This window comes from Balaenoptera physalus (genome assembly GCF_965194825.1).
Source record: "Balaenoptera physalus genome assembly, chromosome: 20".
NCBI classification, from domain to species: domain Eukaryota; kingdom Metazoa; phylum Chordata; class Mammalia; order Artiodactyla; family Balaenopteridae; genus Balaenoptera; species Balaenoptera physalus.
In genome coordinates this window covers 12,350,843-12,411,164 of record NC_138901.1, presented here as the reverse complement: position 1 = coordinate 12,411,164, position 60,322 = coordinate 12,350,843, and the positions used below count along the sequence as shown (strand labels likewise).

The following is a 60,322-nucleotide window of genomic DNA, read 5'->3' as shown; positions in this document are numbered from 1 at the left end:
TACTGAGCACAAGCTCCAGCTGTAGAATTTGCCAACTTCCATGGTAAAATACTCCCGCCTGTTTACTGTCCTTGAGGTGGAGCTGGGGAGAGATGTGTGTCCCTCACCTTTGTGCGGTGTCCCCACCACAGATACAAAAGCCTTACACCCGATAGCACAGATAATAGTAATATGTACAAAAATATTTAGGAAGTGATGTGTTTTGTGTATTTGTTAATGTCATCTTTTTAATACAACTAATATAAGTTTATATAATTATTAACAATAGCTGTTTAAAAACTGACTAGCAAAATTCCTGAAATTCAGCAGTCCACCCTCTGCACACCATTGCAGGGGAGCAGTGTGGCTTCTCATCACTTCAGAGTAGTGCCTTGTGGCCTCAGGGGTGAAGTCCTAGCTCCAGGCCAGGCCTGCCCCTCACCTCCCGCCGTTGTCTGCCCAGCGATGCCAGGCTGTTGGCCCACCTGCAGCCCCTCCTGTCCTCTCCACACCACGTTTGTTCTACCTCCACGGCTGCAGGGTCCCTCTGCCTGGACGTCCTTCCTCTTGACGGCCTGTCTTCCTGAACACTCAGCTGAGTGTCCCCTGGCCTTGCCCTGGGCTCCACAGGGCCCCATGGGGCCTGACTTGCAGACCATCCTGCCCCTCGCTCCCCTGGTTGTGCCCTCCCAGAGACCTGAAGTCAGCATGAGAAGGGCTTTCTTCATCCAGAGGGGGTCAAATGCACTTGCCCCCACTTTGATCTGGGTCCCTCCTTTGGAGACTGAGAGGGCTCAGCAAGCTTTTCCTCCTCTCCTCTGGCGCGCGCGTGCGTGCGTGCGTGTGTGTGTGTGTGTGTGAAGCTCACCCGCTCTGTACCCATGGATGGTGGGGGTTAGGGGCCTGGCACCCTCAGGGTGCAGGAGCAGGGCAGGTAGCAAGACAGCAAGAGATGATGAAGAACGTTTATTGTATAAAATAAAAAGGGGCTGCCCCATCCTGGGGCACAAGGACAGAACCCACCCCACAAACTCCCCCATCAGGGAAGCCCATCCTGGGGCTGCCCTGGACCTGCCCCTGCAGCCTGAGGGAGACCCTGCTCCCTTCCGGACTCCCTGGGGGCCAGGGAAGGCTGGAGCTGTACCCCCAGGTAGAGGAGGCAGAGTGGACAGGACCCCATGGCCCCAGCACCACCCCGGCAGCAGCAGCCTCGTCCCCGTGATTCTTCCCCCTCCCCACCCACACGACTTCCCCACAGCAGACTCAGGGACACCAGACATCTCAACACAACAGATACAGGTGCAGGGGGCTGGGGGCTGCTCCTCCAGAAGTGAGGGCTCTAGAAGACCGTGCACTTCTTCCCTGGCTTCTTCACAGGAGGCGGGCAGAGCACAGCCCGGATGGCCTCATCAAACACAGTCTTCAGGCCCCGCTGGGTCAGGGCTGAGCATTCCAGGTACTTGACAGAGCCTGGGGGCAGCAAAGAAAGGGAACAGTGAGGGTGGGGGGCAGCAGGGGGCAGCACTGTGCCCCCCAGAGTGAACCTCTCCTCCCTGCACCAGCAGGCCTGTCCGTGCCCACTCACCGATCTCCCGGGCCATGGCCAGGCCCTGGGGGTAAGTGATGGGCGCTAGCTTCTTATCCCGTAGCCGCTCAATGGTGTCCTTATCGTCACGAAGGTCCAGCTTGGTGCCCACCAGGAGAATGGGCGTGTGGGGGCAGTGGTGCCGAACCTCTGGGTACCACTGTGGGGATGGGAGGCTCTGATCTCTACCCCTTGGGAGCTTTACCCTCAGCCTGGCCCAGAGCAGGCCATGGCTCCCAAGGGCCCCTTCCTTGTGTCTAGACACACACTTAGCCCTTCTTGTTTCATGGGGTGACCACTGGGTCTGGTAGGGAAATGACCAAGAACAAAAGTACCTAGCCAAGACACTTCCAGGCCCGTCAGGTCCTCTCAGTCAGGGCCCTTCCTTCTCTGAGAGCCTCACTCACCACCCCTGCCCCACCCCTGGCCCGTCATCACCCCCTGGGCCACCTTAAGACCTCACATCCGGCAATCTCCAAAGGACAATTTGTCTCTGTAAGGCCCTCAAGCAAGAGACCCCTGCCCTCTAAGGGCAAGTCCTCTGGGCAGCTTCCTCCCCTCCCAGGAAGACAACTCTGCTTCTGGCCCTGTCCTACCTTGGCTCGAACATTCTCAAAGGAGGCTGGGCTCACCAGGGAGAAGCAGATCAGAAAGACGTCCTTGGGAGAAAAGAAGGGAAGAAGGCAAGGTACCATGTAGGAATAGTCAAAGAGGCTCCGAATGGCCTCTGCTCACTCCCCCAACACACACACACACGCACGCACGCACGCGCACACACCAGGCCCTCTGGGCCTCCACCCGAGCCACCCAGCCCCTGCAGGCAGCCCTGTGGTCCCCTACAGTTTGGGGGTAGGAGAGTGGCCGAAGCCGGTCGTAGTCCTCCTGCCCAGCGGTGTCCCACAGCCCCAGGTTGACAGGCTTCCCGTCCACCATCACATTCGCAGAATAGTTGTCAAAACTGTAGAAAACAGAGTGAGAGAGATCCCCCCCAGTGTCTGGGTTCTCAGGCCTGCACAAACCTGGAGCTCTGTCAGCACCTCGCCCCACCCCAGAGCCCAGACCAGGGCCACTTGGGCCCGACCTCGAAGCCCAGGGGAGCCCCGCGCACAGGCGCCCATACCCTCCCCTTGCCAGCTCTGGACCCGCCCGCCTGCTCACACGGTGGGGATGTACTCTCCAGGGAAGGCGTTGGTCGTGTAACTGATCAGCAAGCAGGTCTTCCCCACGGCGCTGCGGAGAGAGGGCAAGCCCACGCTGCTCCCAGGCCCACCTCAGCCCTCTGCCCAGCAAGGGCAGCCCCCTCCCACGGTGCCCAGTGTGGGAACAGGGGTGCCTGCCCAGCAGATCCGCAGCGATAGAGGACCAGGGCAGGAGGGCCTCCGCGGGGGCAGAGTGGTGGGTGAGGGCTGGGGTGAGCTGCCTCAGAGCCCCAGGCAGGTGCCGCGAAGGTGGCACCGGCTGAGGGTTCAGCCCAGGTGAGAGGCCTGGCCCCACCCACCGGGAGGCCAGGCGGGGCCGCTGGCTGCCGGCAGCATCAGGTGGGCCTGGGCTGGAGGCCTGTGCCCCGCGACCAGCCGGGACCCCGCCCCACCGCGTCCTTCCGCCCCTGCCGGGTTCCCCGACGCCCACGGGCAGGTCGGGGCCGCCCCGACTGGACCCCAAGCCGGGATCCCCGGACCGAGCGCCGCCCCCTCCGTCCCGGCCGCGCCCCGGAGCCCCGCGCCCTGCCCAGCAGGGTCCCCGGGGCCAACCCCTCCCGGCGCGCCTGGCGCGCCAGGCCGAGCGGCCTCCGCCTCGCGCACTCACCCGTCGCCGACCACCACGCACTTGATGGCCTGCATGGGCGCGGGCCGGGCGGGCGCGGCCGCGAGCCGAGCTGCGGAGAAATGCCCGGCGCCGCAGCGGCCGCGGACCCGAGCCGAGCGCCGAGCCGAGCGGCCGGAGACAGCCGAGCGCCGCCGAGCGCCGGGCGCGGAGACAGCCGAACGCGGCCGGCATGGAGGGCGGGGGGCGCGGACCCGCCCCGAACGGGGGCCGACGCGCCTTCCAGAGAAATCTGGTGGGGGGCGGCGTCACAGGGCAACCCGCAACCCGTGTCGAGCTTGGGCAGACCCTCCCCAGAGCCCCTGTGACCCACGCCAAGGGGCGACGTAAGCGCAGACAGGCTGCTCCCACCCACCTGAACAGGTTGTGGTCGGTGCACACAGGTTTCTTCTAGGGAGAGGATTCCCAGGGCCCACCGAGGGAGGGGCTGAGGCCCACCCACCCTCTAATCACGAGATAGTTGGTGAAAACTCAGGTGTTTGCAGTCACTAGAGATCCCCGAGGCAGGCAGGCCCTTGGTAGCAGTTAGAAGGGGTGACCCAGCCACACCTGGAGGGCCTTTCCTGAAGGGCCCTACCTGGTAGCAGTTAGAAGGGGTGACCCAGCCACACCTGGAGGGCCTTTCCTGAAGGGCCCTACCTGGTAGCAGTTAGAAGGGGTGACCCAGCCACACCTGGAGGGCCTTTCCTGAAGGGCCCTACCTGATAGCAGTTAGAAGGGGTGACCCAGCCACACCTGGAGGGCCTTTCCTGAAGGGCCCTACCTGGTAGCAGTTAGAAGGGGTGACCCAGCAACACCTGGAGGGCCTTTCCTGAAGGGCCCAAGCTTGGAGAAAAGACTGATACTGGAGAAAGGCACTGGGGCCAAAATGTATCACAAATTGCAAAAGTCTGTATTTCAGAACACCCTGGAGTGAGCGCTGGGGCCTGCGGAGCTCATGGTGGTGAAAGGTGACTGAACTGTGGTGGGTGGGGCCAGGAGAGCTCAGGCCTGCTCCCCAAGATCTCCTTCCAACATGGGTCTGTGTTTTCAGGTGCATCATTCCCTGTGATTGGGATGAAGGAGTGGGGATGGGGCTGGGGCCCTCTCCAGCCCTCTTGGCCAGCCAGGTTCTGGACCCCCCGCAGGCAGGCACTCTGGTCATAAGCTGCAGCCGTCCTGCTCTCACATCCATTCCATCACTGATTTTCCAAGTCACCGGTTGTAGACCCTGCCTAAAGAGCCCGGACCTACCGATGGCCTGTCCCTTGTAAGGAAGGGAGGAGCAGGCATGAGACAAAGATGTCCAACAGATGCCACCTTCCTGCCACTTTCAGACTTTCCCTGCCTCCCCTCACTTTTGGGGGCTCAAGGTCCTCAGGGGGGACCCCTGCACATAAGCCAGAACAGCATTTTGCAGGAAGCTGGCCCTTTGGGCCTCCTCATCCCGGATCCGGGCAATCTCGGCCTGATTAAGGCGAAGCTTTTCACGGAGAGAGGCATTCTCGCTCTCCCTGTCCAGCAGTGCCTCCCGGTGGTCACTTGCCATCACTGCAAGGGAGGAAGCTCAATGAGGAAGGGGCTCTGGGGACTGCCTGGGCTCCTGCCAATCCAGAGGTCCGCAGGGGGCCAGCAGGGTGGGGTTTGCTCAGGGTCCCCTGGGCGCACACATACCCAGCCTCCCCTACCAGCACCTCCTGGAGCTGAGACCTAGGCCAAGCTCAGCTCTCCAGGCCAGCCTCCTCCTTCTCCTGTGGGATGACCCAGTAAGAAAGGCCCTGCAGAGAAGCCACAGGGGGGCGGGGGTGGGGCTCAGCTCGCCTTTCAGCTGGCGTTCCAGGGCCGCTGCCTTCTCCTTCAGCGCTTCCTGGGCTGTCAGCTCTGCTTGCAGGCGGCCGTTCTGCTCCTGCAGCTCCAGCCGCACCCTTGTCACCTCAGCCGCCTTTTCTTGGTCCTTGTTGCTCAGCTCCTGCCAGGCAAGGGGGTGGGGGGGTGAGGTGGCAGCTGGGGGCACCACGGGCACCCCTGGGAGCCCTCAACGTCCCGGCTACCTGCTGCAGCTCCTCCAGGCGCCGCCTCAGGCCCTCCACCTGCCGGTCAAGCTGGCTGGCCCGCGCCTGGGCATCAGCTACTGCCTGCTTCTGCTGCAGGCAGGCGCTTTGAGCCTCGTCCCGAGCCTGCGCCAGCAGCCGCAGCTTCTCCTCCAGGTGAGCCAGGCGCTGTTGCTGCGGGCCCAGGAGAGGGGCTGGTGAGCTGCTTTCTGGCCTGTGGACCTGAGCTCACGGGAGGAGTGAACCCCCCAGCCCCACCTTCAGACAGAGAGGAGCGTATATTTGCAATGTGGAAACGGCCTTGTCACTAGTTATTGCATATGTTGCTCTGAATGGGCTCAACTTGAATGAGGAGCCTCCCCCATGTCCCAGGCTGACACCATCCTGCCCTCTGGCCTCTGGTCCCCTACTTCCACCACGTGGTCACAGGCTGCACATTTGGGCCAAACCCCTTCCCCACCTTGGGGCTGGAGGACATTGGCTCTTTGCGTGGGCAGGGGGTGCTGGATGTGGTGCTGATGGGATGAGTGTCCTCGTCTAAGTTTTCTGCACCCCTGGACCTCCTGTTTCCTTATCCCTCTCTACAGAACCAGAAGACAACCATGGTCTGGCCCACTTAAGCCCAAAGGGCTGTGCAACCCAGGCAGCTCATGCCAACCCCTCAGACCTCTCTCCCCAGTGGGCGCTGCAAGCAGCGGACCGTGGCCCTGGGCTCACCTCCTCCAGACGGACTTGGTTCTTGGCCTTGATGAGCTCCTCCTCAGCTTGGCTGCGCTCACTGAGTGCCGCAGCCTTCGCCCGGCTCAGCTCCTACACCGCAGACAGTGACCGCTGGGCCTGTCCTCTGCCCCTGCCCAGGGACCCCTTCTGGCCACAGCCAGCCTCCCTAGGGGAGGGCAGAGCCTGGCGCCCAGCTCACCTCCTCCAGGGACAGCCGCACAGCCTCCAGCCTCTGCACCCTCTCCTGCATGGCCCTCTCGCTCTCCTCCAGGTGGCGAGTCATGTGCTCCACCTGCCCAGGTGTGGGGTGGGGACAGGGCTGGCATGCTGGCTCCCCAGCCTTCCCCTCATGGGATCCCCACCCTGGGGGGCAGGTGAATCTTGGAGACCCTGTTACTTCCGAGTGAGGGCTGCCCCAAGTGGCCTCACAGGAGGTGAGGATGGAGGGCACGTCCCAGTGCTGCACCCCAGGTGGCACAGAGCACATGGCAGTCTGTGCTGTGGCCCCAGCAGTCAGGGTCCCTTCTAGAAACTGGTGGGGAGGTTCTGGGTCTGACATCTGCCAGGGCTGTCGGAGAAATGCCACCAGCACCCCAAGGTTGTCGAGGGAAGCCCGGCCAGGAGTGCGCCTTGGGGACACCATGCCACAACGAGGTGTCTGCAGGCCCCAATGAAGCGGGGAGAGCAAAGGCCAGACGACACAACTAATGAGGCACCTCCTTGAAGCGCAGGTGTTCCGCGTCCTCCAAGCTCTTCCGGGACCTCTTCTTCTCCAGTTCCAGGCGTTCTGGAAGCACAGGGGAAGAGCGTGGGTAGGACTCCTCTGGGGGCCCTTGGTTCTCAGCACCCAGTGGCAGGCCTGTTGTGCCCACCTTCAGCCTGGACAGCCCGCATCTTCAGCTCAGCTGCCGTGTTGGTCAGCTCCTGCCTGGTCAGGAATAGCTGATCCTGCTGAGATTTCACCTTCCGCTCCAACTCGTCCACCTGGAAAACCAGCACCGAGGGAGGGAAGCTTTGGCCCCTTCCCTGAAGCCCTGCCCCAGGCCTTCCAGGGACCTGCCCCCACACCCTGCCCCCATACCTGGTTTTGCAAAAGCAAGTTCTTTTCATTGGCAGCAGACAAGTCTCTGAGGAGCTTAGACTCCCGCTCTGCAGCTTCCTGGGGGTCAGATGGGGAAAGGGCGCCACTGGATACCTGCCACCATGCACCGCCTGCCCACCCCACGCCCAACCACCTGCCCATCCAGCCCTCCCTGCCCACCTGCTGCTCCAGCCTGTGCTCCTTTGCCTGCCTCTGCGCCAGGCTCCGCTGTTCCTGCTCTGCAGTTGCCAGGAGCTCCCCCAAGTCCTGGGCCTTCTGCTCTGACAGAGCCAGGGCGGCCTCAGCCATCTGCAGCCTGCAAGGAGGGAAGGGCCAGCCCCACCCCATCCCACCTCTAGCCTCTGCTATGGCCTTGCTGTTCTCACTCTTGCCAGACTATTACCCCGGCTAGCGCCCACCTCCTCCAAGAAGCGTTCCCAGGTTACCACCCCAGCAGTCCCTCCACCTTCTTTGTACCCTGGGGACTCGAGTCCTTGTCTGGACCGTCCTCCTCTGCCCCGTGGGCAGGTCTCTAAAGTGTTTTGAAGCCTCCTCACAACCCCGTCCTACCCTCTGCGCCTCCTTACTTGGCCTTGAGAGCATTGATGATGGAATGCCTCTCGTTCAGGGCTTCCTGAAGCTGCCCCACGCGTGCGGCCGATGCCCTGTGGGCAGAGAGGAGGGTTCAAGAAACCCAAACCCTGGAGCCCTCTGGGCCCCTCCCTGCAGCAGCTGCTGCTCCTCAGGCTCACGCTACCTCCAGGTGTGGGCTGAGGAAGTCTCGGTGCAGCCTCTAACCCTCCAGCCAACTCCCTCGGTAAACACACCCCACAACCTTGTCCATGGGCAGGTGATGAGGCTCACGTTAGGTCACTCCAAGGCCAGAGCGAGGACCCGAACCCCGGGTACCCCCACCGCACCACCGCCCTGCCCCCTGGCCCTGGGGCCACACTCACTTGCTGCTTCTGACCATCTCTTCTCTCTGTCTGTCGATCGTCTCCATCAAGTCCAGAAACTGGGGACAGAGGCAGCCAGAGCCCTGTCAGGGCCCAGAGCCTGCCCACTCCCCACAGTCAGCGGAAAGGAGGGCAGACATCCATTGAGGCGGCAGGACACGAAAGGGCTCGGCCTCATCCAAAGGGAGAGTGGCTCCCACGCAGGGAGGCCCAGAGGGGAAGCCCACCTACCCACCCACCCAGCCAGAGGGCATCAGAACAAGAGGCTGCCTCCCAGGCCTGGGTATTGGCTGCTTGGAGAGGCTCCAGGGCCCAGAAGGAAGGAACAAGGCCATGGCACGGGGGCTGAGGGGGGCCCTTTGTCCAGACAGTCAGGGCGGGGCTGGGGATGGGGCGAGGTCCTGCAGTCAGAGGCAGCACTGTCCTCACCTGTTTGGACTTCTCTTCCCGGAGGTGCCGCACCTCCTTGCTGAGCACGTGGGCGCGGGCCTGGCTTTCCCGGAAGGCGGTCTGCCGGTCCTGGTTGTGATCCATGGCTTGCTCTGTTGGAAAAAGCCAAGTTGTCTACCGGGAGGCCGAGCCCCAGGAGTGGCCAACGGCCAGCCCAGCCCCATGCCCAGAAGACACTGCGCAAGGTGGTATCTCACCTCACAAATCAGACCCCTCAATGCACTAGCAGGTGAGGGGCTCAGAGCGGGTGGGGGTAGGGACAACAGTGAAGCCAGGAGCCTGGGAGGGGGAACAGGCACACGGGGAGAGGTGGGGAGGCTGCTCAACCGCCAAAAAAGGTGGGCATTTGGGCTCCGCCCCAAAGGCCAAAGGCCAGTGTGTGACTTTTAAGAGGTGAATGGTGTGCTCAGCTCCCATGCTCTGGAAAGATCCAGGCAGCATTTGGAGAGAGGCCAGCCAGAAGCGGCCATGGTGCCAACTGGGGTGACTCAGAGGCAGGTCCAAGAACCAAGAAGTGGGAGAGGACACGCGTTGGGCAGACCCAGCAGGTGGTGACGCCACACTAGATTCCAACCCAGGCTCGGGCCCTCAGGTGGCTGGCGCTGCCGGTGGGACGACGAGCCATGGGGAGTGGCAGCGTGCTCAGTGGGCTTGGGGCTGAGGAGTCAGGGTCATGACAGGCGGAGACCGTGGTGTGAGGAGGGTGAGGAGCAGCACAGGCAGTGAGCGCTCTGCAGGCTCCTGCCGCCGCCGTTCCTTCCCTGGCGCCTGCTCTCACTTCCTGTTTTCGACATGCTACCGTCGTGATGCCGTGTTTACTTGTTCTGGCCCAAGCCACCTCTCCCTCAGTGGCTGAGTCTCTGTCACAGGGAATCAGCTCTATGCCCTGCTCCAAACAGTGCAAGCCACCAGCGGCCCCACGTGCCCGTACCCACGGCTCTGAGGATGTCGCCGGGGATGCTGTTCCCAGCCAGCTCCAGCTTCCACAGGGTTCTGTTGCTGGGGAGACAGTTTACCAGGGCGCGGCCGCCCAGGAGGCCGATGTGATTCCAGCGCAGGTCTGGAAGGAAAGCTGGTGTTGCCAGATGGAAAGCATGGGGCGGGGGTGGGAGGGCTGGCCCAGCCTGGAACACTGGTACTCCCTGTGATCGGCCACAGATCAGGAGCCCAGCTCAGCGTGCCCCTCCTCTCCCACCCCCACCCTTCTGGGAGAGGACAAAGGGAGCAGTGGGAGGGCTGAGGAAGCGATGAGATGCAACCCCTCCCCCCTCCCCCCAGACCAACACCTCCTGGCCTGGTCTGAGGACGAGGAGGGCCAGTGCTGGTGGCCTCACCAAGCTGCTGGAGGCTGGTGTTGCTCTTCAGGGCCAGAGCCAGCTCCTCAGCACCCTTGTGGCTGATCTGGTTGTTGCGGAGGTCCAGCTGCCGCAGGGTGCCATTGGCCGCCAGGGCCCCGCAGAAGGCAGCGAAGGCTTCTTCCCACGTGCCCAGGCTGTTCCACTCCAGGGTGAGGCTGCAGGAAGGGTGGACATGACGTGCGTGGCCCCAAAGGGCATCCTGCTCCCATGGGGTCCAGCGGTCTTGAGGAGGGGCACAGGCTTGGGGGTCTTTGGCAGAAAGGCTGGAGGCACGTAAGTAACTCATACCCGCCTACTCCCCACCATGGAAGACCGACATGAAGGTGTGAACTCTCATGTTGCAGAACCGTGTCCTCTGGAGCCAACCCAGAACCACGCAGAGAGAGAGCGGGGGCTCAGGGGAGAGCAGGGGCTGGGACTGCCACCCTACCTCTGAATGGACTTGTTCTGTCGGAGGAGTTTTGCCAGTGCCTCGGCCCCTGCGGCTCGAAGGTTATTGCCCTAGGACAGGAAGAGGCCAGCCAGTCACTCCCCAGCATCCTGAGCTGGGCTCTGAATACCCTGGTCAGGTGGTGGGCGAGGCCATGGCGAACAGAAGGTGTGGCTCCTTTCAGATTCTGCTTTCCCTGCCTGCAGTGGCCTTCTAATGCAGGCTATTTCAGTTTGCTTGTCAGAACGTTCTGGAACTCACGTTCCTGCCCTCAGAACACCGACACGCGTGCGTGAGACCATGAGCAAATGGTGCGGAACCAGTGTGCCAAGAGCGCTTATAGACACGGTCTCCGGCCACCATGCAGACCCCTGGTCGCCAGGACACCTGCATCTTCTCTACTCCTGCTCTCAGGTGGCACGCCCCTGAGTGCAGATCCACCCACCTTGAGATCCAGAAACCGCACGATGGTGTTGACACACAGTCCCTGCAGCAGCAGCACGGCCCCTGTAAGAGAGCAGGGCAGTCACTCTCCACCCCTGGTGGCTCCATCTTGGGTCAGCTCCCCACACATAGGGGAGGGACGGCTGTCCCAGTGACCCCCACCAGCCAAGGTTCATGACAAAAAAGAGTCACCCCACACCTGTGTCAGGTTTGAAATATCTGCCAGGTGTGGAGTCAGGCGGCTCACCAGCACAGCGGGACTCTCCTAAGCCAGGGGACACTAAGGCTTTCCCATTACAAAGAGAAATTGCCTCCTGCTCCTGGGTTTCCAGAGAGGATGCTGCTGCTTGCTTTATGACAGTAAAAGGGAGTAACCTCACAAAGAAGAAATCAGGTGGGACAGAGTTTTCTGCTACAGATGTCAAGCACCAAGGACTGCGGCATGTGCAGCTAATGAGCAGCAGAGCAAAAGAAACCAGGGGAGCCCGGCCCCAACTCTGAAGTTGCAAGGGCTGCCCTGGGCCGCCGGCCCTTGGTGCCCACCTTCCTCACTCAGCATGCAGTCACTCAGGACGAGCTCCGTCAGCAGTGCCTCCTTCTGTAGCAGCTTGCCCAGAGCCCTGCAGGTATCCACTGTCAGGCTCTGTGTGGCCAGGTCCAGCCGGCCCTGCGGCAGCTGGTGCATTTGCTGCAGAACAGTCTCCTGGGGCTCGGCCCCACTCTCCTTGCACAGCCGGCTGTAGGTGCGCCGGAACTCCTCCATGTCCCTGGGGTGCAGGAAGGGCTTCCCGGAAAGCGCCTAGACAGGCCTCACCAGGAGCCAGACCGGGAAGCCGGGGAAGGGCAGTACAGCAGGGCCTCTCCTCTGGGGGCCTTCAGAGAGCCCCCGGCAGCTCAGTGGGGACACAAAGACTCTAAGTCTTCAGCTGCCAAGGAACGAAGCGCAAACTGAGTTGGTCCAACAGGCGGGAGGCCCCAGGAGGGCAGGGGCGGGTGATTCTCAGCGGACCGCTGAAGCCTGGGACCGAGGAGGTGGGCGTCCTCGGGGGCGGGGCCTCCAGCGGCGGGGCCGGTCCGTCCGGACGTCGCCCGTACCCCTGGGCTCCGGGCCCGATGCCCCAGTCCTCGCGCCGCTGACCCCGGCTCGCTTGTCGCGGCCGCCGCGCGCCTCAGTATCCAGGAAGAGCAGGGAGCGCCGGGAAGACATGGCGGAAACTACGACTCCCAGGAGGCTTTGCGGAGGAGGGGCGCTCACCGCGGGCCAGTGAAGGCGAAGGAGCGGGCGCGCGCGGAGGGTCCATTGGCTGGAGGCGCGGGGGCGGGGCTCCAGAAGGCGCGCTCTTTGTCGATTGGCTGGAGTCGCGAGGGAGGGTCTCCGGAGGGCGCGCTCAGGGTTCATTGGCTGGGAACGCGGGGGCGGGGCTCCGGAGGGCGCGCACCTTGGTGGCGGTCATGGAGGAAATCGGCGCCGGCTTCCGGAAAGTGAGAGAGGGCCTGCTGGCGGGGCGGGCTGGGGGCGCGGGGCGAGGCCGCCGGGGCGGGGGACGCGCGCGGGGCCGGCGGGGACGCTGCGGCCCGGTACCCTGAGTGACCCACGTGCGGATCCTGAGCCAGCCCCCGCGCTGCCGTCGGGTGGCTTATAGGGTGAGCGCATTCCCAGAATCCGGCAATGACCCTCGTCCCGCACACCTTTCGTCCTCCATGGATGGAATCCCGCGGCCGGGTAGCGGAAGGTTGGGTAGGCAGCCTGGTCTGCGGCAAGAGGGAGAGGGTCTGCAGAAATCGGGCAGGGGTAAGTGCCAGCACAAATGAAGGGAGGCTCAGGGAGGAGCCTGGGCTCCCGCCCTGCGGCTCCGGGATCTGCAGGACTCACCCTAAGGAGTTTAGCGTAGAGCACAGTGCGGCCCAGCTCGCGGGTAGTCTCGGCGCCTGCGTATTCTAAAGCTTCCTTTTGGCCTGTTCCCTATCAAGCCAGCCCTGTGCTTTGCGTCTCACTTGATCCAGGCTGGCTCCGTTGCCTGGTGTGTACGTGGCTCTACAAGTGCTTTTCTTAGCAGCACACCCAGAAGTCAGGCACTGTTACATGCACTTGAAATGGATTAGCCCGTGTAATGCTCAACACCATAGGAGATGGGTACTGGTACTACCCCCACTTGCCAGTGGGAAACAGGCAGAACTAGGGTCAAACCCAGGCCATCCGCCTCCAGAGTCAGCCCCTTTGCTCTGCACCTGGCGAATGGGGCTCTGGGTGGGTGGGTGGATGGTGAGGTCTGCTGCCTCCCACACCCCGCAGGCTGTAAGTGGTCTGAGTCTCGCATTGTTGCTCTGCCTTAAGGTTAGGTGACATTGAGCCCTTGATATCAGGCCTTTGTGGGCAGGAGGGAGAGTCTCAGCCCCTCATGAGTACTTGTCCAGCCAGTCCCCAGTGGGTGTTCTCTCTCTTTATCACCCAGAATCGTCACTCTGCCCTGGCCTACAAGGGGTAAATGGTGTCAAAGGGAAAACAACCGAGGCAGGGGGTTGTAATAGCTGTAATAGCTGCAGAGGGGAGCACTGTAATAGCTGCAGAGGGGAGCACTGGGCTGGGCCTCCTTCATGCAGTCCTGGGCAGCTCTGGAGTCCTCGCCCTCAGAGGGCTCTGGCCAGAGCTGGGGTTATGGTCATTACCCATGAGCAGGGCTGCCCCCGGGGAGGGAGAGAGAGAGGGGTCGTGGTCGTGGTGCCTCCACACAGTGGGGCAAAGGCTGACCACATCCCAGGTCCCATCCTACCCTCTGCAAGTTTAGGGAACCTCCGCTCCCAGCTGGTGCTGACTAGTTATCACGGCAACCCCATGCAGCTGCCCCCCAGCAGCAGCCTGGCTGATTTAGCTCTTCCCCAGGGTCTGGGAGCTGGCAGAGCAGTAGAGCCTTCTGTGCCTTTCCTGGTACCTTTCAGGTACACAGCAAGAAGGGCCAGCAGGTGGCGCCAAGCTCACGTGGTCACTGCTGGGAGGATGAGGCTGCTTCTTTGGTGCTGCCCCAAGTGACTGGTGGCGAGCTCTTACCCTCTTGAGCCAGGGCTCCAGCAAGGTTCGCTCCCTCCACTCTGCTCTCCAGCTTTGCTGAGCTGCACTGGGCGAGGCAGTGCCATCTCCGTGGCTAAGGCTGGAGGCCTGGTGGGTTCCCAGCTCACCTTCCCTGCACGACACCCAGTTTCTGGGCTCCTGGGCACCCACTGCTGCTGTCCTCCCGCCTCCCCTGGCGCTCTGCTGGCTCCTCATTTGCAGCCTCTTCTGGCTGGTCCCTGCCCTCAGCAACCTCCCTTGGTCCACCCACGTGCTACCACCTCCCAGATCATCGCCAGCTTCGACCGTCTCTGAGTTCCAGCCACCCACTGGCTGCTCTGCTTGGGCACCTCATGCGTGTCCCTCATGCAACATGTTCCAAGCTGAGCTCCTGACTTGCTGATCCCCAGAATCTATCTCCGCTTAGTGGTGCCATACTTTGGGGCTCAAGCCTCTCCCTTGAGGAGTCTTGGTCTGGACCCGCCCTTGTCCCATCCTCATTGGTCAGGAAGTCCTGCAGATAGTCTGGGCTCTGTCCCCTACCTTGACTGCCCATTGACCGATGAGCCTGGCCCCTGCCCAGCTCTGCGGTTCCCACAATGCCCTTCCCCATTACAGGAAGATCCCTTTCCACGTGTCGTGTCGTAGGCTCCAGGGAGGGACCTGGAATGGAGCTGACCCAGTGCCCAGAGCAGGGTCTGGCAAAGCCGGGCAGTGTTGGTGGTGTGGACAGGCCTGTAAAGGGGCCCAGTGTGGGGAGGGCACCTCGTCCCTGGGGGCAGGAGCACAGGACTGCTCTGCGTTCCATGAGGACGGGAGCCCCAGAGCGTGGCAGGCAGGCACCTGGGCTGCTCCCACCAGTCTGCCACTCGCGTCTAATTTCTGGCCCTCTGGAGGCACTCACAGGGAGGTTTCTCCCCACTGCCTAATCCCCCACCCTGGGAGAGCCCCACAGACAGCATTTCCAGCCAGCAATTACAACCGCATCACATCCAGAACTAAATGCCTAAGGGGTCTGCAGCAGAGGGGCAGGGGCGGTGGCTCACTGACACCCCCTCCGTCCCTCAGGAGCTGGTGAGCAAGCTGCTGCACTTGCATTTTAAAGACGACAAGACCAAAGGTGTGTGAACGGGGCGGGGGGGGGGTGCGGGGGGTGGTGGCCGGGGCCTGCTGGGCACCTGGGACCCTGCACTGCACCTCTGCAGGGGCCAGGGCCTCAGGGAGGACTGGGCCAGACAGAGGGCTGAGGTCACCGGCGCGAGTGTGAGTGAGGTCAGAAGCAGTGAGGGCAGAGTGGGGCGGCAGGGAGAGGGTGTGTGTCTGTAACCTTCTCCCTTCGCCTTGCAGTCAGCGGGGATGCGCTGCAGCTCACGGCCGAGCTGCTCAAGATCTTCGTTGTGGGTGAGCAGAGGGACCCAGCGGTGTTCTCTAGTATCCCACCCAGGCCCGTCCAGACCATTCACAATCCCTTTGCATTTTATTTTTCAGTGGGGTAACCAAGACACATTTTTCCTGTTTTTCCACAAGCACCTAAGCTCTCTGTCCCTGAAAAGCTCCATGTTTCAGAGGCCCCAACCTCAGCCTTCTGAGCTGTCGGCTGACACAAGGGTGGGCCAGCAGCCAGGGCTGAGGCCCCCCAAGCCTTCTCTGCCTCACTTCCCTCCTGCATCATGGCAGAAGCGGCCATCCGCAGCGTCCGGCAGGCCCAGGCAGAGGACCTGGCCCAAGTGGACGTGGAGCAGCTGGAGAAGGTGCTGCCTCAGCTGGTAGGTGGGCCTCCAGGAACAGGGCCTGGGCCAGGAGACGGGAGTGGGGGTTGGCGGGGGCTACACCCACGAGGCTCTGAGCGCTCCTCTCCCCCACAGCTTCTGGACTTCTAGCGGTTTCCACCCTCACTGTGGCCACTGGTCCAAGTCACAGCCTCTGGCTTGAGACAGGACAGGAGCTGCTGATCCCCAAGGTTCTCCTCCAGCTCCCAGGACTGGCCAGGTGCCAGCAAACCACCGCTCTCTTGCCCCTGTCGTCCCCTCTGCCTGCTGCTAATGGCCAGGATGCAGCAGATAGAGGGGTCGCTGACAGGATGAGGGTCCTGGCACCCGGGTTGGTGCCCTCCCCTCATGCCCCCCGCCCTCAGGACAGCCGAGTACCCACCGGTGTGGGAGAAGCACTTGGTCATTGGGAAGCAGGTGCAGGAGACCCGCCCGCCTGAGCAGGTAGCCCGTGTGTCCTCCACAAACAAGCAGAACGGTGTGGTTCTGCCACCGACATCAAAGCTTGTGTGTCACCTTCTAGCCATCTGATATTCCCCTCAAAAGATGCTTGCCTGAGCTATATATTTGTTCTCACAAAGCAATGTCAGTAAATCAGAGCCACCTCCCCAGGCACAGCCTCCTGTTGCCATTAATCACCCAAAGTCAAGTTGCTTCAAAGCTGGGAGAGGACAGAATAACAAACAGCATGTGTGAGTGCCCTGCTGTGGGCCAGGCTCAAGAGGCTGTGAAATCGGAGCCCTCGCACGTGTGGCTGCTCGCCTGGGACGGTGCCTCTGCCACAGGGCTGCTGTGAGTGTGGTGTGCCACCGGCCAGCAGGGGTGCTGGTGGGGCGGGGGGAGTCACGCCAGTGGGAAGGACCACCGGTCCCAGGGCCAGGGCCAGGGAGCTCAGAGCTGCTTGGGAACCGCGAGAAGCCCAGGTGGGAAGTCTGGCTGCCCTCTGGGGCCCAACCACCCTCCCCCCCAACACAGCACCCACCTCCCATCAGTTCTGAAAGCTGCTAGGACTCATCAGCCCAGGACAGAAACACCCAGAGGGCCCTGGGCCCAGTGACCATGGGGTCAGGACTCTCACAGTGCTGGAGGACCTAGTCCGCTGGGGAGGGACGTCTGCCCCTGCTGCCACGGGCACCCAGGAACCCCGCCCCCACGCCCAAGGATGGCATGGGTGGGGGGCCAGCCCTCCCTCCCCAGTTTAGCCCCGCTGGCCCCTTCTTGCACCCGTTCCCCGTCTCTGCCCCCCACTTCCCTCTCCCCCCTCCTGCAGGGAGTCTCAGGGCTTCAAAGCTCTGGGCGCATGTGGAAGTCATTAGACCTGAGGGGAGAGGCTGGCGACAAGTGCCAGAGCCCGTGCCCCACAGCCACTTTGAAGTGCGCTCAGATGGTGGGGTGGGCGGGGCACCGGGAAACCCCAGGCCAGCCCTGCCCGGTCCCACCGCAGGGTGGGGGCTGCGTCCGCCCCTCTCCTGCCAAGGGCTGGGGGCCCAGCCTGAGATGCAGCCAGGCAAGCGATGCCTGGAGGTCCTTCTCCCCGAACTCGTGTCCTCCCTAGAGAAGGAGTCATTAACAACGTCAGTGAAGTAAAAACCAAGGGGCAGGCGGTTCAGGGAAGACACCTGTGCCCTCGTTAACGAGAACAAGCCCCAGCAAGCAGCCTCCCAGGCCCACATCACCGTCCAGCCAGGCTGGAGGCCCGTTGCTGGGAGCTTGGTGCAGGGGCGGCAGCGGGTCAGAGGACTGAGGGCCCCTGCCCTGGAAAGGACGACAGGAGGGTCTCAAGAGAGGTTCACGTGTTTATTCCCGCTCAGGGTGGGCAGGGGTCCTGTGGTGGCAGAGTGGCACCTCTGGGCTGGCGGCTCTCACCTCTTGCTGGCTGCAGCGCAAACACACGGGATGACCTCTGGGCCCTGGGCTCCTGCCCAGCAGCCCCTCCCCGCCCGGCCACCCCCCACAGTACCTGGCAGCTTCAGCCACTTGGGCACCTTGCCCAGACCCCTCCTCACCGGCTGGGCCGTCCCAGGGCTGGGCTCAGGGGGGCCCACTGCCCCTTCCTCAGCAGTTGGCTCCAACTCAACGAGCGCAGGGTCAGGGGCTGGCGGCGGAGGTGGGGTTCCAGCGGCCCTGGACATGGACCTGAGAACGAAGGCCGAGGTGCCAGATGGTGGGCACTGCGGCAGCGGGCTCTCCCCACCCTCTGTGGAAACTCACCTGGCCACCAGCACGTCAGCTGCAGACGGGGAAACGGTGTGTTCCAGCAGCGTGGGCTCCAGGTAGATGCCTACAGGAGACCCAGCCTACCCTCAGGCCACAGAGAAGGGGGTGCCCCTGCCTACTGCTTCTCTGCTCTGGGAGGGGGCGTGGCCCAGCCTGAAGCCCCTAGGAGAAGGGTATGGGGGTATCGGGGCCACAGGTCTCCCTCCCAGACCTGAAGTCCCCTGCTCTGGGGCATCTGATGAGCTGGGATGCGGGGCCCAGGGCTGGTCAGCAGTGGGCAGAGGGGGGCCCCACCCACCTGTTGGCTCCTCAGGTCCAAAGTGCACAAGGGCAGCAGGGAAGAGGTTTGCCTGCAGGGAGGGCAGAGGAGAGCTCAGGGACCAAGTGGGCACCGTGGAGGATGGCAGAGAGGAGGGCTGCACTGCACTTCCGTGCTGGCCTCATGGGTGCTGCACCCATCAGGCCCAGGGCTACGCTGAGGAGGGCTACAGCCCTACCAGGTCCCTCCCACCGCACAGTCCGCTGCCCAGCTTTACCTATTCCTCCTCTGGCACCAACCCCAGTGCAAGCCAGCCCAGGGCATCAGACCATAGAATCCTAGGGCCAGCCCCAAGCACCAGCTAAACAGGAAGTTCTCGTGGTGTATGTGCTCTGGCATTTTTAACTACCTCCCCTTCCTGCCCAGTTCCCAGGGTGAACAGTTGACATTCTGAAGGTGGGAACTAAGCTTGGAAGTCCCCGCCCTCAGCAGAGACTGCAGGAGATCAAGAGATCAGAGGAGATGCAGACGCACACAGAACTGCACCACACAGAACTACACGGGTGGGGGCACGGGGCACAGCCCACCATGCCCCCCACTCCCCTCCCTCACCTGTGCTGCCCAGAGTGCGGGAGTGGGGGGCACTCCATAGGGACTGACATATGAGCCCAGATCCACTGGGAGCAGCTGGATGGGAGACAGGAGCGCCATGTGAGGGACCCTCAGTGGGCCCCGGCACATGGGGAAGGGGGGGGTCTCGGAGCCAAGTTGCTTTGGGAGTCCCAGGCTGAGAGGTGCCTCCAGGCCTACTGCCTTGACCGAAAAGCCCACAGGTGGGTTCCCTGACTCGCTTGATAAGGAAAAGCCAGTGCCAGCCAGCATCAAGCCTGTCCTGCAGGGTGGGTGTTGCGCTGGGGTCCCCACACCCCTCCTGGAGGCCTGTCCTGGAGGCCACCTGTCCTGGAGGTGGTGGTGCAAGATTTCTGCTCAGGACTGGCTCCACCTGCACAGGTGTGGGACAAGGACACATCACGTGGCCCCCGAAACGCCCCCGGAGGCCTCCCAGGCAGGGGGCTGGACTGTGGTGCAGAGTCAGGGTTGTTGCAGAGGATACCGAAGCCCTCCAGTGTCATAACCTGCCTCTATACCCGCCTCTGCACCCGAGGAGAACCATGGCTGTAAGCCCCAAAGCTGGCCTAAGGCAGCAGGGAGGCCACCGCCCAAGGCTCTGTGTCCTTAGCCCTGGCAGAAGGGCCGCTGCTGCCAGCTGAGCGCATCCTCTCTGCCCAGCTCTGAGCTCTTGGGGTCTGGGTGGGGAGTATTAATAAGAGGAAGCTTCAAAGGCCAGGCCTAGGAACGCTGAGATTGCAGTTGAAGCCGAGGGGCAGAGAAGGGCCGTGAACGCTCTGAAACCCCACTGTGATGCCTGGGATCATAGCCTGGTGCGGAGAGATGGGCTGCAGCAGGGTGCACGAGGACAGCCCCAGTGCCCTGGAGGCACCGGAAGCTGGGGGGGTGGGGGGGAGAAACACAGGTAGGACAGTGCCTCAACCTTTCTAGGGTAGCCCAGTGAAGCCAGACCCTGACCCGGCCAACCCGCCAGGCACTGGGGCCACCCACCCAGCTGGGCCGTCTGGGGTCTGCAGAGCTTGAAGCCTTGAAGGACCCATTTGGGCCCCTCGAGACAGCTCCTCTTGAACCTGGCCTCCCTGCCTTTCCTCAGCACCTGCTGGAAGCCCCCTACCTGCCAGCTTGTGTCTCAGGGAATCCCATTGGAAAAGGGGTGAGTGGACAGCACAGAAGACCACCATGACCGCCACGAGGGAGCGTGTACCCCTCTGCTCAGGCTGACGAGGCCTACATGGATTGTGGTGGTCTTCAGGGCCCACTAAGGGCATCACTAAGGGGGATGGAGGGGCTCTGGGTGAGGCAGTGGTGGGGGGTTGGCTGAGATGGGAGCCAAGTGAGGTCCCTGAGGCTTGGGGCAGCACCAGCACTAAGGGGGCTCAGTCCCAGGAAGCAGGTATGACGTGGGGTGTTGGGGACCTTTGTGTCCACGGACTGGGTCCTCTGCCTCCTCCCATCCTTGGCCTCACCCTTGGCCTCTCCCAACAAATAGTCACTCTCCTGATCCAGTGGCCAAAAAGGGCACTGGGCTGCCATCCCCCACACCCACCCTGAGCTGTCACTTTCTGGGGCGCAGGACCGGCCCCTGGGCAGCCTCCAGGGCAGCCGGCAGCCAGAATGCGGCCCTGCCAGGGACATGAAAGCCAGCAGCTTCCGCACCCGCGCCTGCTCACCCGCAGGAGGGAGGAAGGCTTCCTTCCCTGAGCCCTGCCAGCTCTCTGATCGCGGGCGGGCAGGGACGCCACTCCGAGCAGAGGCCCCACGGCTCCAGGGCGAGCTGACGGATGAAAGGAGACGGCTGCTGGTAGCGGGGGCAGAGTGTCACCAGGAATCAGGCCACGTGGGCGGGACAGGCAGCACCCCAGGGTTCCTAATTGGAGGGGGGTGCCTGGACGCTGGCCCCTCTCCATCCCAAAGCATCTTCCAAATTCAATGTTTATCAACAGGCTGGCCAGCGAGGGAGAGTGGGGAGGGAGGGAGGGCGGGTGGGGATAGAGGAAGGAGGCCCAGTGCCTCTGGGGCTCCCGGGGGGCTGCAGAAGGGGGCTGCAGAAGGGGGCTGAGAAGGGGGAGGGGGGGGCGGGGGACGCACCCTGCTCCCACCAACCTTGACTCCTTTCCTTGGTGGGCTTCCAGCCTCTCTGCTGGTCTGGCCCCATCCCCCCATGACGGTGGCAGCCCTGAGCAGCAAGCAGACCCCCTTGCCCCAACTCAGACCTCTGCAGGGCCTGCTGGCCACTTAACAAAGGCCAGCCTCTGTTACTAATTAAAATATCTGAAGACACTTTAAGAGGAAACCATTAGGCTAGAGGGCTGGGGAGGCCTCAGGCTGCTCTCCTGGGGTGAAGGGACAGGACATTCCTTCTTGCTCTGGACTGAGGCCCAGCAGGGCACCGGATCAACGCTCCTCACCCTGGGAGCTCTAGGGGCCTCCAGCTAGCAGGGAGGGCCCACCACGGCATTCCCAGAGGAGGCCACAGGGTCCAGGGGAAAGGCAGGGGCAAGGCAGCAGGCCTGGCAGCAGCCCCTCCAGTCTGGGCAGCCAGCCACCTGCAGCCGAGGCCTCTGACCCCTGGCCCTTAAGGGGTTCCCCTAAGCAGCCCCACCTGCCAGTCCCTTCTCACCCAGACCCAGGGGCAGTCCTGGCTCAGGACGGTGGCAGCCAGCCGGGCAGGCCCATCCCCACCGGGGCAGGAGGCAGAGGCTGCAAAGCCCCAAAACTGACTTCAGAGGCACTCTGCTCCCTCCGAGTCCACCCCTCTAAAAGGCCTTATCATACTCCCGACTATGGCCTCACGCTCCCTCCTGGGCAGGTGCCCCTCCTGGGCCAGCCCTAGCAGCACCCACCAGCCAGGCAGGCAGGCAGGCAGGCAGTACCTGAAAGAGGGTCAGCGTGTGGTCGTCCAGGATGGTTTTTGGAGGAGCGATGACTGCGGAAAGATGGTTGTCTGCACCAGGAAACGCCTCGCCCCCCCCATCACCCCCCCATCCCTTGCCCATGCACCCCCCACCCCAGGACAGGCCTGAGAGTGACCAGGAGGCCTGGGCCATAGGCCTCAGCTGAGGGATTTCTGAAGTACCCCTCAGCTCACATTCCCCTGTCCATCACTCTACTGCTGCAAAAACCCAGCAAGAAGCTGGGGAGAGGGCCTCGGGCAGACTCACCTGCAAGGGGACACCTGCCCTGCACAGTTCCCTGTGCAGCCCTGCAGCCTGACCCTTCACTACCCAGACGCCCTCCAAAGGAGGCCAGCAGCTCGCCCCTGTGCCCCCAGCCCCTACAGCTCCTGGCCAGGTGGGAAGCAAAGGGCACAGGGATGCTGAGCAGGGTCAACCTCCCTCCCCAACTTGCCCAGTCCCGGACTCATGCTCGGACCCGCCTGCCCCATGATGCTGTTTCTGTGGGAAAAGCTGCTTCAAGCCCCAACTGGGAGGTGCCAGGGCTGCTGAGCAGGAGGTCCCAGAAAAGCACTTACACAGGTAGAACGGCAGCTTGGGGTTGCCCAGGTGGCTCCTCACGAAGTCCCGCAAATCCCCCACTGCAGGAGGAAGGGTGGGGTGAGCAGGGATCCCACACTCAGACCCACTCCAGGGCCGGGCCCCCTCTGCAATGGGACGAGCCAGGTCCAACCTGTGTGCAGACCCGCTCCCCAAGGTCACCAAGAACCCCACTCAGAACTGGTGGCATTGCTGCCTTCCTTCCAGGTGAGCTGCAGCCCCAGGCCAAAGACCCCACTACTGGGTGTGGGGGAGCCCTGGGTCTACCTTTCTCTGGGTGCCCCTCTGTCCCACCCACACCCAGAACAGATGGGTGCATGGGGCCAGCCAGTCCCACGGGTACTGCCCAGCTGGTCTGCGAGCCTCCAATGTGAGCTGGCCCCCAGCCCTGCACCCGCTGCCTGCCCCACGGCCCAGAGGGAAGGAGCCTGGAGGAGCTCATAGGGCCCCCCGCCCTCCCAGACGGGGCTGCTCACCGGTCTCGCTGGGGCGGAAGAAGCCCTGCAGGATGTAGCGGTCAGGAAACAGGACCCTCAAGACCACCTAGGCCAGGACAAGCCAGCTTGTCAACAGGACAGCTAGAGTCCAATCCAGGCGTCCGCACCCCTGGGCCCACGATGGCTAGGTCCCCCGGCCACGCCGGGCCAGCACCCCCTCACCTTGGCTGCCCCCTGACGCTCCTGGCCCCATGGGCTGGACACAAGGACCAGTCAAGTACCCACGTGCACTTGTGAAAACACACTGATGTTTTTCATCTTAGAACGGGGCTGCCTGGCTCATTAACGAACCGCGGCCGTGTAGGCCTGGGCTGAAGTACACGAGACCACGGCCAGTGGCTTGTGGGAGGCCCCAGTGCAGAGCCATGTGCAGACCACCTCCCGCCCCAGGGTACCTTAGGGTAGCGCTGCAGCTTCTCCTTCATCTGAGCATCTCTGAAGGCCTTGGTCACCAAGGGGGCTTCTTCCAGGCGCTTCCTGGGGCAGGGGGGGTGGGGTGGGGGGTGGCAGCGGTGAAGGTCCCAGGTCTCCCCAACCAGAGCAGAGGCCCCACACCAGCTGGACTCTGGGTTTCTCCCTCGTCCCCTTGGACTTCGTGAGCTGCTCCCCAACAGAGGGCCAGACAGGACCAGGAGCCCCCTGCCTGGGCCCCCTCACCCTCCGAGGTGCTACCGAGGGCACGGGTGTCTCTGAAGGGGCCAGGTGCACACCCACCGTTCACTCTTGAGCTGGGCCAAGCGTCTTCTGACGTCATCCACGGTCACTTCGAAGAACTCGTCAGGCAGCTCTGCGGGCCAGGCCTGGAGCAGCACCTCCAGGTCAGGGTGGCACACCACGGGGTCTCGGTCCACTGGCTGGGCAGGCAGAGGGCTCGGCTGATGCAGGTCCCAGGAAGGGCCCAGGCTCCCGACCCCAGGGGGCTGGGGTGGCCGTGCAGACCCCGGCTGAGCCATGTGCTGCCGGCCCCGCCTGTCAGCCCATGGCCAGGGCCGGGGCTCCAGGATGGGGCACGGGACAGCTGAGCCTGTCCAGGACTGGAGGCCCCTCCCTCCATGCCTGCCTGCTTAGCAACACTGACGCTGAGACCCTCACTCACCAACAGGGCACATGGCCCTGGGGTCTTGGCTCAGCCGGGTCAGCGGGCACCCTGACTGCTGGGTGGGGGGGGGGCGGTACTTGGGCAGTGGGTGAGCAGCAGCATCTCTGTTCACTTCCTGTCTCCGTGGGGGCTCCCCACGAGCCCCAGGGAGCTACATGTTATCAGGGTCTCCCAAGTGGGGAACAAACTTGGGGAGCAGTGCCCTGGTCACGGCCATGTCAGCGGTTCCACGGGAGGGGCAGGAGAAGCGACAGCCCCCAAATTAGCGATTTGGCAAAAACCTGCCAGCTGCTGGCTCCATGGCCAGGCTGACCCCTCCTCCCCTCTCTGGGGGAGCAGCCGGCCCCACCCTCTGCCCACCATGGGGACACAGGAAGGGACAGTATCTCTCCTAATTGGCAGCAATGGAGACGGAAATTACAAGGCAGGGCCTGCTCTGCTCGCAGTGCCTCCGGGTGAGTAATTGTAGCGAGTGTAGCCCAAGTGACTATGTGGGGAGACACCTTCGCGGCGCTGAGGCCGCCCATGGAGCCGGGCCTGACAGAGGTGTCCAGCTGGGCCGGCAGGGCCCACGCCAGGTCCTGCCCTCCCTCGCACAGAACATCCACAAGCCGTCTGGGGTGAGGTCACTTCTCTGCCTTCTGCTCCCGCCTGCCCCCTCCTCCCCGCCCCAGCCTGGCACCGAAATCCCACCTCCTGCCTTCAACACTCAGAGCCGGGCTCAGCAGGCTTCTCCGAGCAACCCTTCCTGCGCTCCGGCCTGACCACAGCCCCACCCACTCTAGAGGTCAGACTCACCAACCTGGGGCTGGTCGAGGGCTGAAGCTGCCCAGTGCACCTGCCAGGTGTCCCAGGGCTGCTCCCCCAGCCACACCCGAGGCCTTGACTGCCCAGGCCAGCAGGTCTCTGCCACTCCTGAGTGCACAGCTGCGTCACTCCTTGTAATGAAGGGAGGTGGGTTCTCGCCAGGAAGCCCCACTGATCTCAAGGCACTGTGGCAGGGTGGACAGGAGGGGCTGGCTGAGGCCCGGGCAGTGGGGTCCGTAGGTGGCTGACCGAGGCCCCTGGGGGCTGCCCCCTCAAAGCCACAACCCTCCTGCAGCCCACAGGCAGTCCACGCCAGAGCTTTTTATAACAAGATGCCAGGCGCCAGGCTGCCCCCATAGCCACGGCGCCTGCATTCCAGAAGGGCCGAGCACTCGCCTGGGCTCCTGGGGGAGGGCGAGGGCAGATGCGGATGTGCCTGAGCTGGGCACTGCTGTGTCCATGAGTGCCAGGCCCCCTGGCGCTCGAGCACAAAGCCCACAAGCCAACGAGCAAGCTCTGGGACCTCCCTGTCCCGGTCCCGCCCTCCGAGGACCCAGATCTGGGCACACGAGTCACCCCGAGAATCCAGCAATTGGGTGACTTGTGATCCATGACCTGGAGCTGAGCCTGACTATCAGACAGGCCCCCTGATCCCCGGGGGGCACGGCTGGGGAAGCCCGACCCTGCGTGCACGGGGCCACTCCGGCCTCCTTGTCCTCCTGGGTACTTCCAGTGCACAGCCCAGGGGTAACCTGGAGGACAGCAGACTGCTAGCACTTCCCACAACCCTCCCACAACTTCCAGAACAGGGACGCAGGTGACACCAGCTGCTGGCTTCATGCTGCTCAGGGGCCACTGACTTTCAGTCAGAAAGTGAGCAGACAAAAATCTCTCTCCGCGTTGGATCTACCCTCGATTCACACCCCTCCTCCTATGCCTCAGCTCTGCTCCAGAAGCCCGTTTGTCCAAGAGCAGCCAGGAGCTGGGGTCCCACACGGGAACCAGAGCACTGGGAGAGAGCCACCTCGAGATCACACTCTCTCATTCTCCTGCACCGCCCTGCGTCTTGGGGGCCTCCCTGCTCCTGGGCAGAGGAGCCAGGGTTCCGAGCAGCCTCTGCTGCCCATCAGAGCCCAGGGGCCAGACCACCCAAGTCCCAGAGCTGCCGCCACGACCGGACCCCAGGCGGTCCCTGTCCCATGAGAACAGTGGATGTCCATGGCTGGGCTGGTAGGACGGACCACCCTGTCCTACCAAATGACCGACGGAGAAGCCAGGGGGCTTCAAACACCTCCACGTAGCCTGCCCAGCAGGTATTTCCACCGCAAAGAGGAGAGAGACCAGGAAAGGAGGAGTGGGTCTGACCGCTCCATGTGGGAGGAAGCAGGGCAGACACGGCGCCAGCGGAGGCCAAGCCCTGGCCCTGCTCACTTCCAATGCTCTGCCGGCAATCTGGCCCTCATTTGCTGTTCCTTTACCCGCCGCTCCTTGGTCATGGGCAGTTATTATGCACAGCTCCCATCCTAGGTGGATTTATGAAGATGTTTTTGGATGGAGAATAGAGATCTAGGATGAGACACCATTAAGAAAAAAAAAAAAAAAAAACGCATACAGTGGCCACTGTCAGAGGGCCTCAGCGCCCTCACCATGGGGACTGGGTTCCTGTGTGCTGGCCAAGGGACACAGCCCCAGGGTCCAGGATGGGCCTCCAAGATGAACCTCCCAGTTGGTGCCCGAGGATGCTGGTGGGGTGGCAGGCCTAGAACCTTCTCAGCGCACCTGACAGCTGGCTCTCACAGCCCAAATCTCCAGGTCTGCTCCTCCAGATCCCTACCAGGGAGCCACTTGGAGGACGCGCCTCCACTAAGAACCCAATGTCGCCAGGCTTGGGTCATCCTGCCAAAGTCGCAGGTTTTCCATCATCAGCTCAAGGTCCAGCTCCTGAACGCTGTCAGTCTCCAGAGCACAGCCCCGGCCCCATCTCCCCCCGCCCCCACCCCTTAACCCCAGGAAAGCCAGAGGAGCCGGTCCCTCCCCCAGTGGCCCCGACGCTGTGGGCATCTCACTGTCGGCTAGAAGATGGGCAGAACGATGAGGAGGCAGCCAGAGCCTGGGGTCTGAGCCCATGGGGTGGGGGGGTCTACATGACAGCGCATGACAGATGAGGAAACAGGCACGGGCATGATCCTGAGGGGAGGAACGGCAGGTGTCTGCAGGCTCCAAGGGCGTGGCCACAAGAGACCCGATCCTTCTGGTGGAACGCCCAGCAGGGGTCTCTCATTTCCTGCAAGCACACGACCCTAGCAAAGACTCCCCTGTCCCAGCCTCCACCGAGGGTATTAAGACAAGAGAACACCCAGAAGACCAGAAAGGAGGGAGGTGGACGGAGAGAGCAGACGAGTCAGGCTGTCTGCGAACTGGAGGATACTGGCGAGGGGCCCAGAGGGCACTCGGGAGGGAAAGGAGCCTCCAGAGGGGGGAACAGGAGCATCCTCTGCGGGTGATGTTCAGAGGAGGCCCTGGGTGACGGCCTGAGGCTGCAAAGACACTGGACTGACACCTGGGCCACGCAGCCATGGGGACTTGGGGACCAACCACCAGCTGTGGACGGCCACCAGTGCCTTCAGAAGGAGCCTCTGTCACACCGGGATGGACCCTTCGAGGGAGACCCGAGGGGAGGAAGGTGTGAGGGCACTGCCTACCCTCAGCCCCATGCCACAGGCAGTCAGAGGCCAGGCCTGGAGGGGACCAGGGGACGCGGCTCTGGGCTGAGACGTGGGCCCACGGCTTCCCCCAACAGCCAGTGGACATGCTCCAGTGGCCGCCACACGAGTGGCTGAGAACCCACTTGGGCACACAGGGGTCTCCCCATGTCAAAAGCAGCCGCACTGCCTGCTGAGGTTTCATTTTCTTGACAGTAATTTTCCAGGACATGATGACACAGGGAGAAAAAATGTAAAAACTATTTGGAGGTGACCTCAACCCCAGATTTTCCAGCTTCCCTGTGAGGGCTCTTGTTTTCCTCCTGCCCTCCCGCCTCCCTCTTACCCAGACTGTCCTCTGACAATGGTTTTTGGTAACAGGGAATGTGAAGCGTTTCCCCTTGAGGCTTGGAGCTGAAATGAAACACTGCGCGGGAGGAACGCGGGCCAAGCCTCCGTCACTCTCAGAGCCGGCCGCCCTCTGGAGGGAGCAACGTGCCAGCACGAGGCCGGGGCCTGACCGGCAAGGCTGCACTGAACTCCAGCCCCTCATCCGCTGGGCCTGCCCGCGGCACAGGTGGAGGCCGCGCCTGCCCCAGCCCTGGGCCAACGTCCACACCTGGGCCTGCCCGCCTTCCAAGCAGGAAAAACGAGAGCATCTTTAAGAAGAGAAATGCTGGGCTGCGACAGTGACGCAGGCACACTTTGAAACCCGGTGGCTCCAGTGCCCTGGCGTGGCCCCACCTGTCTGTGCACGCAGTGCATGAACCCCCAAAGGACTGAAATAAGCAAATGTAAGGTGTGGGGTGGCTCTCCTCATGCACGGGGGAAGACGCCTGCTCCAGGCCAGCAAACCCAGGGGCGGATGCACACAGCAGACCAAAGGGCCAGGAGAAACCCCGCAGAGGGAGCCCCTTGAGCCCGATCAGGATGGGGGCCTGCAAATGAGGCTGCCTGGCCCTGCGGGCAGCTCTGGAGTTCCAGGGGGTACTCTGGCAGCCGGGGCGCCTTGCCCACCGGTTCTCCATGGCTTCGCAGGCTGGGCATCTGTCTCTCCCCCAAGTCCAGTCATGGTTGAGACGAAGCATGACAGGGACAGCTGGAGGGCACCTGCCTGTCACCAGGCTTTAAAAACCGCCTCAAGACTCAGTTGGGGCCTTCAAAGTTGCTGACCCATCTGCCAGCAAACCTCAAAGGGCATCCCAAGTAAGGCCAAGACCAGAGCCCCGGGACTGTCTACAAACACCGGCAGGGCAGGGACAGGCTCACACCACGCCCTGGGCCCACACACGGGGGGACAGCGGGTTGTGCTCTTGGGGGCATGTCATGGACAGGCACCCCAGGCCAAGAGGAGGAGGGTGGCAGGGCAGCAAGGGGCACTGCTCTCGGTCCACCCCAGGCCCCAGGTCCTGGCCAGGCTCCCCCCAGCCCTGAGTGTTCTAAACCTTCCCGTAAACTGGGGACAGCCAGAGGCGAAGCTGGCGCCTGCTCTGAGACATGGGTGCAAGGTGCGGAGTAAGCCCCCGGGGCCACGTCTTCAGGAGATGAGACCATCCCCTGGAGGGTGAGGGGCAAGCAGGGGAGACTGCAGTCAGCCCGCCCTTCCCAGGGGGTTGGGGCCTTTGATCACGAACCCCTGTGCCAGCTGCGTGGGGGGACGCCGGCTGGGAGCATGGCCCAGCAGCACAAAGAGTTGCAGGGCAGCCTCCTGGGCCAGCGGAAGGACTTCAAAGGACAGGCCAGGGGCCGCCGGGCAGCCCCAGCCTCTCTCCACACTCGGTTCTGACGGCCAGTAAAACTACCTTCTAATAATTAATGTTCTGACATCAAAGGCAGGAGCCGCCCGGGTCTGTAAACCATCCTGGGCCTCAGCCGAGGACCTGCCTGTATTTCATCCTGTCTCTTCTGACTCTTCATTCAAATCCAAAACCACACACAGGCAAAACATTAATGGGAAACTTGGAAACTCTTTTTGATTACTAAAGTGTACCTTTGAAGTTCCCCCAAAAGTTCTGATTTGTTCCCTTCTCCCCTCCCCCAGGACTCGAGGGGACACAAAGCAGACAGCATGTGGCCAGCCGGGCCTCCGGGTGCACGGCTGTCAGTGTGACAGGAGGCGCGAGGCAGGCGGGCGGGGGACGCTCCACAATCAACCAGCTGCTGGGGCTCCCAGATCAAAGACACGCACTGCTGGCGGCCAGGCGGACCCTCCCCGGGACTCCTCCTTCCTGGGGCCCCTGGGGTCAGCGCTCAGGGATGCACTGGGATCCTGCGCCTGACAGCAACCACCTATCAGGCTGGCACCAGACCAGGCCACTCCCCACACAGCCCTGGGGAGTCAGCAGGTTCCCAAGAGATGCAGAGAGCCACACAGCCTTTAGGGTGGGAGAAGGAGACAGCCAGCCCCGGTACTAGTTTTCTGGTCCCCAAACCTAGGGGTCCCCAGAAAGAGCAGGCCCAAAGGGAGTCGGGCCCCCGGCCCTGGCTCACCCCGACCACAAGGCTCTGCTTTCGAAAGCTGATTCTGGGCCCAGGTGACGAGCCTGTGAGACTGGGGGCTTCGTACTAGTGTCTAATGCAGCCCAGACATCAGCGTAGAAGCCAGTGGGGTCCCTGAAGAGCCAGGGCACCACCACCACCTCCCCAGGATGGACATTCACGGGGCTTGGGACTGGCTCAGTTCCCCTCCCCTCCCCTCCCCCATCCATTCAGCAAGGACGCACAAAGCGTGGTTCAGGAAGCAGGAGGAAGCCCCGGCCGCCTGCCCCTCTGCAGGAACTTGGGCTCTGTCCCACCGCTGAGCCTCCCCACGGCCCGCCCCACGCAGGCACAGGTGCCCCTGCCCCTCCACCCTCCCCTGCAGGTGTGTGACCTGAAAGCAAGGGTGAGGAGGGTGCTCTAGAAGAGACAAGATGCAGGCTCCAGCACTAAAATATTCGTTAACTGCAACTCAGAATGTAGCTAAACACATCACTGAAACTGGACTGACCCCTGGAATGCAAGGATAGCTTCATGGGGGAAATCCATCCAGAACCTCAGCATGCAAACGAACTAAACGAGAGCGAAGGCATGGAATCACCTCAATGCGGCAAAAGCAGTTCATAAAGCACCACTCTTACTTTTGATAAAGAAAAATTCTCAGAGAATTAGGAATAGAAACTCTTGATTTGATAAAGACTTTTCACAGCCCGCAGCATCTTTCACAGATAAACTAAGATTACTCCGTGTGAGATCAAGGTCAAGACAAGGATGCCCGCTAAATTTGCTGCTATTCAACAGATACCAGAGACCCAATCACTGCAATACGACAAGAAAAAAAAATGAGAGAAGTAAAGACATCAAGGAAAAAGATAAACTGACATTATTTGCAGACTCCAACTGAAAATGAGAAACTGCTGGAACCAGTAAAGCAAGTGGGCAAGGCTGCTGGGTATAAAAACCAGCAGCATCCACTGCCCGGGTGGAGCCTCACCATCCTCACTCCACAAGCTCCTGCTCCAGGCAGGGAATCCTGCAATGGCTCTCCATCGTCTGGAAAGGTGATTTGTAAGAACGAATTCATTTCAGCAGTGTCATCCTTCTCACCACATAAAACCTCAAGTGGACCCTGAGTGTTGGCACATGGAGCCGCTCTGGCTGGAAGGAAGGGCAGAAGAGAGCGGAGAACTTGGAGCCCTCACTGAGAAGGCGCAGCGGCGTCTCGAATAACGCCCACATGCACCTGTGCAGCCTCAAGGGCTCCACAGGTGACAACGTGCAGCCCAGGCTGGAAACCCAGGCTGGCCCCACCGTAAGGTCTCTTTATTAGTAAAGACCCTCTCCAGCCACAAGCCAGAGACCTAAGCTGGACGCCTGAGCCTCCCCAGGGGCCAACCCCAGGAGGCAGGGGGCCTGGCACAGCCCAGGAGCCCAAGATGTCGGGAAATCTACAACACGCCTTTCCTGAAAACAGTCTGTGAGCGCTGCTGAGGGAGCAGTCACACAGAGAGACACAAAGAAGCCTATGGAAGCTCTGCCGTACGACTCATGAAAGCCCTTCTGGAGAAAGTCCCAGAGGCGCTCCAAGGAGAAAGTCTTGCCCTGGCGCCGAGCTTGAGCACCAACCCGACAGGGGCCACGCCTGTCCTCCCTCTTAGGAGCTCCAACACGGCTGCAACTGCCCAGGGCGAGTCTGGCCTGACCCACAGAAGACCAGAGATGGCCTCCATCAGACAGCAGGGAGGCAGACACTGGCCACATGCCTGACTTCTGCAGAGGTGCCGCCCAGCTGGGGGTCCCCTTGTTCAGCGTGATCCAAGATGCAAGGTCCCTTCCACTCCTCATGTCTGTGTGTGGTCAGAGCAGGGGACGGGGGCGGGCATCACTGTGGGGGAGGATGTGAGACTAGGGCACAGCTCAAAGGTGCCCAAAGACAGATTCAACATCGAGAAGACAAAAAGCCCAACACTGCCCTGATGGTAGGTGTCTATATAGTAAGTCGTACCTCGATAGAGCTGATCAGATAAGAAGACAGCGTCACAGAGGCAACCCAAGGCCTGGGCCGTTTCATCACAGCTCCGTGAGGGCTGCATGCCCTCCTCCCAGCCGTGGCTCAGATGGCCGCCAGGAACTTCCAAGAAGTCCCCACCAGAGATGCCCGAGGCCCCACCCACAAGGTTGTGAAGAGTGAGCAAACTCACCCTCTTCTACCTGCTTGGTGCGTGCCCCACACGCCCACTGGCCAACGGTGGGATGTAGCCGGTGAGCTGCGGCAGCCTGGCTCAGGAGTCAATGTGGCGTGGGACAATCAAGGCCAAACCATCTTCACGTCAAAAGCCAGTCAAACCCACCAGCCCAGGAGAAGATGGGGGCGCCGGGTCCAAGGCTCTGGGAAGGATGGCTCTCTTGGCTGTGACATGGCCAGCCAGGACACACAGGTTTGTCAAAACCCATCAACTGTACATCCAAAATGGTGCCTCAAAAACCAAAAAATCGCTTCCCTGGGAAGATGAAACCGCACCCAGCGACCCTGCTGCACGCTGGGCTGACCAGCCACGATGTCAGGTGCAGTCAAGAGAAAGGACCCCAGCACCCAGCTCGCCCCTTACCAGCTCCGGCTCCGGCTGGGGCTCCTGGCCAGGCCTCGACTTCTTTGGCTGGGAGGGGCCTGCAGGGCTGGAGAAGGACTTTGGCAGTTTGGCTGAAGATGACATCAGAGGCCTCACGGACCCAGAGGGGCCCCCCAGTCGCTGTCCCCCACCCGAGAAAGGAACAAAGGGGGCTGGTGTGGGCTCCTTCGAGATCTGCTTCGCCTGAGCATCCACCGGCTTCGGGCCCAGGCCATCCACGCGACCGGCCCCCGGGCGCGCTGCCTCATCCTGATGGCTCACATCGCCCTGGCTGAGCCCCGCTGAATTCAGTGGAAACAGAGGGCTGCTGGCTGCCTGGTCGGCCAACAAGGAAGGGGTCGGGCTTCCTGGGCTTTTGCTCCAGGAGACCCCAGGCTCCTGCTTGCCAGTGGAATCGTGTGGCTTCATGGAAAACCTGAGTGGGTAGGCCCGGAAAGCAAATGAAATTCCATACACGGAGCCCCGGGTCTCACAGTGCCAGCATCGTATCTTCTGGTGACTACCAAACCAAATCCAATCCCCTGAAAGCACCCCACAGCCCTTCCCGACCCACCTCACCTCACGGGGGAAGGAGCGTGCATGGGGCCGCCACGCCAGCCCGGCTGAGGGCAGATCCCCCACCTGACGCCGCGCCCCATGGTGCCCAGCCCCCCCAGACTGCAGACGGGAGAAGTGACCGGCAAGGGTCTGGGCTTCCCCGCGTTTCCTGTTTCCTTTCCCTTGAGACCACAGTTTTCTTCACTAAACCAGACTCAGAGACCCCCCACCTGATGATGGCACTGCCCCCGGTGAGGCCCAGTGACTGCAGCGTCGTGCTCTGCAAGGCGGCTCTGCCGGTCACCTGTAAGGAGGGAACAGGACATCCTGCTGACCCCTCGCTGCCTCCCCCAGCCTGGGCACTGTGTCACCAGCACCGTGGGGTCCCCCAGCCAGCCACAGCTCCCAAAAGGCCTGGGTCCAGCCCCCTGCACCCCAATCTACACCCGAGCATTTGTTCGCTGGTCCATGTCTGTCTCCCCAACCCCACCCCATCCGAGGTCTGGGTGGGCAGGGCTCAGGCCTGGGTTAGGCACATCTGGCCAGCTGACCAGCCCTCTGAGGGCTGGAGCTGATCCAGGCCCAGGTGCCTGAGGCCCCGTGGTCTGTCTCCTCCAGGGGAGGACCCATCCCCCCAGGTCCCTCCCGCTCACAGCCCTGGAACCCCTGCCCCGCTGAGCCCTGGGTCAGGAACCTCAAACTGGGATAAATAGGTGGGTGTGCCCCGTCTACACCAGGGACCCCTCGGGGACAGTGGCCACCCCAGGCCAGGAAAGGGAGCTTGGCCAGGGTTGAAACAAAAAGCCCCTGTGAGCCAGGGGACCAAGCGCCAAGAGGGTCCCCCGTCACGGGCAGGCGGGCGGGGACAGGCAGGGCCTCAGTGCCAGGCCAAGCCTGCACCACGCCACACTCAGTTTTGAAAAAGATCAAAACTTTGAGCAAAGCAAATATTTATTAAAATGAAACCACTTTTGTGACTCTTGGGCTTTGAGAGAAGCTGAGAAAACAAACAGGGCTCTGAGGGAGGTTTGGGAGCAGCCCGGGCGGCCCGCAGTTGGTTCCAGCGGAGCCGGCGTCCTGCCTTTTTTCCATGAAACACATCATGCTTTCAGGGCCCAAGTTTGCCCATCGCTGCTTTGAAAGGTCTAAAGGAGTGAATTTTCCAGATTGGAAAGTGGGGCTGGGCCCGTGTGGCGGCTGGGAGTGGGCGGCAGGGCGCGGGCCAGGCGGGTGGGCCCACAGCTCACCTACCTCATCTCTCATGTACACGCAGACGGGGCTGGCCTCACACGGCCGGTCCAGACACTCCCTGAGAGGGGAGGGAAGAAAGCATCACAGGTAGCCACTGCCTGGGGGCACTGCTGCCCTGGGGATGGCACCCTGGCCAGCCACTGTGGGGGACCCACCCACCCTGGCCACCCCGCGGCTGGCCATCAGCCCATGGCCTGGGGGTGTCTCCCACCTGCCCACGGCCTCCTGGCTCAGAGCAAAGGGAGGACACAGAACACGGGGACGGGCAGCACCAGCCACCTCCTGGACGTGCCTTGGGTTGCTGTCAACTGTGCCCAGGGTCGGCGATGAGAAAGTCCTGGGAGGGCATGATCTGGGCTTTTATCTGAAGCTGTCCCCTGAGAAGGTTGCTGCCCCCAGAAGCACCAGGAGCACTTGGCACGGATCTATCTCACAGACTCCGAGGAGAGAGTGGGGCAATGCCAGGACAAACAGAGAGGTGGGCAGCAGGCCCAGCCACCAACGCCCCTCCCCTATAAACCAGACCCTGAGATGGGAGGGAAGGGCCCCCAGGAAGCACAGCTGGGCAGGCTGGAGGATGGCGGGCATGCAGGCGCACAATCGCGCACACACCCTCAGGACGGCCAACACCACTCACACAGGCCTGTACCTCGACAGCTGTACCACACAGGCCTGTGACAGCCAAGGGAAGTTCATTTCTGCATTTCCTGACACATACCCATAGAACTAGCCCCCAAATAAACGCGTGTCCCAGACCTATCGGCAGTGCCCCAGGCCTGACCCTCTCCTCTGGGAAGGGTGACAGGGAAGGGTGACACAAGGCGTTGCGCCTGCCAGAGTAGGAGACCTGGAGCGCCCTCAGGCCGTGCAGTGCTGCCCTGCCGAGCCCAGGGCTCAGACAAGGAGGTGGCTGGGATGGGAGACACAGAGGCTGAGCTGGGGACTGTACACAGACACTCGGACACTCGGCTGCCTGGGGCCGTCCCCGAGACCTGTGACACTGTCCTCTGCTCAGGTTCAGCATGTTTTCTCCCATCTCTCTTGTTTGCTTTCAGTTTATGCTTTTGCATATTCCCCAGGGCTGAGACACTCAAGCTAATCCAGAGCTTGCCGTGGGGGCCCCTGGAAGAGGTCCCTGACCACCTCCCACAGGCTGCCGGTCCCCATGGAGCTCACCCCGGGCTCTCCCCAAGGCTGTGCTCACAAAGAAACTGCTCCCCAGGGAAGGCTTCCGGCCCTTGACCAGAGCCACATGGGGGCCGGCCATGGCGGGTGTGACCCCGCACACACAGCGTGGCCAGGCCTCAGGAAAACACAAGACCCCAAAGTGCCAGAGAGACAACCCTGACCAGGCCTACACGCTCTTCATCCTGAAGCCAAAACAGAGAAAGAGTGAGGGAAGATACTCCAGCAAACAAGATCCCAGGGCAAGAGAGGAGGAAGGCGGTGGGGAGACACAGGGGTCCTGCTCCTTTCAATGGCAACAGAGACAGCAGCTGCCTGGGCTCAGAAAGCAAGCTGACTGCCCACCACGAGACAGGCAGAGTCCCCTCTGCTCTCAGGGGCTCTAGCCAGGCGTCCTCCCTCGAAATCCTTGTCCAGGGCACCCGATGTCAGTGTGGGGACCACAAATCACAAACAGGGACGAGAGCACAGCAGCACCCGGGAAGGCCTGCCTGCCTGCTGCCCTCGGAGGCCCCTGGACATCAAACAGCAGCTCAGCTTTGATGTCGGCTCCTCCAGAGGGATCGGATTCCCGCGTGTGGGATCTGAGGAGAGGCCTGTAAACACGCCGAGGGGAGGGGCAGCCGAGATCACTTCCAGACTTTCCTGGCCAATTAACAGCGCTCTCCCATCCGGCCGAGGACAGTGGACCAGGAGGTTCCAGCTCAACGGAGAGCCGAAGCCACCACTCCCTGCAACAGACACTGCTAAAGTTCCACATGTCTCAGAGGGAGCCTAGAGGGGACCTCCTGGGGACCCTTGTGCCCCTGGACCTGCTCCCACCACCCAGCCCAGGCAGAGCCACCGGACGCCACTTGGCCCAAAGGGATGGTGCTGGGGAGGAGTGGCAGGACCTCACTCTGTCTAAGGCCGGCACACCTGCCCTCGGGGCCAGGCCTGGGGCCAGCAGGGTCAGCCAGGCAGGGCAAAGGCGCTGCTGCTGCTGTGTTCTTCAACCACCACGGAGAGTGTCACCCCACAGACATGGGCCATCCACCCACCCACCCAGATGGCTCCTGGCAGGGCTCGCGGGGAGGTGATGCTGTGAACTGGGGGCAAGGCAGGCATCTGGAGCCCCTTCTGTTTTTGTCACTTGCTTGGGCCTGACCAAGTTGGGCTGGTACAAACTCAGGCGCCACCGACACAAGCCTGACACCACAGCGCTCCCACACAAGAACAACCAAAACTGACAAAAACCAACTGAAACTAACAGAGTTGTGACTTCAGGCTCAGAGGGGTCCCTGCTGCCACAAGGAAGCCCAGAGTGGGTGAGGCCACATCCCAAGGGGCCAGGTGACTCACATCCACCACCACCCAGCAGCCCAGCCCACAAAGAGATGAGGTTGTGGCCGGAGGGAGCAAGGAGGCCGAGGCTTGGCCGAATCACAGAGACTCCTCCTCCAGAGCAGACGGAGTGGGGAGTTGCAGGGGGAAGGCAGCCTGTGGCCTTCCCAAACAAGACGGGGGGTGGAGAGGTGCTGCGCGAGAGCCCTGAACGGATACCCGGCATCTAGGCCTCCGGCTGCCCACCCACAAGGCTCTGGGTCTGGGCACAGCGTGACCACAGGCCAACCCCCACCCTCACGGGCAGCCCCTCCCTGCAGCCCGCTGTGCCCTGGGGGCCCTACAACCCTGAAAGAACAGGCAGACACCTGCCTTTCCCAGGGACGCTCGAATCCCTGCTTTTACTATCCACGGGATGAACACGGCTGAGATGGACCAGCGGGCTCGGCTGTGAAATCAGGCCAGGTGTAGAGGGGCAACGGGCTTCAGGGAAGAATCCAGCCTGGCATGGCACGCCTGGAGCCCTCCCTGCAGCAGATGCCCGAGAAGCAGAGAGGAGGCCCACATGGAGCCAGTGCCATCCGTGGCGGCTACCCGTCCACACGGGTGCTGAGCACGCGCAGGGCAGCTGGCCCAGAAGGAGGCCAGCTCCAAGTGTGAGACACACCGGATTTCAAAGACCTCCTACCAAAAAAGAATGTAAAATATCTCCTTTTTCCTGTTGATTACATGTTCAGAAAATATTTTGGATATATTGAGTCAAGTTAATTATATTCCTAAAATTAATTACACCTGTTTTTACTTTCCTTTGATGTGGCTACCAGAAAATTCTGAATTACCTCCGTGTCCCGCACATGTGGCCCACATGGCATGTCCAGTGGACAGTTCGTTGCTCTAGATGCTAGGGTCAGGGCCGGGCCACCATCCACCCTGATTCCCACACAAAGGACCTGCTACCTAACCAACAGTGGACCCAGGGTGCTGTGCTCATCTCCCACAGCTCCTGGCCATGCACGGCACCAGTTGCTCTGGGACGCTTACCACTCCCCAAAGCATCAAGTGAGAAAAACCAGCTTCCTACTTGTCCCACTCTGTGGGGACTTGGACACCTGGAATTCCCAGAGCTTCCCGCCCCCGGCCAGCAAGGGAGCTGCTGTGAGCCAGCCGGAGCTCCTTTGCCTCATCGGACCTGTCAGGCGGCTGCCCCCCACGTTGGCAGGGCCCTGCAGTGGTGGGCAGCTGACTGCAGCCCCTGCACAGCCCCAGCATGGCTTCGCCAGCTCACTGGGCATCTGGCCACGACTTTGGGGCTGAAGACGCTGCCCTCCCTCCCTCATCTGAACCTTGCTTCACGGTTAGGAAGTGCCAGCTTCCAAGGAAAGGCCCGGATTTGCACTTCTGGAGATGAAGCCTAGACAAGTCCCCATTTGCTGGGAGAGCAATTAATTCTTCCTCCAGAGTAAACTCTCAGGGCGGAGTGGGGCACAGACCTCCAGCTGTCCACAGGATGGGCTGGGCACGCATGCGGGCGCGCGCACACACACACACAGGACAGGACTGCACAGCCATGGAAACGGTGCTGAGGGCATTTCCAAGAAAACACGAAATAGTCACAGCAAGAAAGAGAGGGTGCGTGCCATGCCGTGCTCAACGCTGCATGAGAGTCAAGAACTCGTCCCTGCGTGATGACCCCTCCCAGGGCCCACCTCCTCCTGATGTCACCTCGTTTCTTATGCCGCTGACCCCACTGCCCCCACATTCTGTTTATTGTATCTTAAACCCAGGTTACCGAGTCAGTCAGTCCTGAGAGGCTCGTGTGAACCAGTGTTCCCAGCACCTCGGCCCCTCCACAGAGGCGGCCCCCAGACCGCCCAGCCAACAACTCGAGGGCCAGATGGGAGCATCAGGCTTCATCATGACAGGGCAACCCTGGCTCCCCAGGCCAGCAGCTGAGGAACCACCCAGTCTTCCCGGGGGGATGGACCCCGTACCATGGAGCCCCGTCTCCTCCCTCTGGGTTACTCCTCCTTTTGGTGGTCACAGCCTAAGCGGGGGGCCTGGCAACATGGGCTCCCACCGCGCCTGTGTCTGGGGCCCACTGACACTCAGCAGGCTCTCGTCAGCTCCCCACGCCCCTCGTTTGCCTGCTCCTGGGTGGACCTGCCTGCCTGCCCTTTGGTGGAGCAGTTAGCAGCTTGCTCAGAGGGTGTGTGCGGTAAATGGGTGACCTTTGTGTCTAAAAATGGCTTTGTTTCATCCTCACCCCTCAACAATCTAGCAAAATAGAGAATTCTAGAACAGATGAATTTCCTACAGTATTCTGAAGGCACTGCTTGGCCACCTTCCTGGTGGTGCCACGGGGAGCCTGAGGCCTTTGTGCAGGCCTGCTGTCCCTCTCTGAGTGTGGGGAACCATCCCATCATCTCCAGCTCCTGACGAGTTACAGCGATGCCACCAGATGAGGCCCCACTGGTACAGGCATAGCAGGCCTGTCACTCTGGAAACACATGCCCTTCAGTTCCAGGACGGTTTCCCACCATCTTCACCAGCTTCCTCCTGTGCTTCTGTTTTCTTTCTAGAGATGCAGTATCAGGAGCCAGCGGCCTGGCCTGTCCCGAGTCCCCTTCCTCTGGCCTCCATCCTTGTGCTTGGCCGCCTGGCTCTGTGGCTCCTCCCAGGAGGAGGGATGGCAGGGACCCTGCGCCCCAGGTCCAAGCATCGGCTCCCAAGCCTCGAGTAGCCGACCCCATGTGCCCTCAGGCATTTGCCACCTCGGAAAGAATGTGCTCAGTCAGGCCGCAGACCCGCCAGTCACACCGGCTAACCCTCAGGCGCATGAGTAGAATGGCATATCCTCAGGCCACCAGCCACTCCCAGACACACAGCACCTTGTCATGTGTGACAGGGATTGTGCCGTTTGATCCATAGCTGTGGCTGACCCCTGCACCTTCAACTGCAGCTTTCTGATCCGCTTCCAAGGGCTCTTCCTTATCTTTGTATGTTCCTTTTTAATAGCAACCAGCTCCAGTTCCAACAGCCTCTCCATCCTCGGAGAACAGGAACAAATGCTGTCACCCGTCCTGACAGCTGCCATCTCTTCCTGTCTGTCTGCATTGGCCTCTCATGTCAGCCTTGCTCAAATGTCTGGGCACCCTTGGCTGTGGGCTCCTGTTTACGCCCAGGGCTCTGGCCGCAGTGCAGCTGGCTATCACTATCCAGGTGGTGATCTGGGGAGCCACCCATGCCCCCAACATTGGGAGCTTCCACCATTTTGGGAGCCACATGGGGGGCTCACGCTCACCTACGCCGGTTCTTGGGACAGCAAGGGCATCCCCAGTCCAGAGAGCCCCACCCTACCCAGGGAACCACCTCCAGCACCAGCACCATGGAGTGCGAGGGGATATAGGACTCCACATCATCCAGCGCCTGCCCTGGCCAACCCCCCCGCCACCCCCCGGCCCCTTGTCACCCTCCCCACCCACGTCCAGGTGCTGTCACTGCCTCAGCTCCTGCTCTCTCCATCCTCCAGGCTGTATCTCTGTAAAGTCCTTTAATGGCGTTTTAGTTGCCTTTTGGGAGGGAGAAGAACCACACGCTGTGTTCCATGTGTTTCTCCTCTCCTTATTTCTGCCCCAGGGCCTTTGCACTTGCTGCCCCTTTGGCCCAGATGGCTCCTTCTCAGATCCTAGTGCAGCTGGCTCCTCCACGACCTTCCCCACCACCTCCCAAGGCATCTTCCCTTCTTCTTTGTGATAGCTTCTGATAGTTTCTTCTGGTAGCTCTGTATACCTGCCTGTTAGCTCTGGGAGACCAGGACCAACTTCCTACTAGAGCCCCAGCCCAGCCTGTGCTGAATAAATGAAAGAACGAAGTAGAAACAGAGGCAGAGGCCCCATCTTTTCAGCAGCTGAGAAGGCAGGTGCTGGCATCCCAGGTCCTGGGCTTTGAGGAGCCCCCTCCTCCCCTGGGTCTCTGTTTCTTCTTCTGAAAACAAGGGTAACAGCAGCCTGACCCCCCCAGCTGACAGAGGAACCAGTCAGACAACAGGTGCCAAGAGCAGTAGAGTGAGGTGGCAGCCTGTGTACTCATCTTAGAAGCGCTAATACTGTCAGAGGCCACCTGAGTGGGGGCACAGAGTTCTCTCAGGAGAGCATCCAGGTAGGAAATAGAAGCTGGCTGCAGGGGCTGCATCCCCGGCTGCCCAGGACCAGGCTCGTAGGAGGGGGAGGGGCCAGCCGGTCTTGGCACAGCAGCTCACCGTGGCCTCGTCATAGAAAGAACTGGCAACAGGGGGACACCAGCACATCAGATACGGGGAGAGGAGTTCCATGGGAGCGGCTGAGGTGGGGGAGCAGGAATCTGGATGCTGGGACAGCAGGGGCAGCGGGTGCCACATCAGATCAGAGCAGGCTTTCCTAGAGCGAGGCCCTGTCACCGTGGTGGCCCTACCCAGAGTCCCCTCTTCCGCACAGACAAACCGTGGGCCAGGTCCTGTTCTCAGCACTTGAGACACATTAACTCATCTCATCCTCACATCACGCCTGGGAGGCCCAGAGAGGGCAAGCAACTTGCCCACGGCCACACAGCAACCACTACACCCTCCCACGGTCCCTTCCATTCTGTTGGTTGAGACCTTTAAAAGTGGACAAAGTCTTCCATCCCACAATGAAAAACCAAAACTTAGAAGACTACCATTTTGACACACTCAGAAATAAAGTTTAAACCATTAATCACCAGATAGAAACTGACACATGTCAACTGTCATCAAGATGTTTTCTTTAAATACAGCCCATTCTCATGACAAGGAAGTTTTACACCTGCAGTATTTGTCAGCTGAGAAGCCCGGCATCCCACTTCTCCCCTCACTGCTCACCACACAGGTGGGGACCTCTTGGGTTCCCCACAAGCTCTTCCAGGAGGGCATGGCCTGGCTGTCATACCAGGACATCGAGTAAAAAAGATGAGCTACTGGTGACCAGCACCTGCTGGTATGAGGCCAAAGCAAAGCTCAGGCTTGTGGCTCTGGACCAGCCCCAGTGACCGTGGCAGCATCCCCAGGGCACAGGGAGGCAGAGCCCCAAACCTGCTCACTGACACTTACCTGATCTGAGCAAAATGGCAGAGAAGCTCCCAGAGTGTCTGGCCTGAGCAGAAAGTGTCTTGCAACCTGGAGCCATCATCCAACTGCAGAGCGATGCGTACCTGAGGGGCGAGATACAGGAACCAAGTCAGGAAGAGGAGCAGCTATCCCAGCTGGAGCCCAGACCAGGTCTGATCCTTAGGGCACAGGCGGAGGGCACTGTGTTTGCTGAATTTTAGTAAGTGAGCACACTGCTTTACAGGATAATTTTAACAATTATCTCTCTAAACAGTGACAAAAGTCTATAACCCACAAGGGGGGAAATTCTCCTCTGGTCCCTCTGTTGAACAACAGACACACTAAAGCACGAGTGCAGAGACCCGAGGTAAGGACCTTACACAGCCCCACCTGTCACAGCCCAGCGCGTGACTCTCTAGGTCATTGCTACTCCTGCCCTTCTGGCCAAGGGACTCCTCAAGGGCACGTTTATTTACATGACATCCCAATAACAAACAAAGGAGGAACTGTTCTGTGGGAAACTGCAAGGGGGTCTCCAGCACACCCAAGGAACCCACAAGGGAAGTCAGGATGTTTCCATGTGAAAGGCTGAGAACCACAACTGTAATGGAAAAAGAGGTGTATTAATAAGCTCAGCCCGAGGCGCCTGACTCCTGGTGGGCTCTGGACAGAGAACTAACACCCCAGGGCCTGAGCCTCCTTGCCTCTCGACACGGATGAAAACCACTTCCCTGCAGTGCTGGGAGAATTTGCAGTTTCGTATGTAAAGGACCCGCTTGTGCACAAGAGAGCAGCTATCACCGTGATTCTTGTCTCTGTCCACAGTAACCCTAGTGTCATTCGCTAAATCCCTAGGACATAAAAGTTACTGATTTGGTAGAAAGCAGTGGGCTGCAGTCAGAAGACTCAGGCTGTGGTCTAGCCGAGACTGGTCAGAGGAAAGCCTGCGCCCCTGAGCTGGGTGTCCTCGTCCCAGAAGTGAGGCTGCACTGGACACCACACAGAGTCCTGCGGGCTCTAAGACTCTTGGTGATTTTCTGACCAGAAACATCGTCGTATGGCGGATGCTGCCAGCACGCTGATACGGACACAGCACAATTAACCGCCTCTCCACCCCCCACTCCCAAAAAACATTCAGCACAAAGAATGAAAAGTCTCATTTCCAATCATCAGCTTTTGGAGTAGAAAAGTGGCTCTGGCCTAACCTAGAAAAGGCAGTCTCACCTGAGGACGAAAACAAGTGCCTCGCCTGCACAGCCCTCTGAAACAGCCCACGCTCCCCACCCCGTCTGCTTGGCCTGCTGATACATCCTGCGGCCCAAATGGTCTGAATGGAAGAGCCGGGAGGAGCAGTGCCGCCGGTCCCCCCTTGAGAGCCACCTACCATGTTCTCAGGCCCCTCGCGGCTCCGGGAGATGGGCACCATCTCCAGCTTGGCGTTATTGGGCAGATTGGCGAATCTCCACTGGAGAGAGAGGTCAAGCACATTCCTCTGAAACCTGCAAAACAGACCAAAGCCACAGGCTGCCGGCTGACCCGAACACAGCCCAGCCCTGCCGGGAGCACGGTACAAGCAGAGTGACGCCCACGTCTGGCTAGCAATTCCGCAGCCCATGGCGCCAAGGCTGCAGGAACAGAGTGACGGCCGGCAAGCCTGCAGAGACAGGGTGACTCCAGCAGTGGGTCTTCCAAAGGAAAGAGAGAGTGAGCATTGATACAGTTCGGGCAAGAACAGAGAGAACACAGACAGGTCACCCCTGGGGCAAACCGAGGGCCTGCTCTTTCAGACTGTGAAGCAGCAACCAGCCCAAGTACAAACTCAGAAGATAAAAGCACACGTGGGCATAACTAAGGGCTGTGCACCATGCTCTGCGCAGAAAAGTTCTAACAGAACGATGCCCTGTCGCCACTGCTCGGAGCTGCAGCCGTCTGGCCACTGCGGCCACTCTCCCTGTGCTGCTGGCCACCAGCCAAAATGACCCGCTCCTGCTATCCTTGGAAGCAGGGCCACAACCCCAAAGACCAGTGACAGAGGCAAAAGTTCTAGAGAACCACAAATGGAATGACCGGGCCTAAAGTCTCCATGGAGAGCCAGGCCCTCACGGTGGCTGAGATTCACAGATGAAGGGCTGAGACCGCCACTCCTAGCTCACAAAGCCAGGTCCTCCAACCCTGGAGCAGCCCTTCAGTCTCTCTGCCTGTGTCCTGCATGTTTTAGCTACTGCACAGGGACCTGGCAGCTTAGAGCTTCCAACAGATGAGGAAGAGGCCCACATGGGCCTGCAGCCTCCTCTGACCCTCATGCATAGAGCTCCTGGATCCAAGGAGGGATGGCTCTTGGAAGGAACTGAGGGGAGCAAAGTGAACTGGTGAGTCAGGGCGGAAATATCCACAGCCAGGAGAGGAGGGCAGGTGGAGAATCCAGGGACCTCCGAGACGCCTGCTGCTCTCTATTGACAGCCTGCCCTCCCGGGAAGCACAGTCAGGGTCGTGGTCAGCTTACTTCACAAACAGGAAACTCAGATGAGAAATGCCAGTAGGTAGCCCAGGCCACCCAAAGGCAGTGCTGGAACCACAATCTGCAGCTCCTGACATCCAGCTCAGATCATACCTCTTTGGTGGACTGACAGGGAGTCAGATACCCACTCCTGAGAGGAGGAGAGAGAGGAAGGGGCGTGGGCCTTGGAGGCCTGGACACTGCCTCACCCGTGGGCAGGGAGGGTGGCGGCCAGGTGGCCCTGGAGCCTGAGTGACCCTGGGCCCTCTCCTCCTGACCCCCTTAGCTCCCAGGAACCCTACGGGAAGGAGAACCACCACTGTTAACCCTATAGATCACTTGGGTCTCAGAAAAGCTCCTGCCCACAGCAGAAAATAGTTCTGCCGTGTGGCCTTGATTTTACAAGAGACAGACAGCGGCCAGAATAAATCACCAGGAGAGTGAAAAAGAGAACTTATTTATGCCTCTCAGAAATCAGACTGTGAGCTCTATTTTCAATGAAAGTTTAGGGGGAAAACTACAGCACTAGTGAGAGAATGTGAGCTTTGAATACACACAAAGTGGTCACCCGATGGCATGAATGCCAAGATGCCTTTGGAAACAATGGTTTCCTGAACATGAACAGGGCGTTTAGAAGACTTGGGAAAGAAACAACTTTGATACCCATCTTCAACACTGGCTGGAAATTACCTTATAACAACCTCAACGTCAACTGCAAGACAGGACAGAAGACCTAAGGAAAACCCGAGAAGTGAGGGGCTCAGAGTCCTGGAGATGAGGGGAAGGGGTCTCACACACGCGCACACACATGCGTGTGCAAAACACTGCCTTCGGTGGCAGTGGCAGCAGTTTTTAAACAAATTACACAGTCGGTGGATACAAAGGAGACAAGAGAAAAATCAATACATGTTGTAAAAGTCCAACCAGGCACCATGTGGAGGTCTCAGGCAGGTTCAGGGAGAGCAAAGAAAGGGCACACAGCTCTGTGACAAGATGCCAGGGGACAGCCCAGCACTGGCCCTGGGATTCTCGGTGGCAAGAGGCAGAGATCTGGGATGACGTGAGGGCATCTCCGCTCACACCTCCTCTGCAGAGCCCTACATGAGAGGCAGCACGGGCCAGGTCTAGCAGAGCAGGCTCCCACCCCTTGGGCTCCTCTCTACCCCTGAATGTGAGGACAGCCAAACCGTGAAGGACACGCCGCTGCTAAGATGGGAAGCTCCCCATCCGGGATAGAAATCCATACCCACCAGTGCAGGGTTTTGACCCTTTCATTGCCTTAGACCCCACAAGAATCTGGTAAAAGCCCTCTCTTTGGAAAAATGCCTGCACACAAAGACCCATGCACACAACTCCAGGGGCTGTGAGGCCACCAGAACCCACCTACAGTTTGCAGGTTTCTTCCCATTTCTCCATGACCACCTCCCCTTGCTCTCAGAGCTCCACCAGGAACTTACACAACCAAATGCACAAAAGCCCTCTGCAGTGGGTAGAATGGTGGCCCCTAAAGAGATATATCCACATCCTAACACCCAGAACTCATGAATGTGCCTTATTTGGAAACAAGGCCTTTGCAGATGTAATTAAGGATCTTGAGATGAGGTCATCCTGGATTATATGGTAGGCCCTAAATTCAAAGACAAGTAGCCTTATAAGAGACAAAAGAGGAGAGACACAAACACACAGGAAGCAGGGAGGCAGAGACTGGAGGGAGGCGGCCACAAGCCCAGGGACGCCTGGAGCCCCCAAAAGCTGGAAGAGGCAAGACAGGTTCCTCCCCTAGACCTCTGGAGGGAGTGCGGCCCCACCAACACCACCACTAGGGGCTTCTAGCCTCCAGAGGGTGAGAGAATAAACCTTGTGGGTTTAAGCCTCAGCAGGGCCCTGCGGGAAGGGTGGATGGATTTGGAGACCAAGGCCCGGCCAAAGCAAACTCACTTCAGGTCGTACTCGTTGGGGTTGAAGTCCTGCCGACGGCACGTGTCCTCCAGGACCTAGGGGTGAGATGAGGGCATGAGCCACTGTATCTGGCCTGGTGGGCCCCGGCGGGGGTAGGCAAGTGCCACTGAGGCAGCCAAGGGCACAGAGTGCACCTCCTGGAGAGCCGGTTGGCTCTGTAGGACTAAGCCTAATACAAGCCAGGTGATGGACCGTCCACTCAACAGCTCCACATGCCTCACCTGCAAATCCTGCTCACTCTCCTCCTCACTGGGTCTGCTTTGTCAACCCAGCTCTGTGGGACCCAAAAAACCGGGTCCCCAACAAACCCGTCACCACAGACATCTTCCTACACTCGGGGACCGCCCCCCACACACAGAGAATAAAGTTCAAACTCCACAGAGAGCCAGCTCGAGTGGGTCCTAGGTGCCCCCCCTGGGCAGGAGCCCCAGTCCCTACCCTGCACACAATGAGTTACCATTCATCGTCTCAGCCCCCTGCACCACCGTGTGTGCACCGTCCCCTACACATCAGGGCCCAACAAGCATTTCCAACGTAATGCAATCGACGTCCGCCAGCTGCCCGGTAAAGTGCTGCGAGTGACTCAGCACACCCGGCCACAGCACACCGAGCCGAAGGGCGACCCCGGGGTGGGAACAAGGTTCGGGGGCCCTCGGAGGCGGGCTTGGAGCACCGCGGGCTCGGGTGGGGGTGGCAGAGGCCGCGACCCCCACCAGCCCCTGAGTGCGGCGCCCCCGCCCCCATGGACCCGGGGCCCGCCGCGGAAGTGGGCGGGCCCGCCGCGTCAGGAGGTCGCTCATTGGCCGTCGCAGACCCCGCCCGGCCCCGCCCCCACGGCCCTCGCCGCAACCTCAGGAGCGGCCGGCGCCGAGTCGCCGCCGCCGCGTCCCCGCTTGCCGCCCGCCGCCCGCCCGCGGTCGCACCTGCAGTAGCACTGTGCTCGGCGTCACCTTCACCGTGTGGCGCCGCCCGTTCGGGGCCAGCACCGACACCGCAGAGCCCCCGCTGCCCGCCGGGGCCGCCATCTTCCGCTCACGTGACCCGCCGCCGCCCGCCCAGCGTCAAACTTTATCCGCAACAGCCGGACGCACAGCCTCCCGGCCTCGGGGGCGGGGCCTGGGGAGGGGCGGGGCCAGCGCGCCTCCGGGCCCGCCCCTGCCTGGCCACGCCCCCGGTGCTTTCGCTGGGCCCGCGAGCGCGCGCCCGACGTTAGATAGGCGCTGTCACTCCAGCGCGGCCACGTGGCCCCGGTTCTCGGCCGGCGGTGCGGGCAGCGAGTGCGCCGAGGCCTCGGCTCCCTGTCCCCGCCGGCCCGTCCTGGGTCCCACTGCCCCCCTACCTGCCCCCTCTGGTCCCGAGGGGTAGGGTCAGGCCCGGTACCCCTGCGGAGTGAATGCCTGCTGGCCGTGGGGTGGTGTCAAGGTCAGGGAGCAGCTGCCAGGAAAGGCCGGCCAGAAACTCCAAACCAGAGAGCAGATCCAATGAAAGTCTGCGACGAGCATTCTGCCTGTCCGTGCTCTCACTCTGTCAGCAGCTAAACCCTGTGACAGAACTTGTCCCCCAGTTCCACCCGCCCAAGTCAGTGGAAGGGCCGGGAAGAGGGGCGTGTGGGATCCTGCCACCCCTCTGGTGTGGGTGCTGTCACGCCTTGGTGTAGCTGACACATCTGTCTCACAAGCAGCTTCATACTGACAAACAGACGACTGCATGCTTATGCGAGAAAACGGGAAAGCCTCAGGGTAGCCACAGCTCCACGGCCACCCCTCACAGTTTGCCTCACAGTCCAGAGGGCCTGTCTAGCACTCTATGCAACCTCAGTGCCTCACCGAGCCACACACACTGCCTGGTCACCATCGGCCAGTCCCCTCTCCTGAGGCCGGGGAACACCACAGGACACAGGACAGAGAAGTTTTCTGGCTCAGAGACAGCTTCTGCTGACCTGCCCCATCCCCTCCTACCTGCTCACATGGGTCTCATCATCCATGTGTAGCCGAGTACACGAGGCCTTGGAGCAGACACCTGTGGGGCATTTGTGACTACTGCCTGCAAGCTCTCAAACCCACCCTTCAGCCCAGCAGGGCCCCACATGCAGTTCTGCAGCAGCCAGGCCCCAAGTTGCCCCCAACCTGGCCTCTTCAGCACTGTGGGGTTTCCTCAGAGCCTCATCTGCACTGGGACAGGCCTTTCGTGCCTGCTCACTTGTTTACTGGCTGTCCCAGGGCAGCCCCATCTGTCTGGCCCTCCGCCGGCAGGCACGCAGAGCAGAGCCTGGCACGGGGTGGGTGCTCTGCAAACATCTGTGAGAGGAATGACTATCAATGGGGGGACAAACGAATGCACAGCCCCCCCACATGTGCCTTCTGCTGCCACTCACCTGGCAGGGGCAGGGTGCCCCAGGCTCAATGGGGTCTGTGTCCTGGCACTGGCACTAGGAGGTGGGAGGGGCAGAGCAGACCCGCCTCCCTTAGTGGCCTGGCTGGGCCAGACCTGGTGAAGACCAAGCAGGACAGACCAGACCCCATGAAGCTCCCATGAAGCAAGCCCCGGAGCCAACCCCTGGATGCTGGACCTCAGCTTGAGAAGCCTCCAGAGGCTGGAAATGCCCAGCAGAGGCTCCCCTGGTACAGGGGATTATTTCAGGCTGGAGGCAAAAATTCCAGGTTAACACACCAGCTCCACACCACAGCAGGAAAGACCCTCACCTGCCCCATGGCAAGTTTGCCATAGATTAGGACCCACACGCCTGGCCCTCCATTTGCTCTGTGGGGAGGCTGCCTCCTTGTGCGTACCTTCCTCAGTTCCTCACTGCAACTTGGCACCTTCCCTCAAGGCCCCATCACCTCCTGCGGATGGTCCAGGCACAGCCTTAAGGACGTGATCACAGCAGAGGTCACAGAGATGACTAGGGTCAAAATCATCTTTGGGGGACTTCCCTGGTGGCCCAGTGGTAAAGAATCCGCCTTACAGTGCAGGGGATGCGGGTTCGATCCCTGGTCAGGGAACTAAGATCCCACATGCTGCGGGGCAACTAAGTCTGCGCGCCACAACGACTGAGCTCGTGAGCCTCAACTAGAGCCCACGCGCCCTGGAGCCCTCACACCACAACTAGAGAAGAGAAAACCTGAACACCACAACTAGAGAGAAGCCCGCGTGCTGCAATGAAAGATCCCACATGCTGCAACTAAGACCCGATGCAGCCAATAAATAAATAAATAAATAAATAATAAATCTTTAGGGAAAAAAAATCATCTCTGGGAGGCATTCAAGGCCCCAAAGGGGAGCCTTTTCTTCGTGCTCATAGTTCAGCCTCTCTCTGCAGCTCATATTTTTCTTTCCAAATTTGCCGTTTTAAAAAATGACAGACCTGTACATTAACTTTCACAGCAGCTTTATCTAATAGTCAAAAGCTGGAATGAACCCGGATGGCCTTCAACAGGTTGAGCAGTTAAACAATGTGGCACATCCACACATGGAACACTGCTCAGCAATCAAGAGAATGAACTACTGACACCGCAGCCTGGGTGAGTCTCCAGGGAAACACGCTGAGTGAAAAGAGCTGGTCCCCAAAGACTGCATACTGTACCATTCCATTTATATAGCATTATGGAAATGACAGCATTTGCCTTTTCTCTCTGCATTAATATATGCATATGTATTTATATTTGAAAGTAAATTAATGACATCCAGGCACTTTCCCCCCAAATAATGTGGCAGCTCCTCCTAAGAACCAGGACCTTCTCCTTTTTAATCATAACCCATCACCACACCCAACAACCGTGGATATAATGATATTATCTAATACACAGCCCACTTTAGACTTTCCCTTGTTGTCTCCAAATGGTCCTTTATAGCTGGTTGTCACATTGCATTTGGTTGTTGGGTCTGTTTACACTCCTTTAATCTACCACAGTCCTGGGAATTCCCTGGCGGTCCAGTAGTTAGGACTCTGCACTTCCACTGCTGAGGGCATGGGTTCGATTCCTGGTCAGGGAACTAAGATCCTGCAAGCTGTGTGGTGAGGCCAGAAAAAAAAAAAAAAAAAAAACCCTACCACAGTCCCTCTATTTTTTGTTTTGTTTTAATTTTTCATGACATTTGCATTTTTTAGAGCCCAAGCCTGGATCTGCCTGATCTTTTCCTGGAGTTAAACATTCAGCGCAGTGAGGCAGCATAGACGACAGCCCCTCAGGAGGTCCAGGATATCAGTTTGTCCCATTAGTGGGGACATGCAGACTGGACCTCCATGTTCCAGGTCCCGTGTAGACTGAATAAGCTACGTGTGGGGTAATTCTTTGAGAGCACAAATATGATGTTTTTCTAAGAACCATTTATCCAGTGGTTTTAACATCAGTTGATGGTCCTTGCCTGAATCCATCATTAACATTTATGGTGCAAAATCACAACCTTCCAACTTTATCATTCCCTCTACATTTAATAGGCATTTTTTGGTCAAGGATTTTTTTAAATTCCTAAATATTAATATGAACTCATGGATTCATCTTCTTCATTCAGTTATTCTTTTTGATGCTCAAATTTGATCCAAATTTGGCCAGTGACACACACACCCCTCCCCTTTAAGCTGGCTCCTGTGCTCCCTTGGGTGGGGGGACAGTGACTTTATTTTCATATTATTTCAAATGTAGAAGTTGCAAGAACAGTAAAAGGAACTCCTGCATACCTCTTAGACAGACTCTCCAGTTGTTTACATGTCACCCATTTGCTTCATCATCATTATCTCTCTCTCTCTCTCCATATATATATATATATATATATATATATATATATATATGTTCTGAACCATCTGAAAGTAAGTGGAGACATTGTGCACCTCTGCCACTAAATACTTCAGTGTGTATTTCTCAAGAACAAGGCCACTCTCTTACTTCACCACCGAACTGTGATACAACATTGGGAGATCTGTCATTGATACCACACTCCGAGCTACTCTACAGTCACCTGTAGCACTCACATCTTTCCTGCATCTTTTCGATGTTTGTGTTGTTCTCTGAGCACTTCATCACTTCAGCCACAAGAAAGTGTCTTAGGCTCACCCAGGATGTCCCTGCCCCAGCCCTGAATGCCATTTCTCAAGGAAGCCCTAGTCCCTTTTTGAGGGGAATGAGATTTAGAAACCGAGGTCTGGAGCTGAGCATGTTCATTGCTACTGGTGTGCCTCTGCTTTGTAGGTCCTCTCGGGACAGAGCTAGCATCCTGAATTCACCACCCCTCAGTCTTCTTCTTCTTCCCTCCTTCCATATTTATATTTGGTTGAATTGTGTGAAATTGCCAATATTCAACCATTTTCAATCTACAAAAAAGGGCACAACCAAATATCCCCTTATCCACAGTGAGAACCCTTGTTTTCAGCAGCATCAATATATTTATTAATTTGCTCTGTTCCAAAATACCCTTCAGGGACTTCCCTGGTGGTCCAGTGGTTAAGACTCCGCACTCCCAATAGAGGGGGCCCGGGTTTGATCCCTGGTCAGGGAACTAGCTCCCGCATGCATGCTGCTAAAAGATCCCACATGCTGCAACGAAGATTCCCGCATGCTGCAACTAAGACCCGGCGCAGCCAAATAAATAAATAAATATTAAAAAAACAACAACCCTCCAAATAGCTTTGGAATTACTACAACAATCCTGCTAGTAACCAGACCTACTAAGGAAATCTCAAGATTTCTTTGTAGTTATTTTTGTCCTCAGAATATATCGCACTAAAGAAATACAGAGTATTGTGTTCAAAATTATTTGAATTAATTCTTTTTCTTTCTGTGTGGTTATGTTAATTGGATACACATGTTCATTTATCACTGAATTTTAGGGTCTTTTTCACTCTTTTTTGATTTAATGTTATATTTTGATTATGCAAAATATTTATTTATTATTTGATTTGAATTTTTTTTTTTAATTTTATTTTTTTGGCTGTGTTGGGTCTTCGTTTCTATGCGAGGGCTTTCTCTAGTTGTGGCAAGCAGGGGCCACTCTTCATCGCGGTGCGCGGGCCTCTCACTGTCGCGGCCTCTCTTATTGCGGGGCACAGGCTCCAGACGCGCAGGCTCAGTAGTCGTGGCTCACGGGCCTAGTTGCTCCGCGGCATGTGGGATCCTCCCAGACCAGGGCTCGAACCCATGTCCCCTGCATTGGCAGGCAGATTCTCAACCACTGTGCCACCAGGGAAGCCCCTGAATATTATTCGATTCAAAAGTTATAAGTATAAAATGACACAGAGCCAGAAAAGGGTCCTCCTTCTTCATCCACTCCCACTCACCCCCATAAGAACTAATCTTCCGGTTCTGAGGTAGCTTTCCTGCCTTTTGCAAAGATGAGCACACGCGTGTATCAGAGGCTAAGTGGACACAGATGCAGATTCTTCCTCTCCTTCCTTCTTACACAGCAGGTGACACAGAACATACCCTCATTTGTTCTTTTCTCTGCAGCCTACATGACCCACTCTGGGACCACGTCTAACTCCGCTCCCCTCCACAGTGCGGTACATCCAGAGCACAAAGTCCTGGACATCATATAGGCTGTCACAGCATCCAGGCAGCCTAGGGAGTGGTCAGGGCATGGGGTCCAGGCTCCCCTACCTGCACCAAGCAGAGCTTTGACACCTCCTGGCTGCCTGGGCCTCCATCCTTCATCTGTAAAGCTCGACCCAGGGAGGTGGAGGTCAGCGCAGGTGAGCCAGACAGAACATCGCAGGCAGCAGTTCCCCCCAGTAGCTGTGGGAAGCCCTGAGCCCAGTCAGAAGGTGAGGCTGGGGTCCTCACCCCAGGCTGCACAGAATCCTTTCAAGGTTGGCCTGGGTCCCACCTGAATGCTGGGGTGGGGTGCCCCTGGTGGGACCAAGGCTGTATTTTCCAAAGAAACAATGTCCCAAACTGTGGTTCTAGGACTTCAGGTCATAGGTTAAAGTTAAAAAGCCCCTGGCTGGGCTGACCTGGGAACCGAAGCGCCTCGAACCTGTCTCTTTGGGAAAGTTGTGGCTCATTCTCAGAGCAAGTGGCTTCTGAGGCTCTTCTGAGCTGGGCCCACGGAGGCACAGCTCTGCCCCACACTGTGCTTACAGTCCAGCCGAATGCATTTAAAAATATGTATCTAAAGATATATATAATTGTGGTAAAATTGCAGTTTAAATTTAATCAGCTTAAAATCTATTTTTAAAAATAAATTTATTTATTTTATTTATTTTTGGCTGTGTTGGGTCTTCATTGCTGTGTGCGGGCTTTCTTTAGTTGCTGCGAGCAGGGGCTACTCTTCGTTGTGGTGCGCAGGCTTCTCGTTGCAGTGGCTTCTCTTGTTGTGGAGCGCGGGCTCTAGGCGCGCCGGCTTCAGTAGTTGTGCTCACGGGCTCTAGAGCACAGGCTCAGTAGTTGTGGCGCACGGGCTTAGTTGCTCCGCGGCATGTGGGATGTTCCCGTACCAGGCTTGAACCTGTGTCCCCTGCATTGGCAGGCGGATTCTTAACCACTGTGCCAGCAGGGAAGTCCCTTAAAAATCTACTTTCCAGCATAGATCCTTTGGGAGTTTATCTGTATTATCAATAAGGCAGTGGCTTTCCACCGCCAAAGAAAAATATATAACTTCCTGGTGGCTGCCTGCTGTTCACTCTCACCACTCTCCACCTCACAGCCTCACTCAGCCCATTCCCCAAGCCTTTCCTCAGCTCCCTCACGTCATGAGGGCTATGCCCACATGTCACCTTCTGGGGAGGGCTTCCCTGACCGCATCCCACCTGCCACCCTCTGCCTGGTTTTCTCGTTTTCTCTCCCCTCCTGACATCACATTGTGGAGCCCCTTGGGCAGCTGTTTTCCATCATCTGCCCCCTCACCCCCAGCAGGCAAGCCTGGGCCAGGGCTCCGGTGAGTGACTGTGAGATTGTCAGGGACCCTTCCCCCGTGCATGGAGCTGCCCTACATCTGGTCTCAGTCGGTGGCCTCCAGGCAGGGCAGACACCTGGACAGGTAAGAACCTCGGCTCGTTCTCACACATGCAAGAGAGATCACACTATCGATTTCACGAAATGAGCTGCGTTTCTACGTTGCCACCCTACCCGCTGGCAGAATAATCAATGCCCTTGACTCAGGAGCTTTCTGGGCCCTCAGCGTTCTCCTCTGAGAAATGGATCCCGACTCCTAGGTGGAGGGTGGTGGTGCTTCTGCAAGATGGTACAAGGAGAGCGCTCAGCATAGTCCCCACAGCCCTCTAACCAGGTCTGTAAGCAAACACACTGGGGTCTGGAGAGGACAGGGAAGGCCACCTTCCTGCTCCTCCTCACCTCGTCGTCCTCCCTCCCAGGCAGCGGCTTGACAGCTGTTCCCAAGCTCTGCTTTGAATTAAAAAGTGGTGTGGCCCTTTAAGAGAAGCATCCGCCACCCCCGCTGCCCTGCTGCCCCCTTTGAAGTCCCTGGCGCTGAAAGGTTCCCAGTGGCAGATCTGAGGGTTTGTTTCTGCCTCCCCAGAGGCCACGTGCGGATCACAGGGTGGGAGGGAGGGAGGGCCGAAGGTCACAAGGCCGGCCAGGCCTCCCTGGCCTGCAGCCGCTATTGCAGCAGGCACTGAGGACCAGCAGGCTGCATGGATGGGGACCAGGCGGCTGGAGCTCATTAGCGCTCAGCAGAGCCAGCAGCTGGGAGAGCTAAGGAGGAGCTGTCTCCCGCCCTCCCCATGGGCCTGGGGCAGCCTGATTTTCCCAACGCCCTCTCACCTATACAGTGCGGAGCATGCGCTGGCACTTTGGAGACGCTCTGGTGACACCCCAAGAAGCCCCATCTCCACAGATGTGTAGGAAGCCCCTGCCATCCCCATGACCTTCCTCCCCTCAGCTTTGGAATAGGGCTGGTTCCAGGTGGACCCAGGTGGACCCTGACACTCCACAGTTAGCTGAGGTCAGCTGTGGGTTGGCATCCAGGAGGGTTCTTCAGCCAGGACTGCCCACAAGCCAGGTGTGGCTGTGTGAGGTGGGTGGGCTGGGGCAGGGGCTCTCAGAAGCTGGCTCGCAGGGGTCAAGCCTGGGGCCAGAAAACGCTACTTGTCCTCTGTTCACCAGGCACCGGAGGGTGGGGTTTGCAGCAGAGTGACAGGAGCATCTGGGACTCAGCTTCCTCCCGCTCTCACCCGTGATCAAAGGGGGCTCTGACTCCCACATGCTCCCAGTCCTAGGGTGAGGGGTGTGTGGGTCTCTTCTGCAGGTGACCCCAAGGCTGCTCAGGCCAGGCCTGCAAATGGCCACCGATTCCCAGGAGAGGGCTTCTTCTGGCATCATGCCTAGGAGCTGTCTATTAAAGCCTGTAACTGACCAGGTGGTCCCAGCCCCACCTTCCCCTGCCCCTGCACCAGATGGCTCCAATGGACTTTTCTCATCAAGGCCCCAGGATGTGCGGCAAGGGGGGTTCCTGCTGATGGATGGGGGGCTCGGGGAAACCAAAAGGGTTCAAGCTCTGTAATTGCATGGCCTAAGCTTTAGGCCCCTCCCCCAGCTCAGAGCCAGCGGTGGGCTCTTGCCTGGCTATGGAGCGGGGTCTCCATTCAGGGCAAGCCACTGGGGGGAGTGCAGTGGTCTGCCCCACTTCCCTGCCCTCTTGGGCCTCAGAGGCCAGCAGCTGGGATGCAGAGCCGCCCAGGTGGTTGTGTGAGGCGGGGCGGCTGAGGCCCGCAGGCAACAGCTGGGCCCCAGACGGCAGGCAGCAGCTGCAGCACAGAACAGCCTTGTGCTCTTGGAGCCCTGGGCTCAGGGCCCTCGGGGATCCCCAGGAGGGAGCTGGCTGTGTGATATGGGGCCGTCCCAAGTCCAGGCAAGGGCACTGGGTCTGGAGCTCCTGGACATCCTGAGGACCTGAAGGCCCAGTCCCAGGTGGGATCCCCTGCACCACTGACTGTCCCCACCATACCTTCCTCCCCAGGGCCTGCCTGCCAGCCTGGGCCCCAAGCCTGCCTCAACTCGGGCCCTAGCTCTTGTTTCCTGAAATGTGCCATCTCTGACGCACCTTTCCCAGGAATTGGGCACATATCCGTGTATGGACCACAAGTCTCATTGGCCCCCTCTGTGCTCCCTCCCTTATATCTTCCTCCCCAAGGGACCAGCCCCTGAACCCCCATCCTATACCTGGGGATGCCGCTCCGAAATAGGCAGAGGCCCCCCTCTGGGCTCTCATTTTCCCAGGCCTCCTTGCACCTGGGCATGCATGAGATCTAAGCTTGACCAGAAGCACCTGTAGCCCACCTGAATGGGAGCCAGGAAGCCAAGAGGCAGGAACGATACAGAACCCACCCTGGACATGGCAATGGGGGGGGCTGGTAAGCAGAAGGGTGGGTCCCATGTCCAGCATATGTGGTGTCCATGGCCCATGGGACCACTGCAACAAGGCAGTTTGGGACGTTGTTCCTGCTTCTCCTCCTCAAGCTTGAGTGTTGGGCCTGCAGACATTCCATGAGCCCCCTGTGCCCAGGACCTCAGTCTACCTTGGTCCCTGAAGGATGGCCAGCGTCCACCAGGGAGCAATAACTATCAAACAAGTCCTGCCTCATTTCATGCTCTCGTGACCCTGGAAGGCAGGTACTATTCTCGTCTCCACCTTACACATAACAAGCCTGAGGTTCAGAGAGCCAGCTGCAGGCCCAGCAGCAGCAGAGCCAGGCCCTGAATGCAGAGATAGGCTCTCAGCCCCACAGCTACATCCCTCAGTGTGTGGGCCCCATAGACATCTGTCTAATGAGTGAATGGGGGCATGCACATCCCATGTCCCAGCAGGATCTCCAGGGTGGGACCAGCCCACCACGTTCATTCACCTGCCCCGCATCCCTGCCAGTCACCTGGTGCCTCAGGCCCAGCCTGCTGACCATCATTGGTTAGACACATTGGTGTTTGGGGTTTTTTAGGTAAAATTCATAATATAAAACCACTTCAAGGTGTACAATTCCATGGCATTTAGTACATTCACAATGTTATGCAACCATCAACATGGTCAATTTTAGAACATTTTCGTCACCCCAAAAAGAAACCCTGTACCCATTAGCGGTCACTCCCTGTTCCTCCCTGTCCCCTGGCAACCAAAATCTGCTTTTCTATCTCTATAGATTTGCCTATTCTGCATATTTCATGTAAATGGAATCATAAGATATGTGGCCTTTTGTTTCCGGCTTATTTCACTTACCTTAATGTTTTTAAGGTTCGTCTGTGTCATAGCATGTGTCAGTACTTTGTTCCTTTTTATGGCTGAATAATAGTCCATTGTATGAATGGACCACATTTTATTTACCCATTTTATTCATTATGGACGTTTGGGTTGTTTCCCCCTTTTGGCTATAGTGAGTACTGCTGCTGTGAACATTGATGGTCAAGTTTTTGTTTGAACACCTGCTTTCACCTCTTTTGGGATTATACCTAGGAGTGGAATTGCTGAGTCATGTGATAATTATACACGTAATTTATTGAGCAGCCACCAAACTGTTTCCATAGTGGCTGTACCATTTTATGTTCCCACCAGCAATGCACAGGCTCCAGTTTCTCCACATCCTCACCAATGCTTGCTGTTTTCCATTTGTTTTTGTTTTTGTTTTTGGCCACACCACATGGCTTGCAGGATCTTAGTTCCCTGACCAGGGATTGAACCCGGGCCCTCGGCAGTGAAAGCGCCGAGTCCTAACCACTGGACCGCCAGGGAATTCCCTGATTTCCATGTTTTTGATCACAGCCATCCTAGTGGATGTGAGGTGTTATCTGAACTGCTGCTGTGTCAAGGCCACAGTGGCCTCTGGGTTGAGTGCAGGCAGCCTGGAAGCAGAGGCCTGGAGCTGAGCTGAGTGTCTCCCAAAACCTGCTGTCCTAGGAACCCCCTCCCAGATTTTGGGAGCTGAAAACTCTGAGTTGGGGGAGTCTGAGATGCAGAAGGTAAAGCTGGCCCTTGAGGGGAGGGAGCCCAAGGACAGAGCCAGTCTGTCTGAGTCGAGAGGAGGATGCAGTATGAACAGCCAAGGAAGGCTCTCTCAGGGGCTGTCACCACCAAGAGTCTGAGTCGGGGGTCTAAAGCTTAAAGGAGAGGGTGTGGGGAAGGCAGAGACACAGAAGGACAGGGAAGTTCTGGGGAAGACTCTTCACTTCTGCTAGTAGTGTTGAATAAATCAAACGAATTCATTTCGGTCAAAGTGCAGGCTAAATCTCATTACAGCAATACTAGCGAGTCCAGCATGCATGCTCCCGCCTCGCGCCGGAATTTCATTGGCAATTGTAACTGCCATTCCCACAGCACCGAGCACTTTCATGCATGGGCTCCTGTAATCCCACAACAGCCCTCTGATGGAGGTACGGTCATTGCCCCGCTTTAAAGAAGAGGAAACAGAGGCACACAGAGAGGTCACGGGCCTTGCCCAGGATCTCCTGCCAGGAAATGGCTCAGAGCCAGGTCCGTGTGAAGTACAACCCTACGCGGTCTTGCCATCCGGCTGGAAGCAGCATTTCCCTGCCTGGGACTTGGAATAACAGGCTCCTAGAAGTAGAGGGTTCCTGGGGCATGTTCTCCCCCATGCCTAGGAACACCTTCATGTGGGGGACCTGTGTTTGAAATGCCTGCCTCTGGCCAGTCCCACGCAGGGCCTATATACTGACCTGAAGACAGGAGGGTGGCAAGTGTGGATTTCCAAATGAACAGAGCTCACTCTCAGCTCTTCTGCTAGCATGTCTGAGTCTCAGTTCCCCTCATCAGGAAAATGGGTGCCCAGCTGCACCACAGGTGCGTGTGGGGAGGACCTCTTTTTGTCACAGCCTGCCCTCTCCTTCACTGAGTGACCCCAGCCAAGGCCGACCTCTGGGGCACCTCAGCCTGATGTTAGGCTTCGAGGTTTAAGTTACGCTTAAACTTCACACAGCAGCTCTCAAGGACCCTGTCTGGTCTCCCACTTTGTCTTCTGAGAGCCTGGCCCGGGCAGCCTGCTGTGTGTGTGCACGGGGTGGGTGTTGTAACTTTTTAACCCTCAGCTCATTACTCAGCCCAGGGACTGGTGAGGAGGACAGCTCAGGAGGCAAAGGCAGGGGCAGGGTCTCCGGTGCTGCCAGAGGCTCTGGCAACCTCTATTCTCCTGCCCCAGAGGGGCTGCAGGTGCCTGCCAGGGGACACAGCTTCCCCACTGCCCCGAATTAGGAGGGAGCTCAGGAAGCTCTGCCCCAGCTCTAGACCCAAAAGGCAAGGTCTGTTTCCTGTCTTTACAATGGCATAATGACATCCACGGAGCTGTGGCTGGGAGGGGAATGAGAGGTCTACCAAAGCTGTCTATGGCACTTTGTGTGTGTGTGTGGAGGGCAAATAAATGCCCTTTTCTTTCTTTTGTCTGCCCACCTAGCTGGAAGGAAGCCTCCTAAATAAACAGCTGACCCCTCACCCCATTTTGATTTCTGAGGAGGAATCTCCTTCTGTCCCCAGTGAGATGCGCTGGGAAGGTGAGGTGATGGGGCAGATGCACTACGTTGCTTGGAGGTCACTGAACAGAAACCAAGCCGGCAGTTCTTCCATCCTCGACCACCCCAGGGGCGGCTGGGACTGCGGGAGAGGTTCTTGGGGGTCCTTGGCATGGGGCGCAAAGCGAGGGCGCACGCGGGGAGGATCCAGGACCCCGCCCCGAGGCCCATCGACCTCGCTAAGTGGCAGCGCCCCCTCTGCCCCCACTGCCCTCCGAGGGCCGCCCAGAATCTGTCCACCCAGGCGCGGGACAGGGCGACTCCCCCGTGGCGCCGTGCCGCGGCGCCCAGTCCCTCCCGCAGGTCGCCGAGGGCGCCGGGGCCTCGCACCACACCTGTCCGCTCCTCCGGGAGGCCCCGGCGCCTCTGCTGCCGGCCCCTCGGCGCGGAGCCCTGTGTCCGCCGTCGCTTTGATCCCGGGGGCCCCGCTGGATAAAAGTCCCGGGAGGCTCCGCGCCAGCGCCAGAGGGGAGGCAGCCGAGCCGGGCGTACCAGCAGGCTGGCGCTGGGCGAGCGACGCCGAGGAGCCGAGG

The 60,322-nt window shown here is 59.6% G+C and overlaps 3 protein-coding genes across 19 annotated transcripts; 1 reads left to right on the top strand and 2 right to left on the bottom strand.

Annotated features, from left to right (window-relative positions):
• Positions 1-930: 930 nt before the first annotated feature.
• On the bottom strand, positions 931-12,085 carry LRRC45 (leucine rich repeat containing 45). Of its 9 annotated transcripts, none has more exons than XM_082442028.1 (22): positions 11,401-12,085; positions 10,859-10,920; positions 10,414-10,484; positions 9,960-10,138; positions 9,557-9,685; positions 8,605-8,717; positions 8,176-8,234; positions 7,807-7,884; positions 7,400-7,535; positions 7,220-7,297; positions 7,011-7,122; positions 6,855-6,925; positions 6,338-6,430; positions 6,136-6,228; positions 5,419-5,592; positions 5,189-5,336; positions 3,371-3,620; positions 2,723-2,794; positions 2,405-2,522; positions 2,161-2,223; positions 1,561-1,724; positions 931-1,449 (listed from the first exon to the last, which is right to left on the bottom strand). In XM_082442028.1, the coding sequence occupies exons 1-22, from the start codon at positions 11,618-11,620 to the stop codon at positions 1,389-1,391; spliced, it is 2,544 nt and encodes an 847-aa protein (XP_082298154.1). In that variant the 5' UTR covers positions 11,621-12,085; the 3' UTR covers positions 931-1,388. The 9 variants fall into 9 exon arrangements, with proteins under 9 accessions (XP_082298154.1, XP_082298146.1, XP_082298147.1 ...); XM_082442020.1 differs by having other exon boundaries at positions 1,565-1,724; XM_082442021.1 differs by lacking the exon at positions 9,557-9,685 and having other exon boundaries at positions 1,565-1,724.
• Positions 12,086-12,211: 126 nt separating this feature from the next.
• On the top strand, positions 12,212-16,284 carry CENPX (centromere protein X). The gene is made up of 5 exons (XM_082442211.1): positions 12,212-12,339; positions 14,972-15,023; positions 15,251-15,304; positions 15,581-15,669; positions 15,769-16,284. The coding sequence occupies exons 1-5, from the start codon at positions 12,310-12,312 to the stop codon at positions 15,781-15,783; spliced, it is 240 nt and encodes a 79-aa protein (XP_082298337.1). The 5' UTR covers positions 12,212-12,309; the 3' UTR covers positions 15,784-16,284.
• A 1,171-nt stretch (positions 16,285-17,455) lies between these two features.
• On the bottom strand, positions 17,456-47,415 carry ASPSCR1 (ASPSCR1 tether for SLC2A4, UBX domain containing). Of its 9 annotated transcripts, none has more exons than XM_082442065.1 (17): positions 47,259-47,415; positions 46,315-46,370; positions 43,264-43,378; positions 41,883-41,983; positions 34,274-34,331; positions 33,253-33,326; positions 32,465-32,900; positions 23,484-23,623; positions 23,165-23,246; positions 22,749-22,815; positions 22,251-22,313; positions 21,652-21,704; positions 20,449-20,573; positions 18,188-18,239; positions 17,884-17,953; positions 17,633-17,808; positions 17,456-17,548 (listed from the first exon to the last, which is right to left on the bottom strand). In XM_082442065.1, exons 1-16 carry the CDS (start codon positions 47,358-47,360, stop codon positions 17,675-17,677), a joined length of 1,728 nt encoding a protein of 575 aa, XP_082298191.1. In that variant the 5' UTR covers positions 47,361-47,415; the 3' UTR covers positions 17,456-17,548; positions 17,633-17,674. The 9 variants fall into 9 exon arrangements, with proteins under 9 accessions (XP_082298191.1, XP_082298189.1, XP_082298190.1 ...); XM_082442063.1 differs by having other exon boundaries at positions 17,679-17,808; XM_082442064.1 differs by having other exon boundaries at positions 17,679-17,808; positions 20,449-20,552.
• Positions 47,416-60,322: the final 12,907 nt, after the last annotated feature.

What these genes read in the sequence shown, in the direction of transcription:
- LRRC45 (XM_082442020.1), bottom strand. Translation starts at nt 11,620, where the DNA reads ATGGAGGAGTTCCGGCGCACCTACAGCCGGCTGTGCAAGGAGAGTGGG. An exon ending in ACCAAGTCCGTCTGGAGGAG is followed by an intron (nt 5,593 to 6,135) that starts GTGAGCCCAGGG and finishes CTGGGCCCGCAG; the next exon opens with CAACAGCGCCTGGCTCACCT. An exon ending in TGCGTGGTGGTCGGCGACGG is followed by an intron (nt 2,795 to 3,370) that starts GTGAGTGCGCGA and finishes CTCTCTCCGCAG; the next exon opens with CGCCGTGGGGAAGACCTGCT.
- ASPSCR1 (XM_082442063.1), bottom strand. Translation starts at nt 47,360, where the DNA reads ATGGCGGCCCCGGCGGGCAGCGGGGGCTCTGCGGTGTCGGTGCTGGCC. An exon ending in CCCAACGAGTACGACCTGAA is followed by an intron (nt 43,379 to 46,314) that starts GTGAGTTTGCTT and finishes TCTGTTTTGCAG; the next exon opens with GTTTCAGAGGAATGTGCTTG. An exon ending in GCCCTGGGACGGCCCAGCCG is followed by an intron (nt 17,549 to 17,678) that starts GTGAGGAGGGGT and finishes TTTGCGCTGCAG; the next exon opens with CCAGCAAGAGGTGAGAGCCG.
- CENPX (XM_082442211.1), top strand. Translation starts at nt 12,310, where the DNA reads ATGGAGGAAATCGGCGCCGGCTTCCGGAAA. An exon ending in TCGGCGCCGGCTTCCGGAAA is followed by an intron (nt 12,340 to 14,971) that starts GTGAGAGAGGGC and finishes TCCGTCCCTCAG; the next exon opens with GAGCTGGTGAGCAAGCTGCT. An exon ending in GCTCAAGATCTTCGTTGTGG is followed by an intron (nt 15,305 to 15,580) that starts GTGAGCAGAGGG and finishes GCATCATGGCAG; the next exon opens with AAGCGGCCATCCGCAGCGTC.